Below are 72,089 nucleotides of genomic sequence, written 5' to 3'. Positions count from 1 at the left end.
CAATTACAGTACATATATGCTTTTATATTGTGAATTTTATTTGAGCTGTCCAAACTTATTATTTTCTCCTTTTTTGGTAATAATGTTACAGCAGTCACAAGATTGTTATGTGGCATTTTGATTAGCCAGAAAGATATTTCAGGTATCTCATAACATGCCAGGGCCTCGTTATGACTATCTTCAAAAATAAGTTTCTCCCACATTAATTATGTGTCTGTTTATTTTTCTTTGGCCCTAATAAAATATTGATTTGATACATGTTGACTCTCCAAATTGACAGTGCATCAAGTCTGGTGCCCTGTTCTACAAGTCTTTAGGAAAGTATTCAATGAGTCTTCTGAATATAAGATTAACTTTGCCCTGTTTTTATTTTATTTGCTTATTTGTATCCCACCTTTATTATTTTTACAAAGAACTCATGGTGATGAACATACTTACCATAATACTTCTCCCTCCACGGGTCATCAAGAGTCTTTAAAAAGTCCTATAAAATGCAGAAGAAATTAGGACCTACCGTCTTTCTCTGATCAAAGAAGTTAATTTACCTATTTAAGAAAATATGGGTATTGTTGAATCTTTCCATCTCTGAGTATTCAGTAATCTCTCTTCTGTGATAATATACTGACATAATCTTCCATTGCTTTAATTATTAGATACTCCAATGCATATCAGAGCAAATAGCTTTATTTACCCAAATTCTGGTAGCTAGTGTGAATATCTAACACTGATCACTTTAAACGCGACCATCATCTCAACCTTTTAAGATGTGTGGACTTCAACTCCCAGAATTCCAGGAGGTGAAGTCCGCGTATTTTAAGGTTCCGAATTGAAAAGAGCTGCTCTAGGGGAATTAAGCAACCAGGCTCGGTGGGGAAACCTTGTCTGACTGCAAAAAGTTTTGAATAAGGAAGCCTTCTGTGCCTTATGGAGCCTGGAATCTGCTCAGGCCAACATTTCCCATTCACCCTAAATCCAATGTATCGCGGCCAGTGCTTTTAATTTTTATTTCAGCAGGAAAAGCATGCTATTTTAATTGAGAAGTTGGAGACTAATATTTTCATTAGTTGGGTTTCCGTTCGTGATAAAAACCAAGAAACCGCCTAATGCTAGAAAGCTGCATCGTCTCTAATTCCTGCTTTTACTCCTCCCATTTACTACGCTTTACTTTCTCTACTTGTAAATGAGCGCCGACGGATCCACGCTGGAGAAACAGAATTGCCCGTCTGAAAGGTTGAAGCCATTCTCTGTTTTTGTTTTTGCTGCCATCAAGTGGTCATCCAAATGCCTGCACCCGAGATCTGGGAATGGAAACGATGGTCCATGAAGACAGAACTCTCTGCATTGTCATCGGAATATTCTGAAGAAACAATAATTCTCTTGATTTCCCCGATTTGTCAAGTAAAGTTTCATTGCCAGTCCAATTCTGTTGGGTGTCTCCATTTATTTAGATGAAATTTCAAATTGGGGGAGGCTGAGTTAAATAGTGCTTTCTAGAAGCTCCAAACTCATGAAACATGGAATATCGTCAGCACAGCATGCCTATAATCTCATGGGATTTTCTGCAAAGGAAAATTTATAACACATGCTATTATGATTCAACGGCAAGAAAAATGATGGAGCTGGAAATTGGGTAGGCAAAGAAATGCTTGGAGGAAGCGAGGGCATCTGGATGCCAGGCACTGAAATCGGCCTGTTTCTGTCCAGTAGCTGCCCAGGTCTGCTGGAGGGAAAGCCGGCATCTACCGGCACTTAAACGTGGTGGCATTCTAGCTCTGACCAGAAAGGGGCAGCCAGCATAGGCTCTGCAGGCAGAATGCCCGCTCTCTTCATCACTCTCCCCAATCCTCTGGTGGTCTGCCGGTGTTTTGGCCCTGGGCTGCTGCCTCATGTACAGGCCCCACCCCTGCTGCCTGAGATAGTTTTCACCTGAGTAATGTGATCGAAGGTTTCCTATCGGTCCGCTTTGGGACTTTTGGGAAGAGTTTTTTTTCCCCTGCCTGGAAGGAAGTTGAATGAAAACCAGATGTGTTCCGGAAAAAACACAGACGTGTTCGTCTAATCAGTTCGCCGATCTCAGCAAAAAATTAGGCATGGGTTCTTCTGAACCAGTGCGAACTGGCTGAATCATACAACTGAGAATGGTGTATATGAAAGGCTATATATGAAAAGGAGCATCTCTGCCCATATCTGATTAATGTATAGGAATGGCAGGACTGGAAGAAATGAAATCTGGCATCAAAATAAGATGCCCAAACATGAAGAATTTGACATATGCAGATGACACTACTGTAATAGCGGAAAGTAAAGATGACTTAGATGTTGCATTGTGAAAAGAAAAATGGTGAGAAATTGGGATTGTTTACTTATTTGATGTAGAGGATATGTAGAGGCTAAGACTCTAAATGACTTAAATTTTCCTTGTCATAAAGGTAGTACGGTATATTATTGAGTATATATAGTTGATAGTAATAGTGGTAGATTTTGCTTGTACACATCTCCCCTCTCATTACTGATTAAAAAGCAAGGTCTCTAACTGTAATAATTAAAGCAGAAATTGCTTTCCTAATACTGAACTCTTTGATGTGGTAGCCTTTCATTAATTGTACAGTATGTGGGAATGATCTTGGGAGATAAGAGGAAGAGCTGTAGACTAGACAAGGGTCAGATAAGAGGCAGTGAGTTTACAGAAAGAATAGGAACATGGCAGTTGTTTCAGAAGATTTCTTGATTGTAAGCTGTCTAGAGTTGCCTCTAGCCAGGATGAACAGCATATATTGTAAATTTAATAAATAAAAATTAGTACATAAACTAGACTCCAATTAGTTCACAAAAGTTATCCAAACATTTGGCTAAAACACATTATCCTTCACTGCACAAATGTTTTTTTTTTTTCTTATTCCTTCAAAGATGGATTCTATATATGCTAATGTTCTACAGATCTCACAGGGCAGATTTCAATGAGTCCTAACAATATAGGGCTAAGTTGTTCAGAGGTTGTCTAATTTACTCTTTTGAGGCAACAAAAGTTTTTAAAAGGAGTTGTGAAATATATTAGCTGTTCTGCAAACTAGAGATATAGTAGGTATATAACACATAATTCAGATTTCATTTTCTGTGAGTGGACTACTGCGATGGAGCTGTGGTGGCGCAGTGGTAAGAATGCAGTACTGCAGGCTACTTCCTCTGACTGCAATTTGGCAGTTCAAATCTCACCAGGCTCAAGGTTGACTCAGCCTTCCATACTTCCAAGTAAAGTGAGGAACCAGATTGTTGGGGACAATATGCTGACTCTGTAAGCAGCTTAGAGAGAGCTGTAAAGCACTGTGAAGCGGTATGTAAGTCTAAGTGCTATTGCTAAGTGCTACTCACAGCAGGAATAACATGACTGGGAATCTTTAGTTTATTTGCTCTGAACAAAATATAAACCTTTTGTAACATCTAATACATGACAATTCATAAGATATCAATAAACTTCAGATCTGTTGACAGCGCTGGTTGGGTTAGACAGCATCACCAGCAAAGGGATTCGTAACTGGCTGACCAACTGCACTCAACGTGTAGTCCTCAATGGAACTGCATCTACATGGAGGGAAGTATGCAGTGGAGTACCCCAAGGCTCTGTTTTAGGCCCAGTACTCTTCAACATCTTCATCAATTATTTGGATGAGGGAATAAATGAGGAACTCATCAAATTTGCAGATGACACCAAGCTGGCAGGAACAGCTAACACTCCAGAAGATAGGCTTAAGATACAGAAGGATCTTGACAAACTTCAACATTGGGCACTATCTTATAAAATGAAATTCAATGGTGAAAAGAGTAAGGTTCTACATTTAGGCAACAAAAATGGAATGCACAGGTACAGTATAGATCAGGCATGTCCAAAGTGCGGCCCGGGGGCCAAATGCGGCCCTTTTTCAAATTGCAAGCGGCCCGCAGCCTCTTCTCCCCACTGGAATTATTTGTTTAGTCTTTCATAAAATACCGTATTTTTCAAAGTATAAAGAGGCATCTTTTTCCCCCTCAAAAAAGAGGCTAAAAATCTGGGTGCACCTTATACACTGAATACAGCATTTTTTGCCTCCCAAAACTCTGCTTCCTTCACCAAAATGGCTGTGCATAGCCTTTAGGAGGTTTTCAGAGTGCTCCTGAGGACTGTGGAGGGCATAAATGAGCAAAAAACGAGCAGTTTTTTGCTCAACTTTACCCCCCCCCAGCCCCCAGGAGCACTCTAGAAGCCTCTTAAGGGCTATTCATGCCCTTTATAAAAAAGGCCCGTTTTCACGAAAAATGGGCCATTTTGGGGAGAGTGCAAAAACTTTTTTTTAAATTTGCCTCTTCAAAATCTTGGTGCGTCTTATACTCCGAAAAATACGGTAGTTAATTCACATTTAATGTTAAGGGTTCAAAGAATGTCAGGCTGAATGATCGGCCCCACACATTTTCACATCACCAAATCTGGCCCTCCTTGCAAAAAGTTTGGACACCCCTGGTATAGATGGTACCTTGCTCAGTAGTAGTAACTGTGAAAGGGATCTTGGAGTCCTAGTGGACAACCATTTAAACATGAACCAGCAGTGTGCGGCAGCTTCCAAAAAAGCCAACACAGTTCTAGGCTGCATAAATAGAGGGATAGAATCAAGATCACATAAAGTGTTAATACCACTTTATAATGCCTTGGTAAGGCCACACTTGGAATACTGCATTCAGTTCTGGTTGCCATGATGTAGAAAAGATGTGGAGACTCTAGAAAGAGTGCAGAGAAGAGCAACAAAGATGATTAGGGGACTGGAGGCTAAAACATATGAAGAACGGTTGTAAGAACTGGGTATGTTTAGTTTAAGAGAAAGAAGGACTAGGGGGGACATGATAGCATTGTTCCAATATCTCAAGGGTTGCCACAAAGAAGAGGGAGTCAAACTATCATCCAAGGCACCTGAGGGTAGAACAAGAAGCAATGGGTGGAAACTAATCAAGGAGAGAAGCAACTTGGAACTGAGGAGAAATTTCCTGACAGTTAACACAATTAATCAGTGGAACATCTTGCCTCTAGAAGTTGTGAATGCCCCAATACTGGAAGTCTTTAAGAAGATGTTGGATAGCCATCTGTCTGAAACGGTATAGGGTTTCCTCTCTAAGCAGGGGGTTGGACTAGAAGACCTCCAAAGTTCCTTCCAACTCTACAATTGTATTGTATTGTAAAAGTACTTGATTATATTATTTCCAATTTTGCTCTTATATTAATGCAATCACTCTTGGATGCACCGTAGATATAAAATCATTATTGGCTGGGCAAAAATATTTTGTTTTCCTGTTATAAGAAAAGATGCTAGATGGATGTATATGTTTGCAAGTCTCCCTCCCTCCCTCCCTCCCCCCCTCTCTCTTAAAAGCTTCCTTTGAGCCAGAATTGCAATCGTCAGGTTTGATTCTCAGAAATATCTAAGACTTCATTTAATCACTGCCTGAAAAACAAAGCGTTTCAATAACAGAACATTTTTCCAGTCAATGTGTGGCATAAAAGAAAATAAATGATGACAGAGAAAAATATATAGTGAACTTTTAATTAGTTCTTTCTTTAACCAATAGACATTGATTTCAGAAGTGAAAAATGCATTTTGCAAAATTGAAGTTTGTGCCTTATCTATTTAAAAAAGTAGAATATCTCTCTCTCTCTCTCTCTCTCTCTCTCACACACACACACACACACACACTCTGTTTTCATTACATGCCAATATTTTTAAAATAATGTATTGTTTTATTTTCAATAACGCAATGCCATTGAGTAAGTCAAATGCAATGTTTTTATTCTATTTTTAGTCAGACATGTGCCCAACACATCTCAGAAAAATCAGTTATAGGCTGACACTCTAAAAACACATTGTAATATTAATTCATGCAAATATCTGTATATGCTACTTTATTCTTTTCCTCCATTTCCTAACCATGCCACTCAGTCTGAAGTGGGGGGGCATCAACTCAAAAAGCCCGCAGTTAATAAAAACCAAGTAAGGAATTCCATCCCCCCAAATGTTTTCAAAGGAGCAAAATGGAACAGGAATTCCACAGTTAAATTGTTAGTCATAGCAGAGACGTAATCTTGAGTACATCTCAGATTACTTATACAATTATGGCATATATATCATAACTTCCCAAGACTGCAAGTCTTGTGAATATCCAGATTGATATCAGTCCCTCAGTTGATGTGCTGTAGAATCTCCAAGATTCTTAATGATAAAAGCTGGAGATTTAGAGTTTCGATTTTTCTTTAATGATACCAGATAAAGGTGACTGTTGCCCTCGCTCTGTCTCCTTCCAATGTCTGTGCTGATCTTCTGCAAACAGTCCTTGGTTGAAATGTTTGGGCAATGGAGCCATCAAACATGACTCATCAAAGGTCGAGGACTGTAAAAAGATTTAGAAAGTCTGACTAGAATTACCGAATACAGTCCGAACAATAATCCTTCTCCCTGGAGTAGTACAGCTTTGACTGAGACCAAAGGCAGAACTTACAGTACTAAGGAATTTTTTTTCTTTTAGAATAAGAATCAACTAAAAACTTCCCAAACTAATCGGGGAAAACTTTCAGCCATATTACTTTACACAAATAAAGCACATCACTGCAAACAATGCAGCTTGAGAGATCTTAAAATCGATAAATTATTATTTCCATCATGCCTTATTATCATTATCATCAAAAATTATACACTTCTTTATTTAAGTTCCAGATTTGCCTCAGATAGCAGCCGATAGCTGATTTTGGTTGATCTCAACAAGGTAAATAGGATCAGACCTGGTTAATACTTAAACCAAGGTTCCAGCAATTTGGTTCAGGCTTTCTTGGAATTCTTCCGACAGTTGCCTGAACTGTGTAATGGATTGGGTCATTCCACCTACACCCGTTCGTACTGCTGTCCCTATTCCCAGGATTGCTAATAGTGAAATTAGGTGTGGCACTCTTTTCTGGGCATGTTCCATGAGAGGTACAGGGAGGGCCTGTTCCCCACTTACTACCCCCATTTTGGGGAGGAGGTGTACTAGGGTGCATGTGCCAGTCCAATTAGTGGGAAAGCACAGATAGGCATTTCTCCCACATAGAAAGAAAACTCCATTTTCTCCTACACATACGCCGATGTTCATGGAGAAGGCATGGACTCTTAGGTTCCTTTCATTAGTCCAGACTTGTAAAGTTCTGACCTTGAATGACCTTAAGCAGCTTCCAGTGGTCAGATTCCCCTCCCATTGGTTAAAAGCAAGTGGAGGTGGGAGCGAGAAAGTAACTTTCTGTTGGAAGAGCTTGTGAGCAGAGGGAGACATGCTGCGAGTCAATTTTATGTCTATAGGGGTGGATACTGAAACTAAAGCTCAAATATTCTGGCCACCAAAAGAAAATAGAGGCCTCACTGGAAAAGACAGAGATGCTGGAAAGACTGAAGGCAAAAAGAGAAGGGGATGATGGATAAAAATGTCTAGATTGTGTCAGCGGCTAAATGAATATGAGTTTGGGCAAACTCAGAGAAACAGTGGAGAAAAGGGGAACAAGTTGTACTATGCTCCATGGGGTTCTGAAGGATCAGATGCAAACTAGTGACTGAACAAGTATTTGAGCTACTCTATCCAACGTAAATCTTAAGACAAAAAGATTTTAGGTATTTTTTAAATTTACAAATTCATCAACAGTGAATTCATAAACCTGCTGAATTGAGATTGCCTCTGAATCTTCCTTTAAACCCAAATTATTAAATTAGCACTGTTTTAAAAAATAGAGACAACAAAGAATTTGTAGCTGGTTAAAAAGGCAGCAATATAGAAGTGAGTTGGGTTCATTACCTTCATCCAGGGAGTTTCTTCAACTAAGCTACCTAAACTACTTCGACTAAGCAATCAAAATTACCAGCCTGGTGTTCTTCATGGCTTATTTCATGGTAGAGATGCATAAGATCGTACTGATAGATTGATAGAGTAAAGGAGTACTGGCTTAATAAGGAAACCTTTATAATAAAATCTGATCTTTGAAAATCCTCTAAGACATTCAAGATCTACTTCTATGCCAGTGATGGCGAACCTATGGCACGCGTGCCACAAGTGGCACGCAGAGCCGTTTCTCAGGGCACGCGAGGCGCTGCCCTGTCAGCTGGCCAGTGTGCATGCGCGGGCTGGCCAGCTGAGTTCACCTTTTTAAAAGCTATTTTTCGCCTTCCCCAGGCTCCAGAGGCTTTATAGGAGCCTGGGGAGGGCGAAAAGAGCCTCCCCCGACCCCCCGGAGGCTTCAGGGACCGTCCAGAGGCTTCCCTGAAGCCTTTGGAATGCTTAAAACCACCCTCCGAGCAACCCGGAAATCACTTCCGGTTTCCTCGGAGGGTGGCTTTAAGTGTTCCGAAGGCTCCAGGGAAGCCTCCGGACGGTCCCTGAAGCCTCCGGAGGGCCTCTGGGGGGTCGGGGGAGGCGCCTTTCTCCCTCCCCAGGCTCCTATAAAGCCCCTGGAGCCTGGGGAGGGCGAAAAAAGCATGTAAAAATGGGGGGGCCGCGTGTTGTGCGTGCATGCGCACTGGGGGGGTCACGCGTTGCATTATGGGTGCGGCACGCCCGCACTCGACCCCCCTGCGCTCCCCCCACTTGTGGCACGCGAGCCAAAAAAGGTTCGCCATCACTGTTCTATGCAGAAGTAGGATTGTCTTGTTTCTTTCTAACATTTTAAAAAATCTTTTAGAGAAGGAAAAAATCAGATACCATCGATATATGCCTCTCCCTCAAACAAGACTTATGAGGTCATGTACAGGTAATATTATAATTTTAGAGAATGGTCATTGGAGTAATTATTTTGTGGGAAACTAATCAATATGATTAATCTTCACACTGTCATAATTTTCTCTATCATATGATCCTTACTCTTCACCATATTCAACTTCTCTTTTATGGCACTGGAATATTCTTGGGGCACATCTAATTGACCAGGTGTTTCTTTTTATATACAAAGCACAGTTCTGCAGTTTAGAGAACGTACGCGAATCTGCTTTATTTCAAGAACATTATAACATTGTCCACCAAAATTGTAGGACTGTTTCCATGTATTACATGCAGATTTTTCCAAATTCTGATCAACATCATTTAAGTGATGCTGTAAAAAGAATTCCTTTAATTCAAACATAAATAGATATGTAAAAACAATTACAACAATAGCATTTTGGTGGATTAGCTAAGGAATTGACATCACCCCACCCAAAATGTACTGTGACCATTTTTGACCTCCCTGAAGTAGTGGAAGCCTCCAAGAACCATTGTTTGCCTTTAGAAGAGACCCGGATCACTTTCCATGCAGGTAAAAGATGCAATGTTCTACTTGTGGGTTGAACTCAGGTCTTGATAATCACAAGAAACTTTTACAGACAGAATGGATTCTGTAGTTTTGAAAGGGAGAACAGATTATTCTGTCGGAATAATCTGAAAGACATGGTGCTTTATGAGATTTTACTTATTTTTTGTAGGTGATTTTTTAAAGATCCCATTCCTGAAGCGGACCGCTACATTTTGGCCAGGACTCTGCATAACTGGTTGGACGAGAGATGTCTGCAGCTGTTACACAAAGTTTACCAGGCCTGCAAACCTGGTAGGTGTTCTTTAATCATAGAAAGTTAAATCTGCTAAGGAACTGACAAAGTTCATACTTGGCTCAAGTTTTGAACTCCCCTAAATCTAGTGTCATCTCAAATTCACCATCCAGTTTTCCTGGGCATTCAACTGGCATCTTAGAATAACTTATTTAGCTGCAGAACGAGAAAAATTCTGGTTCCAGTGTGACCTTTCCAGCTATTTCTGCTATATAACCCAAACAGCTTTTGTTGTGCAAATCAGATTCATTCGTATTTTAGTTGCTGTGCTACAAATGAAAAAGACCTCTCTTTGTGACCCTGTGACTCTTCACTCGTTCTTGGCCTTTACTGCCTAGATATATTTTTGAAATCTTTCTACACTTGCTGCAAAAATGACTAAATTGATAAGTGGTAACTTCTTCATGGTGGAAGAATATAATAATAATAACCCCAGTGCGCCCCTACCTTGGTGTGGTTGTGGGGCTTGTATGCTATGATGAAACTGAGGGCTATGCCAGAGGTTCAACCATGCTGGATGGTTTCATCAGAGGAGTCAGACAAAGAATGTCTCTCCCAGTGACGTGCAGTCAGGTGAGGCAAGTGAGGCACAGCCTCACCACTCTCATCATGAAAAAAAAAGTAAAAGGAAAAAGCTGAGCTAGTTGCTGCCTCACCGTGGATGACTCTGCTTAACCTCACTGGTGTTCTCCCTCCCCAAGTGTAGTGACTTCCTCCCCAGGCCCCCATTCATTTCTCTCTCACACACACACAGCTGGATAAAACTATATAAAAATCTAGCCCAGCTTCACTGATTACAAGTTTGAAAAGGCAACGTGGCTCCACCTGCAATCAAACTACACTTGGGGAGGGAGAGCACAAGCGAGCACTGAGGAGACCACAGGAGGAGGCAGGAAGCCAGGCAAAGAGCCATGCTGTAGTACACACACTTCCCCCCAGCCTCTTTCTTTTGGAAGGCTCAGATCGGCTCCCCTCCAGCTTCTCTGCCTCTCCTCTCACCCCAGCCTGCCAGCAGGAGGTGGTGGGTGGGCTTTATTGTGTTCCAGGCATTTCCCACCCAGACAGCAGGCTGCATTTGCAATGGTGGAGGTGTTTGGGAAAGGCAGCAGGGGAATGGGGGGGGGGGATGGCAGAGGAGCTGCTTTCAAGCCACTGGAAAAGATATCCAATCCAACTTTTGTGGGGGGGGGGGTTGTTTGAGAGTGAGTGAAAGAGGGAAGGGGTAGGAGAGATAGTCCAATCCAACTTCTGTGTGTGTGTGTGTGTGTGTGTGAGTGTTTGAGAGAGGGGGAAGAAGGGAGAGAGGGAGGAAGGAGGGGAAGGAGAAGAAAAAGAAAAAGAAAGAAGGAGCAAAGGAGAAAAACAAATGCTGTCGCTTTAAATTGGAACTGAGCATGCCTGGCTGTGGAATTCTGGGAGTTGAAGTCCACAAGTCTAAAAATATTTGAAACTCAGCACTGTGTCAGTGCCTCACCAGTCATAAACCTCACCGCACGTCACTGGTCTCTCCCCTGAAAAATATGGTGAGATGTAAATTACAGGAAGCTGTACCAGTTCAGTGGTGTCCCAGGTCAGCAAGTACCATGCTAGGTGTTAAAGTCCTTGAACAGCTGGTGAAAACTAGGCTATAGGACTCAGGACTGTTGGCTGAGTAACCAGGACCAGCAGCTGCAAAACTCCTGGAAGGAAAAATGTTTACCTATTGCTAATATGCAGTGATTGGAAACAAAGAAACAATGGTGTTATTACAGGTCAAGCCAAACAAGATGATTTATTTATTTATTTATTTATTTATTTATTTATTTATTTATTTATTTATTTATTTATTTACTGCGCTTCTAGACCGCCCCCTCTCCCAAAAGGGACTCGGGGCGGTGTACAGTCCATACAAGAAATACATCATAATATAATTAAATAACTGAACAATTAAAATTGTTAAATAGGTAGATAGGTAAATATGGAGGAGGTTAAAAAGAAAGTTAAAAAGAACTGTACAGCTGAGTAAAGTATATATAAATATAATTTTAAAACCCCTAAAAATATCACATAAATTAAATTTAAAAGCAATTCCCCTAAAATAACCAGTTAAAAATATGTCTGCCAGGAGGTAACAGTTATAATTATGCCAGGCCTGCTAATCGGAACAGGTGAGTCTTCAATTTTTGTCGGAAGGAGCGGAAGTCAGTGGTGGTTCTAATGTCGGGGGGGAGGTCATTCCAGAGGGTTGGGCCCATCACAGAGAAGGCCCTACTCCTTGGCGTCGCCCGTTGGCATTGCCTAGTGGACGGCACCAGGAGAAGCCCCTCCCTGTGAGAGTGAATTGGCCGCAGGGATGTGTGTGGGAGGATGCGATCCCGCAAGTAGCTAGGTCCTGTGCCATGGAGCGCTTTAAAGATGGTAATCAAAACCTTGAAACGCACCCGAAAGACCACAGGCAGCCAGTGCAGCTCGCGCAGGAGAGGTGTTACGTGGGAATACCTGGTACTCCCCATGACAGCCCGCGCGGCTGCGTTCTGGATTAGCTGCAGTCTTCGGGCGCATCCCAAGGACAGCCCCATGTAAAGAGCGTTGCAGTAGTCCAGGAGAGACGTCACCAGTGCAGGAGTGACCGTGCGCAGGGCATCCCGGTCCAGTAGGGGGCGCAATTGGCGCACCAGGTGAACCTGGTGGAACGCCCCCCTTGCCACGGCTGCCACATGGTCATCCATTGACAGCCGGGCATCTAGGAGGATGCCCAAATTGCGCGCCCGTTCCACAGGGGGCAATTGTTCGCCCCCTATGGCCAGCGATGGAATCAGCTGGCTGAATCGAGGTGCCGGTAGCCACAGCCACTCAGTCTTGGAGGGGTTGAGTTTGAGTCTGTTGTCCCCCATCCAGACCCCGACGGCTTCCAAACACCGGGACATCACTTCGACAGCCTCGTTGGGGTGGTTTGGGGTTGAAATGTACAGCTGGGTATCATCAGCGTACAGATGATACTCAACTCCAAAACCACGGATGATCTCCCCCAGTGGCTTCACATATGTGTTGAACAGGAGAGGCGAGAGGACCGACCCTTGTGGCACCCCACAAGTGAGTGGCCTCAGGATAGACCTCTGCCCCCCTGTCAACACACATTGCGTCAGGTCGGAGAGGTAGGAGCCGAACCACCGCAGAACGGTGCCTCCGACTCCCATCCCCTCCAGCCGGCGCAATAGGATACCATGGTCGATGGTATCAAAAGCCTCTGAGAGGTCTAATAGGACCAGGATAGAGGAACAACCTCTATCTCTGGCCCTCCAGAGATCATCAACCAACGAACAACATGATGATATTTTAAATTAATGCACCAGTTCTGAAAAGAACAACATCCAGAATCAGAAATAGCAGAACAGAGACTAGTATATCAATGACAATTTATAATATGAAATAAAGTATTCACAGAAGAGAAATGGGAAGAACTGGGGAAATCTTCCCAGGGCAAAGGAATCAAGAGGCTCTCCAGAAGTAACACAGACTATAGAGTCAATCAAGCCAAGGAGAGTTGCCAGTAGAGGAAGACAGAACAGATATAGAATTATTTTCATTTGGAAACCAGGCATCTTCTCTGCTTCAGAAAGAACAAAGCCCTCTAACGAAAGAAGTAGAAGAATTGAAACAAAGAATAACTGGGCATCTAAAACAACACAAAGACAACAGAATAAGGTTGCCTGTGTTGAAACCTTTTCCAAAGAAACAGTTAGCACAAACATTTAAAGACGCCAATATCAAATATATGCACCAGCTCACTGCAAGAAACAAACCAACAGATGTACATCACAGCTATAATTCTAACTGAATAGGTTGTGTTATCACTATTTGTAGCCTTCCCAGCCGGCTTCTGACAAGCAAAGTCAATGGAGAAGCCAGATTTGTTTAATGATGGCATGATTCACTTACCAACTGCAGTGATACACTTAACAACTCTGGCAATAAAAGGGAAATACTCACTTAATAACTGTCTTGCTTAGCAACAGAAATGTTGGGCTCAGTTGTGGTCATAATTTGAGGACTATCTGCAAGGAATAGAAAAGAGGAATGACAAGACAAACTGTTACATGGACAGTACACTAAAATATAAAAAAGATATTCAGCAAGACTGGCCAACGGCTTAGACAAGGAAATTTTAAAAAGGAGACAAAGGGACCAATTCTGACTGCTTAAGACTTAAGAACAGATGCATTCAAAGCCAGAATTGAGAAGAGAGCAATAGACAGCAACCACGGACCTCAAAGACAGTGTACTTTCTTTTTCATATGACTTCCTTCATTAACAATAATAAACAAATAAGTAACAAATACAGAGATCCATAATTATCTGAGTGTTTCTTATTTATAATTTTTATTAAAACTTTTAAACAAGAAGATAAAAGCTAGCAGAAACTACTGCAAGATTAGGAAGAAAATATGGAAAGATAGAAGAAAAAGAAAAAGATGCAAGAAAAGGGGAAAAGGTTAAAGAAAAATAGAAAAGGAAGAAAACAATTTAAAGAAATGGCTTCTAAAATTCTTCACAGAAGTTACATGAGCAAATAGATTTTAAACCTCTCCATTTCAAATTACATCATATTACTCAGAGGTGGGTTTCTGCCAGTTCGCCCAGATTGGGCAAACCAGTAATGGAGGCAGCAGGAAGCTCCACCACCCTCCTGGATAGCGCGAGCATGTGAGCAAGCACGCATAAGCAAACTGGTAGGAAAATAAATTGAAATTCACCCCTGATATTAGTCTTATTTCTATTTCTGTTATCCAATCTAATCATCAAAAGCTACAAGATCATTTTTTTCATGCAAAATGTTGGTAAGGGACTTTCAGTCAGCAATAAATGTTGATAATGTCTTTTGTCTTGTAGGAAGATAAAACCCATCCCTCCCCTAGAAAAATGAAATATCCTAGGAAATATTGAAGAGGCAGAATATTACATTTCCCTGGATGTGAAAAGGGAGAAACATGTTTTAAAGACAAAGTAGCTCCCTGCAGATTCCAGCCCATGCCCTTTGTCAAAGGGCCATTAAGATGTCCAAGCCAGTCCCTTTACATAATAAAGAGTTCTCCCCTTCAGCTCCAGGGGGATGGGATTAAGGCATGATTAGCCTTTACCCACTCCCCACATGGCATCTGAAAACTCAACCAAACCTGGATTCAAAACACAGCCAAGAGAGTTGCTCCTGCATGGCCCCATGGGAGTCTGACAACTAATAAGAATACATTTCTTACACAGGAACAGGAAACAGATAGGTGGGGCCAAACAGATTATAAAAAACCCTGCAAGCCCCTTTTTAGCTCTCTTCTTCTTCACCCAACATTGAAGCACGTGATCACCTTTTCTGTTCAGGACTCAAGCCATGTGGTCCTGTCCATCTTTCCAAGCAGACTCCATGTCTCCAGTGTCATTTTCCCCACTTGGAGCCAAACCCAGAAGGACATTTCTTTCAACAGTCTGATCAAAGAAGTTGATTCATCCATTGCAGAAAAATCTATTAACTTCACAAACTTTTGCTCCATAGTGGGTAGTGTTGAATCTTTCTATCTCGACATCGAGTAAACTCATTGCTGTGATAATATATTGAAATAATATTTCATGGCTTTTAATTATCTGAATATGTCCAATGCAAAATCCATATCAAAGCAAGTCACTTTATTCAGCCAAGTCCAAAATGCTTCTGCTAGTTTACAGCCTCAATTATTTATATTTAGATTGGAGGCTCATTCCCCACTATTTTTCTTTGTATTTAGTACAACTAATATATCATTCTCTTTTTTTTGGACCCATCCTCTTCTTCCCCATCCTCACTTTCCTCTCAGCCCATAAACAAGCTACACGGTTGCTAAAGAAATGAGAAAAAATACACATTTCCTGATTCTCAAGCTGCTTTCTAACACTGTACGCAAAGCCCCATCCTCTCTGTTGGGTAGCGCTGTTGAGCTGCATTTGAATTTAATACTCTCATGGTTTAAGTGACCATCAGGATTAACGTACAGTACAGGTGGTCCTCAATTTATCTCCACAATTGAGCACAGAATTTAAGTTGCTGAAAGACATTTGTTGCTACCGTTGTTAAGTGAATCACTGCAGTGATTGTTGTTAAGTTATTAGCACAGTTGTTAAGTAAAATTGGCTTGTCTGTTAACTTTGCTTGTCAGAAGTTCATGAAAGGTGATCACATGATCCAAGGACACTGCAAAGGCCAAAAATAGGAGTCAGCTGCCAAATGTCTGAATTTTGAACATAAGACCTTAGTCATAAGTGTGAACAAATGGTCATAAATCACTTTTTTCAGTAATGTAACTTTGAATGGTCACTAAATGAACTATTTTAAGTTGAGGACTACCTGTATCTAATCTGTGTTTCTCATCCTCAACCTTTCAACGTGGACTATGTGGACTTCAACGGCCAGAATTCCAGGAGGTGAAGTCCACATAGCTTAAGGTTCCGAGTTGAAAAGCTCTGCTCTAGGGGAATCAAGCACCAAGGCTGTGCGTGAAACTTTGCCTGACCGCAAAAATGGGCCAGCATGATTTTCATTGTGGAATATGGAATTGCCCATCTGAAAAGTTGAATCCATTCTCTGGTGTTTTGCTGCCATCAACTGGTCAACCAAATGTCTGCTATCCAGGTCTGGGAATGGAAACAATGGGCCCTGAAGATAAACATGTATTGTTAGGGTATCGTAAAACATTCTGAAGAAAAAAAATTCTGTTGAATTCCCTAATTTGTCAAGTAAAGTTTCATTGCCCAAATGTGAACAGTCTAATTGTTGGGTTTCTCCATGTATTTAGATGAAATTTCAGATAGGAAGAAGCTGAGTTAAATAATATCTATTCATCACCATGATTGTTATTCCTGACATTTCAGTAGTGATAGATTTGATGTATTATTGGGTACAATTAATATAATATTTGATGTCGTGATGGTGATACATTATGGATCCATGAACATTAGTCATTATGTCAGCTACAATTTTGTACCCTGGAATCTTCTCTTGAGCTTTAATCTGTTTCTTGTCATTGCCACCCAAAATATTTCAGAATATTCCTGGACTGATCCGTTATATTTGGAAAACATCTTGAAGTAATCAGACAAAAATTAAAAACCAATTTAATTAGGAAAATTACGGAAAACAGTTGGGGAGCACAATTTTTCAAAATTAACCAATTTTGTTATATTTATTTTGTACAATGACAATAAAGACTATACCAGTGATGGTGAACCTATGGCATGCATGCCACAAGTGGCACGCAGAGCCATTTGTCAGGGCACGCGAGGCACTGCCCTGTCAGCTGGCCAGCGTGCATGCGCGCGCTGGCCAGCTGAGTTCACCTTTTTAAAAGCTATTTTTCGCCTTCCCCAGGCTCCAGAGGCTTTATAGGAGCCTGGGGAGGGTGAAAAGAGCCTCCCCCCCCCCCGGAGGTTCAGGGACTGTCCGGAGGCTTCCCTGAAGCCTTCGGAATGCTTAAAACCACCCTCCGAGCAAACCGGAAGTGACTTCCGGGTTGCTCAGAGGGTCGTTTTAAGCGTTCCAAAGGCTTCCGGGACCGTCCGGAGGCTTCCCTGATGCGTTCGGAGCGCTTAAAACCACCCTCCGAGCAAACCGGAAGTGACTTCGCTGGACTATACTATAGACAAGCAAAAACATTTCACATAGTGGCACAATCATTAATATACTTTTTTTCCCAATTACTGTGCACTTATATGGGGAGATGCCATAGAACAAACAAACAAACAAATAAATACATCATCTTGGCAGTTACAAATGAATGCTGGTACCAAAACAATGTTAGCATGTTTTCAGTTTTTCCTGGTGAACTCACTATTCTTGCCTTTTGTCAAAGCCAAGAGAATACTTTTTTAGACATCGGTGTCCTTAATGGCAGAAGGAAAAATGGCAGAAAGCTATATTAAAGAGAAAAAAAGTCAGATTTAGAAGGTTCAGCAAAGGGTCCCGAATAAATTTACCTGCAATGGTTTTAGAACACTGGCGCTCTTATTCAATAACAGGAAACTGAATGGAACAAAGAACAATTTATGTGATTATGTGGGCTTTTTGTTGGCACACCTTAAGAAAGATCTGACAGAGCTATAAAGGGGCAAGATGAGGAGTCTTCACACTCATTATACATGATAGTACTGGAATAAAGGAGAAAGAAAAAAAAACAATGTTGTCATTTCATAATGTTGCAGGAATACTTGAAAAACTCACAAGGATTTTCAAACAACACAAATGCCTAGTTTAAACCCAGGGATGCATTAAGGCAGAAGCTTGCCTATCCAAAGGATAAAATACCCAGATACAAACTGAGCAATGTGGTATATTTAATACTATGCAATGAGACGTGCAGATATGTAAGTTGAGGGAACCAAAACAAACATTTCACAAATAGTTTTTCATATATATCTACCAGGCATGGTAAAATGACCATTTGTGTTCCTTAGATTTTCAACATACATTTGAGGCACCCTTATACATTCTGAATAATTTCCCTGGAGTCATATATCAATGATGCATTACGTTGTAAAAATAATTCACTGAAGTCTAGTAAAGCAAGTTTGTTCACATTCTTAACTTAAATCTTCTAGTCTCATCAATTAGCATGTGTCTTTGGAATTTTTGAAGAGAGACACAGATTAGATGTTCAGGTGTTTGAAGGATTGCATAACAACTCTACTATCTGTCTGTAGACATGCTCAGTCATCCAGGTTGCCCCAAAGGTGCTTTTTTTAGGAGACAACTAGACTTTGTTGTTTTTTCTTTGAAGATGTTTCCCTTCTCATCCAAGAAGCTTCTTCAGCACTGACAGAATAGTGGTTGTCTGCAAGGAATATAAATCCTTCCATACCCCACTATCCTGTCAGAGCTGAAGAAGCTTCTTGAAAGATAAGCAAAATGTATTCAAAGTAAAAATAAGGAAGTCCAGTTCCCTACTTTAAAAATAGCACCTTTGGGACACTCTGCTCTCCCTAAATTAGTTTGTAATGAATACTTTCTTGCAATTAATGGCACACTTTTGGTTGCCTTTGTTCTTTCTTTCTTTGTGTATATATTCAGCCCCCACCACCCATGATCGGTTAATATATATACAAAGTCCCAGTGCCAGGCCTGGGTTTTTTAGCACTGCATTCCATGGAAGAACTGAAGTCCAACTGGAGAAAAGCAAAAGACCAATTAAGAAAGTCCAGCCATGCCAAAGTGCTGTTAGGAGGAAGTGGAGCAACAGTTGAGAGTAGTAATAGAGATGGCAGCAAGGATAAATGTAAGTAGCCACAGTCTGCCCCATTCCAGGAGTCCCAGCCCAGGAAGCTAACATCAACCCATCTCTGGAAACGTCTGGTGGGTGGCAGGCCACTCCACAGAAAGGGAACAGGCAGCAAGTGGGGAATGAGGGTAATAAAGAAACAATATTTTCCTCATAGAGTAATGGGATGTGAACCAAGCTTAAAAAGACCAGCCCAAATACAGCTCCTGATAATACAGCACTATGAGAGAGAAGATGAGATTAAATATAATTGATAAAGGAGAAAATGTAGATGGAAGTCAGCACAGAAGCCAGAAAGATAAATAGTTAAAGAAAAAAAAACCAGCCAATATACTTTAAATAACATATACTATTGTTGTGCTAGGATTCTTTTTGCATTGAAAGCAAATGTTTTCCCAAATTGATATTTGTATTACCTGAGGCCACCAGCCATCCTGACATCTACAATGAAGAAGTGGCGGGATCAGAGCTGGCTTGACAGGTTGATTAAGCAACTCCTGTAAACACATCTGTGCTGTGCTGATATATACCCTTTCTCTTACTTCTTTTGCCTAAAACTGAGGCTTGTCCTGGGCATTTCATGAAACTATCCCTTGAAAGGGTGACTCGGAATCTGCTCAGCTTTTGTGTGGGTAAGACTTCAGCCATGAAACTCAGCACTTTCTGTTTGTGAAGCATGGACTGTAGTATCTGCAAGAGGCTACTAATCTCAGGTTTTTCTATCCAGTTTTTTACATCTTCTCCCTTATATGGAATTACACCAGCCTTGCTAAGGTCTTTCGAGAAATCTATAGTATCAACAAATTAGACTGTGTAATAGTCAAGAAAAAGAAGATTGAAAAAAGAGATGGTAAATAAGACTATTCTCTTTATCTAACTTGATTTCTAGAATTTACCCATCCTGTAGCTAAATTAATATTTAATCTCCAAAATAAGCCTTCTTAAAATGCCCAGTAGTTAATCTTTTCAAATTTTCCATAGTGTATGCATATAATAATTATTGCAATAATAGCATTTTAAGTTTATTTGAATATATTAAGTCTTGGGTTCCACATCTTTTAAATCCTTTTTTTCAAGCTTAACTTTCTATTTTTAAACATTTGTTCTGAAACTAGATGCTTTGTTTCATGCCCTTCTCAACCCCAACCCCTATCTTTCCATAGTCTAATAACTCTCTAAACATTAGCATTTTATAATTCTTTGAAATTTTCTTTACATATCTTTCTTAAAGAGATGTATTTTTTACTATTGTCAGAAGAATAATTTGGGGTTTCCGGTCAAGCCAGGAAATAAAAATGAGATCCAGTTATCTGTCAGGAAAGGAAAAATATTCATTCCCAAAAGGCAAACATTTGCTTTGAGGACAGAGGCCAACAAATGAGATACAGCAACGTACTTTTATAGGGGAGCTTGTCCTGGTGTGGAAGTGGCTGTGTGCTAATTCTAGGGTGACACTTGAGGGGCCTGAGTGCATGTAGGTAAGTCATCTATGATGTTTATTCTTGTGAACATACAGTTCTGCTGCAAGACCCAAATTAATTAACTCTATTTGTGTTTACAGACCTTATTTTTGATATGCATTTAAGTCTGGATAACCTATTTGGGGAGTTTGAGGAAGTTTGAGTAAAAGATATTTTAATATTAGTGTTTTGACACGATTTTTTCCAAGTGAGATGGAGAACCAAGGGACAGATACTCTGAAGGGAGAATTGGGGGGGGGGGGGAGCCCTACCTCTAGGGTTCTCAAGAGAAATAAGGTCTGGCAGACATGGAGTTAATGAATGGAGGGCATTAAAGATGAGAAGCAGTAGTTTAAGTTGAACATATGTAAAGGAGGTGTTAAGATGCTTGGCTGGAAATGAACAAATTCCTTTCTAGATTTCCCTTTCTTTCACTGTGTTTGCTTTGTTTGTGGGGATGGCCTCATATTCTCTCTGCTTTGTTTTTATTGCTTGCCATTCGGATTGAAAATTTACATCTTAGAAAGGTTGCTCCATCCTTCAATTTTATACTTTTTAGAGTTATGTCATATTTTTCTTAAAGTGTGCCAACCAGACCTGCATATAAGCACACATGTTCCACTTTTACTCTTATTCCTTGTTTCCTGGTTTTCAGGTCGCTCCATGAGAGCACCTGTCCTCTAATGCCAGGGCAGCTAAATTTATTCAGGAGCCTTTGCTAAAGGACTCCTTTCCTCCTGAAAACCTTTTGATGTTGTTCTCTCTTTAATAATGCTTTCCATACTTTATCCTGGGACATTTTATGGACTTATGGATAATATATTTTGCCATTTTTACACTCAGGAATACCAAATATTTTGGCTGAAGGAAGGAAGATCCTTTTGGTCAACCAGAGAAGCCAAGAATAATGAATTCACTTGAAGAAATTGAAAATATTCAAACATTGTTTAGCTACCAGCATTCATTTGTAACTTTCAAGGTAAGGTGGGTTAATACTTTCAAATATGATCACTTAACTTTGAAAATACAAAAGACCTTCAATTTCTCAGCTTCTTAATCATTTAAAAACAATAGAATCACCAAAGTTTATGTTGTAATGAAAGAGTCAGCTATTAAATAGGCGCAGGATTCTTTCTTGTATCTTCTGAGCAGACAAGCTTCATTGGACATCAGTAGGTTAGTTTCCTGGCTCAGATATGTTCTTCTTTTGCCAATAAGAAACAAAAATTAAGTTTACAACATTTTATTACACCGTGATAGGTGTAATAAGGTAAATTCCTTAGTAGGTTTTCATAACATCATTTTTTATTACCAGATGATTATAGCTTCATGTTTGTTACAGAGTTTCCACATCCTAACAACTTTGATCTCCATGAATAATCTTCCAGCCAATTTACTAAATAATCTAGTGACTGTATATTTTCCTGCATGTTTTAATTCTAATCTTGCAACAAAAACTATATGTGGGTTTTCAGCAGTGTTTACTATAATAGATAAGAGGTTCAACATTTATTATTGTATTAAAGCAATTTTAACTTGCGAACTATTGTGGCAGTATGGTGGATAATACTTCTTAATAATTGTGAAAACAGTAGAATCACCAAAGTTTATGTTGTAATTTGCTAAAAAATTTAATGATTGTACAGCCTTTTCATCTTTTTGACTCTAATATTGCAACAAAACCAATATCTGTCCTATATCTATTTCTTGAGTTTATAAATTTATTTGCTAAATTTTGGTTGAATTTATTTCAGGAAATTTTGAATACTGAATGTGGGGTCTCAACAGTTTACTATAGTAGAAGGCAACTTCAACATTTATTCTTGTATTGGTTTAATTACTAAAACATAAATTATTCTTTTTAACTAATTGTTATGCCACTAAGAAAGAGGTGAAATCAATGTTTTCTGCCATAAATCTTTGCTTCCCCAATGATTTGTTCCTGTATTATGTGTATCATCTGGGTTTTTTTACTACAGTAAGGTAGGAGCATATATTCTTTTCTTCAATTTCCCCCCCACTTGATTATCTCCCAATAAAAGCATAGAGTACATATTTTTAAAAAGTAGAACTTGTATCATAGTGGTATGATGGGATATCTGTCTTTCTGTTCCCCTTTCTTCTCCATCAAGGATGCTGATCTTTTGACTACCTTTCCTTCTAGCGATTAAACACATTACCAGCCATTGTCCCAGTAGCATTCAAAGCCAAAAGGTTCCTTCTATGAAATGGGGCCCAGGATTAATAAATCTGGTTGTTCAGATTGTGCAGAGTATCTATTTCTCTCTCCCTCCCTCCCTCTCCCTCTCTTTCTTTATCTCTCTGTGTCATTCTCTCTCATTCTTTCTCTCACTCACTCACTCACTCACTCACTCTCTCTCTCTCTTTCATTCTCTGTCTCTCTTTCCCACTCACTCACACACACACACACACTATCTTTATGTGCACTTGTATGTTTAGATTTTGTTTGAAACTTCACAAATAAATTGAACAAAGCCCAGGGTGAAGAAGAAATGAATATTAATTTTTTAATATTTCTTATTTCTTATTTTATTAGTTGTTACTACACCCACATTCAGAGGGGATGTGGCTGCAGAAACAAATAATTATCTACATATGCCCTTTCTCCTCTTACTCCCAGAGTTGGTAGGGCTGATAATACATGTGTAGCCCTGCTTGATTCGTTCCTCGGTAAACCACACAAATAGATTCTGGGATTGTTGGATGTGAACTGAGAGGAAAGTCATGGCTTTTTTTCTTGCTGTCTGTTTCTTCCTAGATCATTTCAACTGCCTGTGAGCTGGGTGTCTTTGATCTGCTGAGAGAGTCGAGGGAACAGCTGTCTTTCACAACTATTGCGGAACACTTGAGCACCAGCCCCATCGGGATGCAGAGGCTGCTGGAGGCCTGTGTAGGGTTAAAGCTCCTGACACTGGAATGGAAGGATGGCAAAGGTAATCATGTGATTTATTATTAGAATTATTCCATAATAGTAGGTAATACATGGCTGCACCTGTTGAGCTTAACAGATCCAAGAGTTTGCAGAAGGGGGAATTCCAGAAATCACACGCCAGAAAGCTGGAACAGTGAGACCTTTGGGTCCTGAACAGCTCAGACCATGAACAATGCGAGTGTCGACCGAAAAATCTGCTAAATCCGAAAAATCCATTTCACTCAGGTCACAAACACATCCTCGGGTGCCAAATAAACATAGCCAGAGCGATTTTCCCTTCCGTGCCATTTTTTTTAATGTGTGCGTCTGCGCAGTCTGTCTTTCTTCTGGTCATGACCAAATTGTGTGCTGAGCGAAGTCCTGGAATGGATTACAGTAGGTACCCAAGGTCCCAGTGTATGGTATGTAGTAACTGGATTTGTGTCTGTATTTCTACTGTATTTCATCACTTTATCATTTTCTTTGATATTTGGTCCAGTCTGCTTCACAGCACCTTTTTGGTCTTCCCAATGTTTTATATCTATTCTTGGAAAGTCATCAGAAGTAAAACATTGGCATGTTGAGTTGGTGTCCCTGGTTATTTCAAAACAAAACCAACTTTGCTTCCAAACCATGACCATTATGTACTATGAAACTGAAAAGGTTTTCAAAATTTAATTATATCCAAATTCTAAATCAGATAAAATGTGGAGGGGGAAAAACAGCCATTGCACTTGGCCAAATGACAGGTCCTTGCAGATTGTGCGGCAAGGTTTTTCAGAAGAGGTTTACCATTGCCTCCTTCCTAGCGTTGAGAGAAAATGACCAGCCCAAAGAGCTGGCTTTGTGTCTAATGTGGGACAGGACATATAGTCTCCAAAAAATTTAGCATTGTACCTTAACCACTACATCAAACTGGCTCTCATATTATTATGAGATGCTTGAGATAAATACAGAATAATCTGTTTTTAAAGAAGTAGGCTAAGACACTATAGTGAATTGAAAGATAATTACATGCAATGATACTGGTATTTTTTGTAGTGTTTTTTTTTTTTTTTTTTAGATCTTTATGGAAACACAGACTTTACCAATCTCTACCTGGTCAAATCAAGCCCAAAGTCTCAGTGTCAATCCATAACATTCCGTTCTGAAGTTATGTATCCATCAATGCAATATTTGTCTGATGCTGTAAGGTAAACAAATCCAGCAGGGGGTTAGTAAAACAGAATAAATAAAGTCAGAGCATGAAAAATAATCCTAATACGAGAATTATTAGATCCTTGTCCACAAGAAACTAAGGAAATTTCACATTCTGAATGTTGAATATAACATTAACACACATATTTCCTTAATTGTAATGGAACTGGATTATTATCACTGAATTTTCCCATTCCGATCAAAGGATATTCTTTTATATTTTCCTTCTTTTAGAAAAACCAAGCATCATCTTCTGCCTTTCTGGGTTGTTTTAGAGTCTCGCTCCTCCCATTTCAAAACACTGGATTTACACTATTGTAAGGTCCTATATAGGCACATCCTTTATTATTTCCTCACAGCTTTAATCAGATCTCAGTTAATTAGTATTAAAATATTCAATAGCAGCATTGACAGAATCAGATTGATCATGAATGTTCTTATACAAATTATGTTGAGCTGTATCTGATTATTCCTTGGGTTGGAGACTCACAAATCTCAGATCTTTCTCTATCTTTACTCTCTCACTTGATCTGTCTGCTGGGCTCTCCTTCCACAGCCTCTGCTCCTTCGTAGTTTCCTCAGCTTGCCTCCTTTCACTCAAACTCTTCTCTCCCTCAGGCTTGGCCCACTGAAGCCTCTATTATCCTATTCTCTTTTGTCCCTCCGGCTTGGCCCACATGAGCCTCTGCTATATTCTATTCCCTTATCTCCCTCAGGCTTGGCCTACAGAAGCCTCTGCTATATTCTATTCCCTTATCTCCCTCAGGTTTGGCCCACAGAAGCCTCTGCTATATTCTATTCCCTTATCTCCCTCAGGCTTGGCCTACAGAAGCCTCTGCTATATTCTATTCCCTTATCTCCCTCAGGCTTGGCCTACAGAAGCCTCTGCTATATTCTATTCCCTTATCTCCCTCAGGTTTGGCCCACAGAAGCCTCTGCTTTATATCCTATTCCCTTATCTCCCTCTGGCTTGGCCCACAGAAGCCTCTGATATATTCTATTGCCTTATTTACCTCAGGCTTGGCCCACAAAAGCCTCTGCTATATTCCATTCCCTTATTTTCCCCCTTTTCCCCTTGGTCTCACTTCCACTCTCCCGGCTTCCTGCTCCTTTCCTTCCCTTTCCTTTTTTTCCCTCTTCCCCCCAGCCAAGCCCCTCCTTTCCTCTCTTGTACTCCCTCTGTCAACTCCCCTTCCTCCCAAACCCTCCTTTTATTCACTCCTCTCCCCCTGCTACACTTCAAAGAAAAGAAAACAATGAAAATAGTGGTGTATTTTAATAAGCTGCTTATTATATATAAGCATTTGGGTGTTAACACAATTTTTAAAATGTGAAAATATCATCATATTCCCTGTTACAAGTTCAAGCAGCAATTAGACTGGAACTTCCATCACCAAGTGATGTAATCATAAAGTGTGCTGTCATGTGACCCTGTTGCTTAGCAACTTTAATCCTAGCCATCTTGGTTGCCATTGTTATGTGAGGATTGTATAGATCATTGAGCAAGAGCCTCATGTGAATGTGATTACCAACTTCCAGTCATAAACACTGTTCATTCAATACTGTTGAAACTATGAATGGTTGCTAAACAAATTGTTGTAACCCTGAGGACTACCTGTATATCACTCCAGTCTTCATCAGGTAGACCTTCCCTGTCTTGTATGCTAACTACTAGGATGATGATCCCCACCACATTAAAATTCTACAGGTTTTAGAAACCGCTTGATTTAGGAACACTTTATTTGCCTTCAAGGACTGCAAGGAGATCAACTCAGTCAATCTTAAAGATAATCAACTCTGACTGTTCTTTGGAAGGTCAGATACTGAAACTAAAGCTCAAATATTCTGTCCACCAAAGGAAAAGAGAGGCCTCACTGGAAAAGACAGAGATGCTGGAAAGACTGAAGGCAAAAAGAGAAGGGGATGATGGATGAGAATAGTTAGATAGTGTCAGCGGCTTAATGAATATGAGTTTGGGCAAACTCAGAAAAACAGTGGAGAAAAGGGGAACCAGTTGTACTATGCTCCATGTGGTTCTGAAGGATCAGATGCAAACTAGTGACTGAACAAGTATTTGAGCTACTCTATCCAACGTAAATCTTAAGACAAAAAGATTTTAGGTATTTTTTAAATCTAAAAATTCATCAACAGTGAATTCATAAACCTGCTGAATTGAGATTGCCTCTGAATCTTCCTTTAAACCCAAATTATTAAATTAGCACTTTAAAAAAAAAGAGACAACAAAGAATTTGTAGCTGGTTAAAAAGGCAGCAATATAGAAGTGAGTTGGGTTCATTACCTTCATCCAGGGAGTTTCTTCAACTTAGGTAACTAAACTACTTCAACTAACCAATCTAAACTACCAGCCAGGTGTTCTTTATGGCTTATTTCATGGTAGAGATGCATAAGATCGTACTGCACCATACTTGAGAGAGTAAAGGAGTACTGGCTTAATAAGGAAACCTTTATAATAAAAGCTGATCTGATCTTTGAAAATCCTACAAATTCAGGATCTACTTCTATGCAGAAGAAAATGCCAGGAGGATTGTCTTATTTCTTTCTAACATTTTAAAAATTATTTTAGGGAAGGAAAAAATCAGATACCATCAATATATGGCTCTCCCTCAAACAAGACTTATGAGGTCATGTACAGGTAACATAATAATTTTAGAGAATGGTCATTAGAGTAATTATTTTGTGGGCAACTAATCAATATGATTAATCTTCACACTATCATAATTTTCTCTATCATATGATCCTTACTCATCACCATATTTAACTTCTCTTTTATGGCACTGGAATATTGTTGGGGCACATCTAATTGACCAGGTGTTTCTGTTTTTATACAAAGCACAGTTCTGCAGTTAGAGCACCTACGCGAATCTGCTTTATTTCAAGAACATTATAACATGTTTCACCAAAATTGTCGGACTGTTTCCATGTATCACATGCAGATTTTTCCAAATTTTGATCAACGTCATTTAAGTGATGCTGTAAAAATAATTCCTTTAATTCAAACATAAATAGATATGTAAAAACAATTACAACAGTAGCATTTCATAAAGTTATATTTAGAGATGTTTATTTTAATTCTAGATCAAAGGAAGAGTTACAAACCTTCTCCAATTACCTGAATGAACTCTGGCCTGTGATAGGAAGAGAAGTGCTTTCTGCCTTTGACCTGTCCCAGTTCCCACTCATTTGCGATCTGGGTGGTAAGTACAGGCAGCGCTTTTCCTTCTTCTTCACATGTTGGGACAATGGGCTGGATGGGTTTTTAACGGCTCTTACAAATTTTTTCATCTGCATTTGGGAAAGGAGAAATCCTTAGGAGATCAAAAACCACTTTAGGATGTCTGTAGCAGACTCTGAGGAATAGTCCTGTTTTAGAGATGATTAACTGTCACTTTGACCTGATACAATATTACAGTCAGTGGAGAAATTGGCAGAGGCTGTTTGAAAAGGGGAAGCATTTCTGAAAAGAAAACAGTCTTATCCTCTTCCAGTGCTGACCTAGATGGGAAGGAACTGAAATCATAGCATGCCGGTAGCAGCTCATGAATAAAGGATCCTAAAACTGGATTTGCCTGGGAACATTGGGGGGATGCAAGAGACCATGACTGAAGATGATATGGGATTTAGTCCACTTTGAGATTACATTCAGTTTTTCACTGTTCAATCTGCATTGAATGCCGGTGTTTTTGGATATTTTGCATATTTAGTGCATCCATCCTGAGGAATTCTCATAGAATGGAGGACCATAACAGAATAACAGTTGGAAGGGACCTTGGAGCTCTTCTAGTCCAAGCAGTATAGCCTACACCATTTCAGACTAATGTTTCTTCAATCACTTCTTTAAAACCTTCAGTGTTGGAGAACTAACAACTTCTGGAGGCAAGTTGTTCCACTGATTAATTATTCTCTGTCAGGAAATTTCTCCTTAGTTCTAGGTTCCAATAACAGGCAGATGGAAGCAGACAAAAAAGCTGGACATGTACAAAATTTTCTTCTGCAGTTACTTAATTACATTTTGTGCTGTCTTTAAGGAAACACTGGTGGCTTAGCTAAGGAATTGACTTCACTCTACCCAAAATGTACTGTGACTATTTTTGACCTCCCTGAAGTAGTGGAAGCCTCCAAGAACCATTGTTTGCCTTCAGAAGAAACCCGGATCACTTTCCATGCAGGTAAAAGATGTGATGTTCCATGTGGGCTGAACTCATGTCTTGCTAAGCACAAGAAGCTGTCATACGCAGACAGGATTCTGTGGCTTTTAAAGAAGAGATTATTTTGTCAGAATAATCTGGAAGACATGGTGCTTTATGAGATTTTACTTATTTTTTGTAGGTGATTTTTTTAAAGATCCCATTCCTGAAGCGGACCTGTACATTTTGGCCAGGACTCTGCGTGACTGGCCAGACGAGAGATGTTTGCAGCTGTTATCCAAAGTTTACCAGACCTGCAAACCCGGTAGGTGTTCTTTAATCATAGAAAGTTAAATCTGCTAAGGAACTGGCAAAGTTCATACTTGGCTCAAGTTTTGAACTCCCCTAAATCTAATGTCATCTCAAATTCACCATCCAGTTTTCCTGGGCATTCAATTGGCATCTTAGAATAACTTATTTAGCTGCAGGACCAGAAAAATTCTGGTTCCAGTGTGACCTTGTACACTTGCTGCAAAAATCACTAAATTGATAAGTAGTAACTTCTTCATGGTGGAAGATTATAATAATAATAACCGCAGTGCAACCCCTACCTTGGGGTGGTTGCGCGGCTTGTATGCTATGATGAAACTGAGGGCTATGCCAGAGGTTCAACCATGCTGGATGGTTTCATCAGAGGAGTCAGAGAAAGAATGTCTCTCCCCTAAAAAATATGGTGAGATGTAAATTACAGGAACCTGTACCAGGTCAGTGGTGTCCCAGGTCAGCAAGGACCATGTTAGGTGTTTAAAGTCCTTGAACATCTGGTGAAAACTGGGCTATAGACTCAGGACTGTTGGCTGAGTAACCAGGACCAGCAGCTGCAAAACTATTGGAAGGAAAAATGTTTATGTATTGCTAATATGCAGTGATTGGAAACAAAGAAAGAGTGATGTTATTACAGGTCAATGATGATGATATTTTAAATTAATGCACCAGTTCTGAAACGAACAATATCCAGAATCAGAAATAACAGAACGGAAGCTAGTATATCTGTTAGATATTAACATATATCGCAGCAAGTCTCCTCTCAGGTCCGCCGCTAAGGCGGGAAACAGGTATCACTCTGATTGGTCGAGAGGCGTACCCGATTCCTATAAAAGGGGAACCCTCAGACCACAGAGCAAGCTGGATCACTACTACTACTAATAAAGAGCTGTTAAGTCACTACGTGTCCGGAGTCTGTTCTCTCGTTGCCCGAATCTAACATTGGCGACGAAGGTGGGATCGAGAGACAGATAGGACGAAGCTACCTCCAGAATCCCAGGATTCGATCCAGCCCAGGAATTCGGCAGAAATTCCGGCAGCCATCTCAGGACATCGCAGCGCGGCAAATTCAACGCAGAGAAGATGGCAATGCACACTCCTCCCGCTCCGTTCGACCCGATGAACGACCAATGGGAGGCTTACATGATTCGCTTCGAGTGTTTTCTCGAAGCAAACGAATACACGGGAATAACCAACTCCCGAAAGAAGAACATCTTCCTCAGCTACTGTGGGCGAGAGGTTTTCAACACGGCCAGAGACCTCTCCGAACCTACACCGATACAAGCGGCATCATGGACGGCGCTACAACAGACTCTGCAAACTCATTACGCGCCAAAACCTTCCCGCCACGTTTGCCACCAGGAATTCAACACGCGGAACCAGAAGGCGGGAGAACCAATCAACCAATATGTTGCAGCGCTACGAAAAGCAGCGACTCATTGCGAGTTCAGGGATCTGGACGAGCAAATCCTGGCAAGACTTGTTTGTGGGTTAAAGGACATTTCGCTACAAAAAAGGCTGTTGGCCAATCCAAATTTAACCCTACAAATAGCGCTAAACGAAGCAAGGGCATCCGAGTCAGCGGAAAGATCGTCTGAAACCATACAACGCGGGTTCAACGCGAGCCAGCCAGGACCCAGACAAGCCAGAGTCCACTACGAGGACACCAATCCAGACTTCGAGGATCCCGAGTTCGAGGACAGTCACCTGATGCGGAGCAGTCACATGAGGCCTGGGGGTAGATCCGGATTCCGTTTGCCGCCTTGCGCAAGCTGCGGAGGGAACCACCCCCAGTCTACCTGTCGGTTCAGGAACGTTGTTTGTTCGCACTGCGACAAACTTGGGCACATCGTACGAGTGTGCCGGAGTGAAGTCCCTGCCTCCTCACGGCAGCCTCCAATGTACCGCCAACAGAAGCCCAAACCAGGGGCTTGGCGAAATCAAAAAGGGCGCCCAGAGAGAAACCCACGAGAGTTTACCCAGAGAGACGATTCCCAAAGAGCTGAAAGGGCGTATTCCCAGAGAGATTACACACAAAGAGCTGAGAGAGCGTACTACCAGAACGCTCAACGAGAGTATTCCCAGGATACCGATGCTGAGATAGAGTTGACCCAGAGAGAGCAATTGCGAACCTATCTCACCACGATAAGTCACGTCCGCACTAAGCGGCCTAAAAAGCTGAAAGTCACGGTCCTCTTGGAGGGCTCTCCTTGCGAGCTGGAAGTTGACACAGGATCGTCCCTGACGATCATTTCATGGTCCTCCATGAAAAAGGCTATCCCTAGCCTCAAAAAGAGCCAACTATGCGCACCAGACATCCTGCTACGAGACTACCAGGGGAACCGAGTCCCCATCGTGGGTCAAGGCAATTTCCAAATTCGTTTCAAGGACATCGTAGCCCAGCTGCCTGTGACCATCGCCAGCACGCCATTACAGAACCTTCTAGGACTAGATTGGTTTGAAGCCCTGGGGTTAGAAGTCACCGGGATCAACGCCGTGGAGAACAGCAGCGCTGAACAGATTTTTAAGGAGTTCGAGGATGTGTTCAGCCCCGGTCTTGGTAAGTATGTGGGTAAACTCATTCAATTTAGACCTGAAAGTGGCGCCAATCCGACTTAAACCAAGACGAGTGCCTTTTGCACTCCGCCCCAAATTGATAAAGAGATCGATAAACTAGTAGAGCAAGGAATCCTTGAGCCGGTGGATCACGCACGCTGGGAAACTCCCATTGTGACCCCAGTCAAACCAGACGGGTCAGTCCGCATCTGCGCGGACTATAAATGCACAATTAATGTCGCGCTACAACAAAGCGCATATCCTGTGCCAGTAGTCCAACACTTATTGCACTCGTTGGGGCCAGGAAAGATATTTGCTAAACTAGACATGGCACAAGCTTACCAGCAATTGCCTGTGGACAGCGCCACGGCGGAGGCCCAAACTATAGTGACGCACAGAGGCGCATTCAAATGCAACCGGCTACAATTCGGTGTGAGTATTGCCCCAGGTCTGTTCCAGAGCGTCATGGAACGGCTTTTGCAAGGGATACCGGGGGTTGTCCCCTACTTCGACGATATCTTGGTGTCCGCTGCAAACGAGGAGTAACTATTAAAAAGAGTCAGAACTGTTTTAACCAGAATCAGAGAGAAGGGTCTCCGCCTCAAAAAAGAGAAATGCCAAATTAACGTGCCTAGTGTAGAATTCCTGGGATATAGAATCGATGGTCGGGGAATACACCCCACTTCGAAGAAAATTAAGGCGATCCAGGACGCCCCCACACCACGAAATCAGACCGAGTTGCAGGCCTTCCTCGGACTACTTAACTTCTACAGCGTTTTTCTGAGACAGAAGGCAACCATTGCTGAACCATTACATCGACTCCTCCAAAAGAACGCAACATGGAGATGGGGACGTTCCGAAGCAGCAGCTTTCGCCGCAGTCAAGCGCCTGCTCACCACCGACTCGCTGCTAGTGCAATACAGCCAGACGCTACCTCTGGTATTGACCTGCGATGCATCCCCATTCGGCGTCGGCGCAGTCCTCAGCCACAAAATGCCAAACGGGAACGAAGCACCCATCGCCTTCTACTCCAGGACTATTTCGTCGGCCGAGAGGAATTACAGCCAGATGGACAGGGAAGCGTTAGCCGCTGTGGCTGGAGTTAAACGTTTCCACGAATACCTCTACGGCCGCGATTTCGAACTAATTACAGATCATAAACCGCTGTTGGGACTGTTGGCGGGAAACCGCCCCACACCAGTCTCCCTTTCCCCACGCATGACCAGGTGGACTGTTTTCCTGGCCGCGTACTCATACAAGCTGATCCATCGACCGGGCTCCACTCTAGGGCATGCAGACGCACTCAGCCGTTGCCCACTCCCGGATCTTTTGCCAGACCCCACTCCCGAGGTACCGGTCCTGTTAATTGACTGTTTGGACTCAGGACCTGTTTCTTCCTGCGACGTTGCCAGATTCTCTTATAGGGACAATGTAATAAAACAAGTTCAAACTTGGGTTTGGAGGGGGTGGCCAAAGGGAAACGTGGGGCCGGAATTCAAACTGTTTTGGGCAAAACGTGATGAACTTTCAGTGTTACAAGGTTGTTTATTGTGGGGGGATCGAGTTGTTATTCCTTATGCGTTACGTAGAAATGTGTTAGAAGCGTTACATGTTGGGCATCCGGGGATCGTTAGAATGAAGGCGCTAGCAAGGAGTTACGTTTGGTGGCCAAACATGGACAAAGAGATAGAGGAATGGGTGGCCACTTGTGATCCGTGCCAAGAATCCAGACCAGCACCCCCCGAAGCACCCGCCACAGAATGGGAGAAGCCAAAAGCACCCTGGTTGCGAATACACATCGATTTCGCAGGGCCAGTCCAAGGTCAAACCTTTCTTATAGTTGTGGATGCATACTCCAAATGGCTAGAAGTAGTCCTAATGACTTCAACCACGGCAGAGGCAGTCATTAAGGTACTACGGCGACTTTTTGCCACTCATGGCCTGCCCGACCTCCTGGTCTCCGATAACGGGCCTCAGTTCACGGCCATGCAATTTGAAACGTACTTAGCTAGTCAGGGAATTCGGCATGCCCTCGTTGCGCCATTCCATCCGGCATCGAACGGTCAGGCGGAGAGAATGGTGCGATCCGCAAAATAGGCCCTCGCTAGGATGGGTCCAGGTGATTGGCAAACACGCATCGATCATTACCTCTTAATTCAGCATATTACCCCCAGCGCAACGACGGGTAGGAGCCCCGCTGAACTACTCATGGGCCGCCGTCTACGGTCTCACCTGGACCGTCTTCACCCAAATTACTCTGCCACATCGCCCCCAGACTCTACAAGCAAAATTTGGAATTTTAGCATAGGGGATTCAGTATACGCCCACAACTATGCAGGGGGAACATTGTGGATGCCGGCAAAGGTAATTGGCATCACGGGTCCACGTTCATATTTGCTGGAGCTAGAAGATGGAAGAAATTGGAAAAGGCACATAGATCAACTTCGGGGTCGCCTGGCACACTCAGACCTACGAGCCGCGAACGAAGACTATCTGCCAGCGCAAAGTCAGCCATCCGAGAGCCCAAACACAAAGGAGCACGACACCCTAGAGCCCAGGATAGAACCAGGGGTCGATGGCGAACCAGAATTGCGCCAAAGCGACGGAAGCCTGCAGACCCCCGAACGAGAAGCAGAAGGAGCAGACGAAACCGATCCTGCAACCACTCCAGCTCAAACCGAACTACGGCGTTCCACCCGTGTGAGACAAACACCCACATATTTAAAAGATTATGTCACTAACAGGAATGCTCCATCTAAGAGGGGAGGGGTGTTAGATATTAACATATATCGCAGTAAGTCTCCTCTCAGGTCCGCCGCTAAGGCGGGAAACAGGTATCACTCTGATTGGTCGAGAGGCGTACCCGATTCCTATAAAAGGGGAACCCTCAGACCACAGAGCAAGCTGGATCACTACTACTACTAATAAAGAGCTGTTAAGTCACTACGTGTCCGGAGTCTGTTCTCTCGTTGCCCGAATCTAACAATATCAATGACAATTTATAATATGAAATAAAGTATTCACAGAAGCGGAATTGGAAGAACTGGGGAAATCTTCCCAGGGCAAAGAAATCAAGAGGCTCTCCAGAAGTAACACAGACTATACAGTCAATCAAGCCAAGGAGAGTTGCCAGTAGAGGAAGACAGAACAGATATAGAATTATTTTCATTTGGAAACCAGGCACCTTCTCTGCCTCAGAAAGACCAAAGCCCTCTAACGAAAGAAGTAGAAGAATCGAAACAAAGAATAACTGGGCATCTAAAACAACACAAAGACAACAGAATAAGGTTGCCTGTGTTGAAACTTGTTCCAAAGAAACAGTTAGCACAAACATTTAAAGACGCCAATTTCAAATATATGCACCAGCTCACTGCAAGAAACAAACCAACAGATGTACATCACAGCTATAATTCTAACTGAATAGGTTGTGTTATCACTATTTGTAGCCTTCCCAGCCGGCTTCTGACAAGCAAAGTCAATGGAGAAGCCATATTTGTTTGATGATGGCATTATTCACTTAACAACTGCAGTGATACACTTAACAACTCTGGCAATAAAAGGGAAAAACTCACTTAATGACTGTCTTGCTTAGCAACAGAAATGTTGGGCTCAGTTGTGGTCATAATTTCAGGACTATCTGCAAGGAATAGAAAAGAGGAATGACAAGACAAACTATTACATGGACAGTACACTAAAATATAAAAAAAAATATTCAGCAAGACTGGCCAATAGCTTAGACAAGGAAATTTTAGGGTTAGGGTTAGAAACCTGGGGGCAACAAAGTGGAACAGAAAAAGTTTTACATGGTCAATGTTTTCAAAAGATTGAGGGGAGACGTGTAGAATACAGTATTTAAAATATCTGCAAACTGACAAACTATCCAAGAACAACAACAAATTGACCTGTATTGTCTATTGGCAAGAATATATGTAACATATTTGAAAGAATGATTCATAACATACAATTTGGGTATTTTCAAAATATTATGAAATATTCATTGGGCTGCTGAAATAAGTACTATAGCAGCATTTTCTCATCTCTAAATATATATTTTGAAATTTATTTTGAAACAGGTGGTGGTGTTTTAATAGTGGAAACGCTTCTTGATGAAGATAGAAGAGGGCCTTTAGCAGCCCACTTCTACTCGTTGTTAATGTTGCTCTTCTCTAAAGGGAGAGAATGGTCAGCATCCGAGTTTAATGTGCTCCTCTGCAAAGCTGGTTTCCAAACATTTGAGTTAAAGAAAGGAAGCCTCTTTCATAGTATTCTAGGAAGAAAATAATGTTGTCCCTGATTCCTTCCTGTTAAATGTTTAAGAGGAAATTGCAGAATCAAAATGTTGATTTGTTAATTACAAATATATTCTATTCTTTTTCCACATCTACAGATTATATACCTGATCCTTTTCTTATCAAAAATGGTTTCACCATAATTAGAGATCCCTGATCATGGCTGCAAAAATCCTGAGAACCAATTCTGGGCAATAAAGAGATAGATGAAACTCTTATCATATGACAAAAATTAATCTCCTTATAGATATTTAGTTCTTCCAATGCTTACATACAAAGGCAATTTTCATATACACATTAAACAAACAATAGAGTACAAGAGGAAATCTGAAGTCCAGATCAGGACTCACATATTGCTTTGCTAATTCAATATTGACAGCTCCTCTAAAAAACAATTAAGCATGAGAAATTCTGAAACACACCAGATGCAGTAGCTGTTCCACCACCGTTCTTGATGGTTGGTATGATATGTTTCTGCTGATTTGCTGTATTTGGTTTTCACCAAACATGGCATTATGCATTATTCACTGACATCTCCATTTTGGTCCCACCTGTCCAAAGGAAAGAGCCCATGGGTCTGGTGATTTGTTCAGGTGGAACTTTGCAAATCTAAGCCATGTTCTTGTTAGAGAGAAGAGACTTTATTCTGGCAACCCTTTCAAACAAACCATAATTGTTCTGTCTTTTTCTAATTGTAGAAAACTGTCATGAACTTTAAAATTTAACATGCTAACTGAGGCCTGTAGAGTTTGAGATGTAATTCTTGGATTTTTTTGCAATTTCTCTGAAAATTGCACAATCTGACCTTGGGATGAATTTGCTGGGACATTGACTCCTAGGAAGATTGATAACTGTCTTGAATGTTTTCCACTTGTAAATAACCTTCCTCACTGTAGAACAATGGACTTTAAATCGTTTCAAAATGGCCTTATAAGCAGAGGTGGGCTGCACAAACGTTAACAACCAGTTCGCCAGAAATGTGAGTGCGCGCTTCCCTCACGCCTTCCCCATTTTCACGCGGCTTCAAACACACAGCAAATCTTCTCAGGCAGCCACAGTGAGTAGAGCAGTGGAGGTGTGGCAATCAGCTGCCCTTCGTGGTGGGGAACAAAGCCAGAGAGTGAGGTAAATAGGACAGGCTAGCACTGGGACAGGGGGGGAGGGGCGGGCCCAGCCGGTGATCAGAACTACCGGTTCCCTTGAACCAGTCCAAACCAGCAGCAGCCCACCTCTGCTTAAAATCCTTCCCGGATTGATGAGCAGCAACAATTGCTTCTCTAAGAGCATTGCTGATCGATCTTTACCCTTCAGCATTCTGTTAACACATACAATACCTCAATGCTGGAAACCAGCAACCTCCTAAATTTTGGCTTTGATAGTGGTAATCACACTTGCTGACGATCAATTAATGAAGGGCACTTGATTAGCAGCGTCTGGCTGCTACTTAGCATCTTCATTCCTATGAAAGCAGTAAGGGTATACTTAATTTTCCATGCATAGCCTCTCCATTTTGCCTTTCTTTTTGTAAAATAAATTATGACACAATGTAATATGTCATGTGTTGTTGTTCATCTAAAGTTGTATTTACCTACTTTTAAGAACTGCTAAGGGCCAGGTGATTTTTACTATGTTATGATACACAAAACCACGGACCTCAAAGACAGTGTGCTTTCTTTTTCATATGACTTCCTTCAGTAACAATAATAAACAAATAAGCAGCAAATACAGAGATCCATAATTATCTGAGTGTTTCTTATTTATAATTTTTATTAAAACTTTTAAACAAGAAGATAAAAGCTAGCACCAACTACTACAACTACATTACAAGGTAAGGAAGAAAATATGGAAAGATAGAAGAAAAAGATGCAAGAAAAGCGAAAAGGGTTAAAGAAAAATAGAAAAGGAAGAAAACAATATAAAGAAATGGCTTCTAAAATTCTTCACAGAAGTTACATGAGCAAATAGATTTTAAACCTCTCCATTTCAAATTACATCATATTACTCAGAGGTGGGTTTCTGCCAGTTCGCCCAGATCGGGCAAACCAGTAATGGAGGCAGCAGGAAGCTCCACCACCCTCCTGGATAGCGCGAGCATGCGAGCAAGCACGCATAAGCAAACTGGTAGTAAAATTAATTGAAATTCACCCCTGATATTAGTCTTATTTCTATTTCTGTTATCCTATCTAATCACCAAAAGCTACAAGTTCATTTTTTTCATGCAAAATGTTGGTAAGGGACTTTCAGTCAGCAATAAATGTTGATAATGTCTTTTGTCTTGTAGGAAGTTAAAACCAATCCCTCCCCTAGAAAAATGAAATATCCTAGGAAATATTGAAAAGGCAGAATATTACATTTCCCTGGATGTGAAAAGGGAGAAACATGTTTTAAAGACAAAGTAGCTCCCTGCAGATTCCAGCCCATGCCCTTTGTCAAAGGGCCATTAAGATGTCCAAGCCAGTCCCTTTACATAATAAAGAGTTCTCCCCTTCAGCTCCAGGGGGATGGGATTAAGGCATGATTAGCCTTTACCCACTCCTCACATGGCATCTCAGAACTCAACCAAACCTGGATACAAAACACAGCAGAGAGAGTTGCTCCTGCATGGCCCATGGGAGTCTGACAACCAATAAGAATACATTTCTTACACAGGAACAGGAAACAGATAGGTGGGGCCAAACAGATTATAAAAAAACCCTGCAAGCCCCTTCTTAGCTCTCTTCTTCTTCACCCAACATTGAAGCACGTGATCACCTTTTCTGTTCAGGACTCAAGCCATGTGGTCCTGTCCATCTTTCCAAGCAGACTCCATGTCTCCAGTGTCATTTTCCCCATTTGGAGCCAAACCCAGAAGGACATTTCTTTCAACAGTCTGATCAAAGAAGTTGATTCATCCATTGCAGCAAAATCTATCAAATTCACAAACTTTTGCTCCATAGTGGATAGTGTTGAATCTTTCTATCTCGACATCGAAAAAACTCATTGCTGTGATAATATATTGAAATAATATTTCATGGCTTTTAATTATCTGATTATGTCCAGTGCAAAATCCATATCAAAGCAAGTCACTTTATTCAGCCAAGTTCAAAATGCTTCTGCTAGTTTACAGCCTCAATTGTTTATATTTAGATTGGAGGCTCATTCCCCACTATTTTTCTTTGTGTTTAGTACAACTAATATATCATTCTTTTCTTTTTTGGACCCATCCTCTTTTTCCCCTTCCTCACTTTCCTCTCAGCCCATAAACAAGCTACACGGTTGCTAAAGAAATGAGAAAAAATACACATTTCCTGATTCTCAAGCTGCTTTCTAACATTGTACGCAAAGCCCCATCCTCTCTGTTGGGTAGCGCTGTTGAGCTGCATTTGAATTTAATACTCTCATGGTTTAAGTGACCATCAGGATTAACGTACAGTACAGGTGGTCCTCAATTTATCTCCACAATTGAGCATAGAATTTATGTTGCTGAGAGACATTTGTTGAGTTTTGTCCCATTTTATGAACTTTCTTGCTACCGTTGTTAAGTGAATCACTGCAGTGATTGTTGTTATTAGCACAGTTGTTAAGTAAAATTGGCTTGTCTGTTGACTTTGCTTGTCAGAAGTTCATGAAAGGTGATCACATGATCCAAGGACACTGCAAAGGCCATAAATATGAGTCAACTATGGTCATAAATCACTTTTTTCAGTAATGTTACTTTGAATGGTCACTAAATGAACTATTGTAAATTGAGGACTACCTGTATATAATCTATGTTTTTCAACCTCAATCTTTCAACGTGGACTATGTGGACTTCAACGGCCAGAATTCCAGGAGGTGAAGTCCACAGAGCTTAAGGTTCCGAGTTGAAAAGCTCTGCTCTAGGGGAATCAAGCAGCAAGGCTGCTGTGTGAAACTTTGCCTGACCGCAAATATTGGCCAGCATGATTTTCATTGTGGAATATGGAATTGCCCATCTGAAAAGTTGAATCCATTCTCTGGTGTTTTGCTGCCATCAACTGGTCAACCAAAGGTCTGCTGCCCAGGTCTGGGAATAATTTCTCTGGAGTCATATATCAATGATGCATTACGTTGTAGAAATAATTCACTGAAGTCTAGTAAAGCAAGTTTGTTCACATTCTTAACTTAAATCTTCTAGTCTCATCAATTAGCATGTCTCTTTGGAATTTTTAAAGAGAGACACAGATTAGATGTTCAGGTGTTTGAAGAATTGCATAACTAAGGTGACCAACTTTTTTACAATGAAAAGGAGGACAAAACATGTTCTAAACTCTACTATCTGTCTGTAGATATGTTCAGTCATCCAGGTTGCCCCAAAGGTGCTTTTTTTAGGAGACAACTAGACTTTCTTGTTTTTTCTTTGAAGATGTTTCCCTTCTCATCCAAGAAGCTTGTTCAGCACTGACAGAATAATGGCTGTATGCAAGGAATATAAATCCTTCCATTCCCCACTATCCTGTCAGAGCTGAAGAAGCTTCTTGGATGAGAAGCAAAATGTATTCAAAGTAAAAATAAGGAAGTCCAGTTCCCTCCTTTAAAAACAGCACCTTTGGGACACTCTGCTCTCCTTAAATTAGTTTGCAATGAATAGTTTCTTGCAATTAATGTCACATTTCTGGTTGCCTTTGTCTTTCTTTCTTTGTGCATATATTCAGCCCACCACCCATGATCGGCTAATATACAGTATATACAAAGTCCCAGTGCCAGGCCTGGGTTTGTTAGCAATGCATTCCGTGGAAGAACTGAAGTCCAGCTGGAGAAAAGCAAAAGACCAATTAAGAAAGTCCAGCCATGCCAAAGTGCTGTTAGGAGGAAGTGGAGCAACAGTTGAGAGTAGTAATAGAGATGGCAGCAAGGATAAATGTAAGTAGCCATAGTCTTCCCCATTCCAGGAGTCACAGCCCAGGAAGCTAACATCAACCCATCTCTGGAAACGTCTGGTGGGTGGCAGGCCACTCCACTGAAAGGGAACAGGCAGCAAGTGGGGAATGGAATGAGGGTAATAAAGAAACAATATTTTCCTCATAGAGTAATGCAGTGTTTCTCAAATAGTGGGGCGCGCCCCCCCTGGGGGGCGCGAGGCTCCGTAAAGGGGGGCGCGAAGGCTCCCTTTCCATCTGGGTGCAAACGAGGAGCCAGGAGCAACAGGCGGGTTGTGGGCTGCAGATTGTACAACCATAGAGCGTACTTCCAGAGCGGCATCCATCCTCCGTGCTTTGAAAAAAAAACCCAAGCGGCGGACGGCGCCAGCAGCGCAGATGCCCTTCGCGCGAGCGGGGAGAGGAAAAGCAAACTGTTGAACGTGGTCTATGAGTATAAATTCATTTAAAAGTCTCTTCCTTCTTTCTGTCAACTTCCCTCTCCAGCCATGCAGAGCCCCATTCACTCACCTAGGGGCATTCCGAAGGCACCGAGCCGCGGGAGGCGGAGGGCGGCGAACAGGCGCTCGCGTTGCTTGGTGCCTTCCAGGTACTGCTAGGTCGGTCAGCGGCGCTGTACCCGGCTGGAAAGGGGGGTTGCCGGGCGGCTGCTCATAAGCTTGGTCACCTCATGGCTGCTGCGTTGCTGCCCAAGGCCATATTTCGTGGGTCAAAAAAATATAAGCCCCTGGCGTATTTTCGGGGAAACACGGTATCCCAAGGAACAGAAATAGCATTTTAAAAAGTCTTTTGAAAATCTCAAAGTTGATACTGTCTTGCTTGTTGCTTTTGTACGTCGCCCCAAGTCCCTGTGGGGAGTGGGGGCGACTAACAAGTTCAAATAAATAAATAAAATAAAAATAAATAAAGTTCCTTGTATCTGGTGGGTGTTATCCTTTATCTAAAAGGGTTCGAACTTTGAAAGATTTTTTTTCACTATTAAAGTTCATAACATGTCTTATTTATAGGAAACATTTGGACTGTATTTTTGTTTGATCCTGCTGATCGGACCCTACAAGGAAAGGATTATATCATATCATTGCAGTTGTAATTGGATTTGGAACAATAATTGTTATAGACAAATGATACTATTTACAGTCGCGCGGGGGGGGGCGCGAAATGTTTTCTTCTTCCTAGGGGGGGCATGACAGAAAATAATTGAGAAGCACTGGAGTAATGGGACGTGAACCAAACTTTAAAAAGACCAGCCCAAATACAGCTCCTGATAATACGGCACTATCAGAGGGAAGATGAGATAAAATATAATTGATAAAATTGAAATTGCAGTTGAAAGTCAGCACAGAAGCCAGAAAGCTAAACAGTTTTTAAAAAAAGAAAAGAAAACCAGCCAATATACTTTAAATAACATATACTATTGTTGTGCTAGGATTCTTTTTGCATTGAAAGCAAATGTTTTCCAAAAATGATATTTTTATTACTTGAGAACACCAGCCATCCTGACATCTACAATGAAGAAGTGGCGGGATCAGAACTGGCTTGACGGGTTGATTAAGCAACTCCTGTAACCACACCTGTGCTGTGCTGATACGTACCCTTTTTCTTACTTCTTTTGCCTAAAACTGAGGCTTATCCTGAGCATTTCATGAAACTATCCCTTGAAAGCCTGACTCGGAATCTGCTCAGCTTTTGTGTGGGTAAGACTTCAGCCATGAAACTCAGCACTTTCTGTTTGTGAAGGATGGACTGTAGTATCTGTAAGAGGCTACTAATCTCAGGTTTTTCTATCCAGTTTTTTACATCTTTTCCCTTATATGGAATTACACCAGCCTTGCTAAGGTCTTTTGAGAAATCTATAGTATCAACAAATTAGACTGTGTAATAGTCAAGAAAAAGAAGATTGAAAAAAGCAGATGGCAAATAAGACTATTCTCTTCATCTAACTTGATTTCTAGAATTTACCCATCCTGTAGCTAAATTAATATTTAATCTCCAAAATAAGTCTTCTTAAAATGCTCAGGAGTGAATCTTTTCAAATTTTCTATAGTGTATGCATATAATAATTATTGCAATAATAGCATTTTAAGTTTATTTGAATATATTAAATCTTGGGTTCCACATCTTTTAAATCCTTTTTTTCAAGCTTAACTTTCTATGTTTAAACATTTGTTCTGAAACTAGATGCTTTGTTTCATGCCCTTCTCAACCCCAACCCCTATCTTTCAATAGTCTAATAACTCTCTAAACATTAGCATTTTCTAATTCTTTGAAATTTTCTTTGCATATCTTTCTTAAAGAGATGTATTTTTTACTATTGTCAGAAGAATAATTTGGGGTTTCAGGTCAAGCCAGGATTATATAAATGTAAATAAAAATGAGATCCAGACATCTGTGAGGAAAGGAGAAATATTCATTCCCAAAAGGCAAAGATTTGCTTTGAGGACAGAGGCCAACAAATGGGATACAGCAACATACTATTATAGGGGAGCTTGTCCTGGTGTGGAAGTGCCTAGGACTAAGTAACTTATTTGGGGAGTTTGAGGAAGTTTGAGTAAAAGATATTTCCTCATTTGCTATTTTTATTTCATTAACTTAGTTTCACCTTACTGTCAATTATCTAGTAAATTCACTGATTCTCAGTCTATTCTTGTTTCTGTTAATGCTTTTTAAGCGAAGGTGAAAACAATACACATAGTAAAATATATTTTAATATGAAATTTCTGACTCTCTCTCTCTCTCTCTCTCTCTCTCTCTCTCTCTCTCTCTCTCTCTCTCTCACACACACACACACACACACACACACACACATACATATATATATACACACATACATACATGCATACATACATACATACAATTTCCATATTCTAAAATTTGTTGCACTTAGCTGTACACATATACTCAGCCCTCACTCTTACATATTTTCCTAAAACAAAAGGCCAGTTCTTTCTTCATTTTCCCTTTTCTCATCATTTCCCATTTTCTCAAATAGTTTAAAGGAAAATTATCTGAACAGTTTTGACACTATTTTTTTCAAGTCAGGTATGGAGAACCAATGGACAGATACTCTGAAGGGAGGCATAGGGGAGGGGTGCCCTACCTCCAGGTTCCTCAAGAGAAATAAGGTCTAGCAGACATGGAGTTAATGGAGGGAGGGCATTAAAGATTTATTTATTTATTTATTTTTCAAAATTTATAGACCGCCCCCTCTCCCCAGAGGGACTCGGGGCGGTGTACAGGCATCTCATTAAAAACAGATACAAAAGATAAATACCCTTAAATATATTCCCTTAAAAGCGAATTAAACCTAAATTCAACTGTACAGAATAATAAAAGTTAAAATCAACTAAAATCAACCCTAAAAATTTAAAAATACAGACTTGAGGGACTAAAATTGGTATTAGGCCAGGCCAGCTAAATTGAACAGGTGGGTTTTAAGCTTCTTACGGAAGGAGCGGAGGTCGGTGGTAGTTCTGATATCCGGAGGGAGGTCATTCCAGAGGGTCGGGCCCATCACAGAGAAGGCCCTACTCTTGGGCGTCGCCCGCTGGCATTGCCTAGTGGACGACACCCGGAGGAGTCCCTCCCTGTGAGAGCGAATCGGCCGAAGGGATGTGTGGGGCAGGATACGATCCCGCAAATAGGTAGCTCCTGTGCCATGGAGCGCTTTAAAGATGATAACTAACACCTTGAAACGCACCCGGAAAGCCACAGGTAGCCAGTGCAGCCCGCGCAGCAGAGGTGTTACGTGGGAGTATCTAGTAGCTCCCACAATTATCCACGCGGCCACATTCTGAACCAGCTGCAGCCTTCGGGTGCATCTCAAGGGGAGCCCCATGTAGAGAGCATTACAGTAGTCCAGTCGGGACGTCACAAGTGCATGGGTGACTGTGCAGAGGGCATTCCGGTCCAATAGGGGACGCAATTGGCGCACCAGGCGAACCTGGTGAAATGCCCCCCTTGCCACGGCTGTCACATGGTCATCCATTGACACCGGGCATCCAGGAGGATGCCCAAATTGCATGCCCGATCCACGGGGGCCAGCTGTTCACCCCCAATGGCCAGTGATGGGCGCAACTGGTTGAACCGGGGTGCCGGTAGCCACAGCCACTCCGTCTTGGACGGGTTGAGCTTGAGTCTGTTATTTCCCATCCAGATCCGTACGGCTTCCAGACATCGGGACATCACTTCGACGGCATCGCTGGGGTGGTCCGGGGTAGAGATGTACAGCTGAGTGTCATCAGCGTACAGGTGGTAATCTACCCCGAACCCACGAATGACCTCGCCCAGTGGCTTCATGTATGTGTTGAACAGGAGAGGCGAGAGGACCGACCCCTGCGGCACCCCGCAGGTGAGTGGCCTCAGGCTTGACCTCTGCCCTCCTGTCAACACACATTGCGCCCGACCAGAGAGGTAGGAGGAGAACCACTGCAGAACGGTGCCCCTCACCCCCAACCCCTCCAGGCGACGCAGTAGGATACCATGGTCGATGGTATTGAAAGCCGCCGAGAGATCTAATAGGACCAAGATGGAGGAACAACCCCCATCTCTGGCCCTCCAGAGATCATCCACCAGCGCGACCAAAGCCGTCTCCGTGCTGTGACTGGGCCGGAAGCCGGACTGGCGCAGGTCCAGATAATCAATTTCCTCCAAGTGCCGTGGGAACTGTTGCGCCACCACACTCTCTACAACCTTCGCCAAAAAGGGAAGGTTGGAGACGGGACGGTAATTTGCTAACTCAGCTGGGTACAGAGAAGGCTTCTTGAGTAGGGGCCTCACCACCGCCTCTTTCAAGACGGCCGGCAAGAACCCCTCTCTCAGTGAAGCGTTCACTAGTTCCTGGAGCCAGCCTCGTGTGACCTCCCAGGATGCCTGTACAAGCCAGGAGGGACACGGGTCCAGTAAACATGTGGTGGCTCGCATTCGTCCACGTAACTTGTTCATATCGTGGGAAGCAACAGACTCAAACTCCTCCCAGGATGGCACCTCAAGACCCACCTCCGACGTCTCTTCTAGACCGCTAACGGAGACCCACTCGCTGCGAATCTGAGCGATTTTGTCCTGCAGATATTCCCCAAATTCCTCTGCTCTACCCTGCAAGGGGGCTTCCCGCGGCCTCTGTGAAAGGAGGGAGCGGGTAACCCTAAACAGGGCGGCAGGGCGGTTATCTGCGGACGCAATAAGAGTGGCACAATATTGTCGTTTGGCCACTCTTAATGCCACAAGGTAAGTCCGTAAATAGGCTCTCACCTGTGCTCGGTCAGACTCGGAGCATGACGATCTCCATCTGCTCTCTAGGCGTCTCTTGCGGTGCTTCATCACCCCCAGCTCCTCGGTAAACCAAGGGGCCTGGGTGGTTCGATGCCGCAGGAGAGGCCGCAAAGGCGCAACCCAGTCCAAGGCCCCGGCGGCCGCACTATTCCATGCAGCCACTAGGTCCTCCATCCGGGTGCGGGTCAGGACTACAGGGAATGGCCCAAGGTGTGCCAACCAGACCTGCATATAAGCACACACGTTCCTCATTTATTCCTATTCCTTGTTTCCTGGTTTTCAGGTCGCTCCATGAGAGCACCTGTCCTCTAATGCCAGAGCAGCGAAATTTATTCAGGAGCCTTTGCTGAAGGACTCCTTTTAAGTGTGGTGTGGTTCTCTCTTTAATAATGCTTTACATACTTTATCCTGGGACATCTTATGGACACCTATGTTTTGCCATTTTTACACTCAGGAATACCAAATATTTTGGCTGAAGGAAGGTCCTTTTGGTCAACGAGGGAAGCCAAGAACAATGAGTTCACTAGAAGAAATTGAAAATATTCAAACATTGTTTAGCTATCAGTATTCATTTGTAACTTTCAAGGTAAGGTGGGCTAATACTTCCAAATATGAACTCTTAACTTTGAAAATACAAAAGACCTTCAATTTCTCAGCTTCTTAATCATTTAAAAACAATAGAATCACCAAAGTTTATGTTGTAATGAAAGAGTCAGCTATTAAATGGCTGCAAGATTCTTTCTAGTGTCTTCTGAGCAGCGAAGTTTCATTGGACATCTGTAGGTTAGTGTCCTGGCTCAGATATGCTCTTCTTTTGCCAATAAGAAACTAAAATTAAGTTTACAAAAAAAAGCACAGTTCTGCAGTTAGAGCACCTATGTGAATCTGCTTTATTTCAAGAACATTATAACATGTTTCACCAAAATTGTAGGACTGTTTCCAGGTATCACATGCAGATTTTTCCAAATTCTGATCAACATCATTTAAGTGATGCTGTAATAAGAGTTCCTTTAATTCAAACACAAATAGATATGTAAAAACAATAACAATAGCATTTTATATATTTAGAAATGTTTATTTTAATTCTAGATCAAAGGAAGAGTTACAAACCTTCTCCAACTTCATGAATGAACTCTGGCCTGTGCTAGGAAGGGAAGTGCTTTCTGCCTTTGACCTGTCCCAGTTCCCACTCATTTGTGATCTGGGTGGTAAGTTCAGCCATCGCTTTGCCTTCTTCGTCACATGTTGGGACAATGGATGGGTTCTTAGCTTCTCTTACAAATCTTTTCATCTGCATTTGGAAAAGGAGAAACCCTTAGGAGATCAAAAACCACTTTGGAATGCCTATAGTAGACTTAGGATTAGTCCTGTTTTAAAGATGATTAACTGCCACTCTGACCTGATACGGTATAACAGTCCGTGGAGAAATTAGCAGAGGTGTTTGAAAAGAGGAGACAGTTCTGGAAAGAAAACAGTCATCTCCTCCTCCCCTTTTCCAGTGCTGATCAAAGATGGGAAGGAAGTGAAATCAGAGAATAGCAGGCTGATGAGTAAAGGGCCTTTAAACTGGATTGCCTGAGAACATTGGCAAGAGACCATGCCTGAAGATGATGTAGGATTTGATGCCCTTTGAGATTCAACCTGCATCAAATGCCAATGTTTTTGGACATTTTGAATATTTAGTGCATCCAGCCTAAGGACGTTTTATAGCCTGGAAGGACCATATGAAAGTTGAGAACCAATTGACTCAATCGCTGATCTTTTTCTTTATTAGTATTTGTTTTCCATGATATGAAGAGTACAGCAAATTTGAAAGAAGTTTGTCTATTTTTTTAAATTATTAGATTCCAATTAATCTGATGTGCAGCTATAGCGAAATAATAGGAAGGTAACTTAGGGGGGAAAACTGGATATGTACAAATTTTTGTTCTGCACTTACTTAATTACATTTTGTGCTGTCTTTAAGGAAACACTTGTGGTTTAGCTAAGGAATTGACTTCAATCTACCCAAAATGTACTGTGACCATTTTTGACCTCCCTGAAGTAGTGGAAGCCTCCAAGAACCATTTTTTGCCTTCAGAAGAGACCCGGATCACTTTCCATGCAGGTAAAAGATGCAATGTTTTACTTGTGGGTTGAACTCAGGTCTTTATAATCACAGGAAACTTTTACAGACAGAATGGATTCTGTAGTTTTGAAAGGGAGAACAGATTATTCTGTCGGAATAATCTGAAAGACATGGTGCTAAATGAGATTTTACTTTTGTAGGTAATTTTTTTAGAGATCCTATTCCTGAAGCAGACCTGTACATTTTGGCCAGGATTCTGCACGACTGGCCAGATGAGAGATGTTCACAACTGCTTCATAAAGTTTACCAGGCCTGCAAACCCGGTAGGTGTTCTTTAATCATAGAAAATTAAATCTGCTAAGGAACTGGCAAAGTTCATACATGGCTCAAGTTTTGAACTCCCCTAAATCTAGTGTCATTTCAAATTCACCATCCAGTTTTTCTGGGCATTCAACTGGCATCTTAGAATAACCTATTCAGCTGCAATGCTGAAAAAAGGGTGATTCCAGAGTGATTCTTCCAGCTGTCTCTGCTCTACAATGCAAAGGACCTGTGTTATGCAGATCAGATTCATTCATATTTTGGTGGCTGTGTTACAAACTAATAAGACCTCTCATTATGACCCTGTGATTCGTTATTACTTCTTAGCCTCTAATTGCAAAAGGAAACTTTACTTGGAAGCAGCTTTAGTGCCATCAAATAACATATCAAATATCAATATCAGCCTATCCCAGGTGCTTAGTGGATAATAGGTGCATTAAAATGCCAAATCTAGTCTAACATCTGCTGACTGTGCAGCCAACCACCACAAAACAATTGGATATCATTAAAGACATATAAGTTAAAAATTTGATTTCTAAAAATACACCTACAGAGTGAGAAAATTGCTAATAACAATACTGAAAAGTGGGAACACCATAAAAATCATCAATACTGGCCCATATAATGCTGGAATTTTAACTGGACAATTTGGACTGACAAGCAATAAAACTGTCTTACAACCGCAAAATAATATTAATAGATTATATCTGCCCACAGAAATGAAAGCAGTAATATATTTCAAGTTGAATAAACTGTCAAAGGAAAGTATGCATTGGCTGATTATAGACAGCCAATAACAAACATTGATGCAAGTTAAAAATTGGACTTTGTTGAATGAAACAAAACATGAATATTAAAATGATATATTATAATATAATATACTTTAGGGGGGGATGATGGCTTAGTGGTTAAAGACACTGAGCTTGTTGTTATTATAGTTGGCTAAAAATCATTTACTATTTATATCCAACCTCCTCTCATCAAACCCAAAAAACATTACACCTCTATGACAAGATCTGAATAAAAATTGGTTAATAAAATGTATAGGTCTTTTTCCCAGATTTCAATTTGCAATTTATATCCAAATTTCTTTTACTAGTACATGTATATATCATTAAGCTGTATCTATTATCATTTCATTATTGTTAATATAATTAATTATTTGTTAACGAATAAACATTTAATAACAATCTAAAACAATCTAAAAATTACTAAATTCCTACTTATTGATCACCAAAATTAACTAATTTTTTTATTATCAACTTTCATTGTCAACCTGTATCTTTCCAGTAACAAAGCAGTCTTATCTATCTTGCCAATTGTGGTGTCAGTCTTCTTTTTATCTCCTTTATAAGGTTTTTATAGACTTCTCTCCACACTTTATTGCTTGAAGGATCTCACCAGATAGACTCACTTTCACTGCCTTCTTTCCAGAGCCGTCTCTGACTTTGTCAGCCTGGGGCTTTCTGTTTACCGCCGGATTGGAGAGCTTCCCTTGGGTTAATCAGGGACTTTCCGATGTCCCTAGATCAGCAAGGATTGGTCTCCCTGTTCACTGTCCCTTCGGGACAGTTTAGGTCCATAAGGACCGTGCAGCAATAAAAGTATCAACGGCGGTCTCTGACTGTCGAGACCGCATGTTGTGTCATTGCGACGTTGGCTCAAATCTCCTTCTAATTAATTATTTGTTAACGAATAAACATTTAATAACAATCTAAAACAATCTAAAATTACTAAATTCCTACTTATTGATCACCAAAATTAACTAATTTTTTTATTATCAACTTTCATTGTCAACCTGTATCTTTCCAGTAACAAAGCAGTCTTATCTATCATGCCAATTGTGGTGTCAGTCTTCTTTTTATCTCCTTTATAAGGTTTTTATAGACTTCTCTCCACACTTTGTTGCTTGAAGGATCTCTCAGGTAATCTCGTTGCCCTCCATCTGCTATTAAAATTAGCTTGTCTTTGGTTGTTAATTGTGCTTCTGAAAAAGTTTCTCTTCTTAAATCCATCATCATTTCTCTTTTTTCTTCTTCTGTATCTTGGAATCTGAGATAGAGCTCCAGTTCGTCGAATTCCCTTTTCCATATTCCCTTCTTTCCACTTTCATCCACATTTGCTCCATTAATAAAATCATCTATTATCTTGTCTTTATCTTCTATGTCTTCATTCTCCCCTTTAATTTTTGGGGCTCCAACCCCTTCATCCTTTGCTGTGAGGAACACTAGTTTTTCCAACTTCTTCTCATTTCTCCCATATCCTTCCAGTAGATTTTGAATTCCAGCCAAGATATTTTGGGATTTTAAAGTTTCCTCATCTGAGTATTGATCCATGTTTCCAAAAAAGGAGGAAAAAGAAAAACTAATAACCACTGCCGCTCTAGCCTTCCAGGCCTCTTTTATTTTTTTATTTTAGATTGAGTTAAACACAAGTTCTTTTATGCTCTTCAAAGGAGAAGGGTTCTGTTTTTTTTCCCTTTATCTCCCCTGCCAAAATAGTTCTCAAAGAGCACCTGCGAAAACAATTCATGCCCTTGGCTCTTTATCAGTTTCTGTAAACAAATTGCAAACCCTTCAGCTACGAAGTCAGTAAGCTCAAAGAGGAAAAGAGAAGAAATACGTTGTTTCAAAAACTCCAGCCTCTGACCTCCGAGTGGCAGTGTTGCTACCTTTCACTACCTTTCACTTTCTAATATTTATCTCTGGCTTATCGGAAACAAAGTTCTTTAATGAAATTTAATAACAAGTAATAGGAAGAATTGTTAAAATAAAAAGGAAGGTATTAATCCAAAAGTCAAAAAATAAAGTAACAAAAAACAGAAGAAAAATTAATCCGTTCACTTTAAGAGAAGAAACAAAAAATGTTGCGAGTACTTCAATCCACAAAGTATAGTTACAAAGAAAAAAAAAAGCTTTCCAGAGCAATCCAATATAGGTTAATTTTAATTCTTTTCCTTAAGAATTTAATTTGGCTTAAAAAAAAGTTTCTTTGGGCAGTCTTTCTCAAAATAGAAAAAATACATCAACAGGGGGACTCATTTTGTCTTTTCACTGCCTTCCTTCCGGAGCCGTCCCAACTTCGTCAGCCTGGGGCTGCCTGTTTACCGCAGGCTTGAAGAGCTTCCCTTGGGTCAATCAGGGACTTTGGAGTGTCTCAGAGACCAGCAAGGCTTCATCTTCCAGATCACTGTCTCTGCAGGATGGTTTCGGTCCAAATGGACCATCCAGCATCAAAAGTATCAACGGCAATCTCGGAGTGTCGAGACCGCACGTTGTATCGTCGCAACGTTGGCTCCTTCCCTTTTGTCAATGGATATTGTTTAATTATATATATATGCTCTGGTTTTGGCAAAAGAAACTTGGATACAAACTCTAAACACCGAGTTGAAAGAAAAAAGGGAAAAAAAGGTTTAGAAACTTTATTAATTGACTTTTATTTAGAACATGTCACAAAGGTGTAATGTTATTGGAGGATTTTTGAAATAGCTGATGAACGCCATTATATGTTTGTGTCTTTAAGTATGAATTATTTGAGGTAAAAGCACGTTCAAATAATTGTAGTCGAATGAGAATAGTGGTACATTGATAGTAAGATATACAAAGATTTTTGATTTAAAGTGTATAATCTAATATGAACTATAAGTAATGACTGTGGAAGAAATGAACGAAAGTTATCTGTAACCAATCGACACGCTTTCTACAAGATGTCATGAAGGATCATTTTTTGTGTGTTTTTGTTTAATTAAAATAACACTGAGCTTGTTACCTGCAAAGCTGACAGCCAGAGTTCAAGACTTGAGTGCCACGTGATTGGATGAGCTCCGTTATTTGCTCCAGGTTCTGCCAACCCAGCAGTTCCTAAGCATGCAAATGCAAGTAGATAAATAGGTACTACTTCAGTGGGAATGTAACAGTGTTCTATGCAGCTCAGCGTACAGTCATTCTGGCCACATGACCAAGGAAGTTTCTTCAGACAACGTTGGCCCTCTTGGCTAAGAAACAGAGATGACCAGCATTCCCTAGAGTTGGTCATAACTGGACAGGGAAAACCTTTACCTTTATAATATAACGTAATGAAACACTAAAAGAATTTTGGTAAGGAAAAGCTTTACATGGTCAATTTCTAGAAAAGATTGAGGGGAAAACCTTGGCAAATACTCAGAATATCTGTAAATTGACAAAATATGCAAAAACAACCACAATAAATTGGTCTGTGTTATCTATTGGCAGGAATAAATATAACATATTTGAAACATAAAATTTGGGTATTTTCAAGATATGTAATGTTCTTCGGGCTGTTGAAATAAATAATATATATTTTGAAATAGGTGGTGGTATTTTAATAGTGGAAATGCTTCTTGATGAAGACAGAAGAGGGCCTTTAGCAGCCCACATCTATTCCTTGTTAATATTGCTCTACCTTGACGGAAAAGAAAGGTCAACAACTGAGTTTAATGTGCTCCTCCGCAAGGCTGGTTTCCAAGAAGTTGAGTTAAAGAAAGGAAACCTCTTTCATATTATTCTAGGAAGAAAATAACACTGCCCCAATTCCTTCCTGTTGAATGTTTAAGAGGAAATTGCAGTAATCAAATTCTTGCTTTGTTAATTACAGGTATATTGTATTCTTTTTCCATGGCCACAGATTACATAAGTGATCCTTTTCTTATCACAATATGATTTCACAATAACTAGGGATCCCCACAATGGCTGCAAAAGTCCTGAGAACCAATTCTGCACCATAAAGAGATAGATCAAATGAAAAAAAAAACCTCTTTAGAGGTCTTTAGTTCTTCCCATCTTTACATACCAATACAATCTTCTTATACACATTAAACAAACAACAGGGTACCAGAGAAAATCTGAAAAGTCAGGATCAGGACTCCAAAACACACCTATTGCTTTGCTAATTCAATATTTTAGCAATTAAGCAATTAAGCCCTAAAAATTCTGCAACACATACAGGACGCCATTGGTGCAAACAACATAAATAAAAAATATTAACTGTACGATTGCAAGCCTAGCCACAAGGAAATTAATAATTAGTGGTGGGAACTCAAGGTTTTTAGATATGGCGATGGTAAAATGACAACTTCAGAAACAATATCTCATTATTTCTATCCTAGTTATGTATTTCAATATATCTGTATTAAACCAATCAGTAATATAACCTTATTAATGCTGTATCCTATTAATAATGATTAATTGTAAAGAGGGCTTATAATTTCCTCACTATTTCAACTTGTTTATTTTCTGTCACTGTCAATAAACTAATTTGCATATTGTGTTAGCGCTTTCATTGTGTCCTGGTCTCTAGTTCAAATATACTATACCCCTATGATATTCTCGTAAAAGAGCTATTCCCCAAACAAATCTCATCCAATATTCCAGTTCTCCAGATACAGCAGCCAAGTTCAGAAACTCTGTGACTTTGTTATGAGACTATTTATTGTCATTCTTTGCTTTCTGATCATAACTAGGTAGCAAACCAGAAAAAGGTAAATGTAATTAGAATTGCCTTGAGTTGGATTTTAGCCTTTTGCCAGGTCATATGAATCTAATCCTGCCAACTGATTTTCCCATTATTTGGGGTACTTTCCTGTCTATTGACTTGAGGATGTTCCAGTCCCAGATAACCTATTTTGGGGGAAAGTGTTAAGATGATACCTTTACAGCTTTATATAACAGCTGAATGGCTGGAATTTAAAGCTATTTAAAGTGACGAGGACTGTATAATATAAAGAACCTGATTTAATCACATTAATAGATAACCTACATCTGAAACTGGGCCTTAGAAATTTTGACTGGACCATATCAAAGGACACCCCATGATATATGAAGAGCTGTGGTACATATAGCAATGACTCATAATTAGCTCTAAAAATGTTAATTATGATCTTGATGGACCTTTTTACATGCTGAGTTGCAAGAATTTGGATTCATTTGTTTGGCACAAGACCAATATGGTTCCCAGGTTAGTGTCCCTCTGATGAAGTCATACAAAGGATGGGATATGATCAAGTAAAAAGGTCTTTGAAGAAGAGAATCCTTAACACAGAACAGTAGCAAGATATTAGAACCACGGTATCTTTTTGCCACCAATCTATTGTCAATATTTATCAAAATATAGATATCACAAATGGACATTGGCTAGATTCAACACACTCTCTTTAGAAGTCATTGATGGTAAATAAGAAAAAAATCCTTGTCACAAATGACTTTCCTCCTGTGACTCTCATGGCATAGATGTTGTGCAGCATGTTCGTCCTGTGACTTCTGGTTTGCTCGGAGGATCATTTTGAGCGTTTCAAAGGCTTCAGGGACCGTCCGGAGGCTTCCCTGACGCCTTCGGAGCGCTCAAAACAACCCTCCGAGCAAACCAGAAGTCATTCCAGTTTGCTCAGAGAGTTGTTTTGAGCGCTCCGAAGGCTTCAGGGAAGCCTCCGGACAGTCCCTGAAGCCTTCGCAGGGCCTCCAGGGGGTGGGGAGGCTCTTTTCGCCTTCCCCAGGGTCCTATAAAGCCTCTGGAGCCTGGGGAGGGCGAAAAAAGCATGTAGAAATGGGGGAGTGCCTGTAGTGCGCGTATGCGCACTGGGGAGTTCGCGCATTGCATTATGGGTGCGGCACACCTGCACACGACCCCCCTGTGCTCCCCCCACTTGTGGCACGCAAGCCAAAAAAGGTTCGCCATCGCTGATCTAGTAAATACATATTAGGACGATAAGTCTTCCTGAGTAACCTACTGATGTCCAGTGAAGCAAGTCTGCTCAGAAGACACAGCAAAGAATCTTGCAGCTATTTAACAAATAAATACGTATTTGAGACTATTACTCACTTTACCTTGAAAGTTACAAACGAATGCTGGAACCTAACCAATGTTTACATATTCATTAAAATTTAGTAAATCTAGTGCCATTTCAATCAAAATAGAGCTGGAAGGACCTTGTAGGTCTTCTAGTTTTCACACACACACACACACACACACACACACACACACACACACACACACGCTGAAGCAGAAGATAGCTGGCTGTCCAGTCTTTTCTTAAAAACCTCTAGTGATGAAGCATTCACCATCTCTTAAGATAAACTGTTCCACTGATTAATTGTCCTCACTGTTAGGAACTTACTCCTTAGTTCTAGATTGCTTCTTTCCTTGATTAGTTTCCATCCAGTTTATTGTCCTGCCTTCTGGTGCTTTGGAAAATAGGTTGACCCCCTCTTCTTTGTGGCAGTCCCTCAAATACTGAAATGCTTCTGTCATGTCACTCCTAGTCCTTCTTTTCTTTAGATTGACCACACCAAATTCCTGCAACTATGCTTCATATATTTTTGTCTCCAGGCCCTTAATCAGTTTAATTGCTCTTCATTGCCCTTTTTCCAAAGTCTCAACATCTTTTCTGTAATTGGTGACTAAAACTGGGTGCAGTATTCCAGGTGCGGTCCTACTAAGGATTTATAAAACGATACCAATACTTCATGTGATGTTGATTCTATGCCTCTGTTTATATAACCAGGGATTGTTTTAGTTTTTTTGGCTGTTGCTGCACACCACTGGCTCATGTTTAAGGGATCGTCCACTAGGACTCCAAGGTCCCTCTCGCAGTTACCCCTTTTTGAGCCAGATTTTGCCTAATCTGTACTTGTACCTTTAGTTTTTTCTGCTTAAGTTTAAAACTTTGCTTTTCTCAACATTACATTTCATGTTGTTCAATAGGGCACATTTAAAGTAGAATAAAATATGGATTAAAAATATAAAAACAGAGACATGGCAAAAGGTACAGTTAGAAGCTTGCTTAAAGGGACAGGGAAATGTCATCAGCCTCTAACCACAAGATGTTCCAGCCAACGTCCCTATATCAAAAGTCCAAACCACAAGGTTCAATTAAAGTTCGCATAAAGACATGTACTCAGTACCTATGGCCCAAGACAAAAGAAGAAGTAAGACCCCATCTACTTATAAGGTTTTTTCTTCAAGGTAACCAATAAGAAATAAGTTAAGTGTTTCCGTGTTACGCTGCCTTTGAGAATGTATAAGAATGCGTGATTCGATAATGAAAGTTGTTCAGAATTTCCAATGCTAGCTACGTGTTAGCTTTCTGAACCTGGCTGCCAAATAAACTTTTCCTGTATCCTGAGAAGTCTAAGCCTATCATTTTCTGCAACAATTCTGGCGACCGTGGGCAGGACTTAGAGCGATATTTTGCTGAGGACGGAACGGACCGACCAGTGCCCCATCGAGGCTGTCTCGCCCGTCTTCAGGTGCCATGGAGATCTTTCTCTGGAAGAGAGCTGACAACCTCTCTCAGGAATCCGGAGGACACCACCGATCCAAGAATCTGACCAAGATCAGGACAAGCTAATAAAAATTACGCCGGCTGAGAAAGAAGACGCCTGCAGGCAAGTATCAAGGGAATTATAGACCCACTCGGTTAGGAGTGGAAGAGGGGGCCTGATCACCCCCATGAGCCCGGGATAGCGTCCCTTCCAAATGGAAAAAAAGCCTCTCCTAAAGACCGCACCTATGAAGAGGAAGGTCCCCCTCCATATGCTCCTCCTTATCATACAATACTAGCCGAATACTAGCAGTAGGACAAAGTGACCAGAGGGAAAAGCAAAAAGTGGAAAGTCCTTTTTGCAGACCCTCCCTCTCCTGCAGCCCAATGGACTTCTCCCATTGCTTCCTGAACCAGAAGGATGGGTGACAACAGACTCAAACTCAACCCCTCCAAGACGGAGTGGCTGTGGCTTCTGGCCCCCCGGTTCAACCAGTTGCTTCCATCTCTGGCCATCGGGGGCGAGCAACTGGCCCCCATGGAGTGGGCGCGCAATTTGGGCGTCCTCCTGGATGCCCGGCTGTCCATGGATGACCATGTAACAGCCGTGGCAAGGGGGGCATTCCACCAGGTCCGCCTGGTGCGCCAATTGTGCCCCCTATTGGACCGGGATGCCTTACGCACAGTCACCCATGCGCTGGTGACGTCTCGCCTAGACTACTGCAATGCTCTCTACATGGGGCTTCCCTTGAGATGCACTCGAAGACTACAGTTGGTCCAGAATGCGGCCGCGCGGGTGATTATGGGGAGTACTAGATACTCCCATGTAACACCTCTCCTGCGCGAGCTGCATTGGCTTCCTGTGATCTATCGAGTGCGTTTCAAGGTTTTGATTACCATCTTCAAAGCGCTCCATGGCACAGGACCTAGCTACCTGCGGGATCACATCCTGCCCCATACATCCCTACGACCAATCCGCTCGCACAGAGAGGGACTTCTCCGGGTGCCATCCACTAAACAGTGTCAGAGGGCGACAGCCAGGAGTAGGGCCTTCTCTGTGATGGGCCCAGCCCTTTGGAATGACCTCCCCCTCGACATTAGGATTACCTCCGATCTCCGCTCCTTCCGTTCAAAACTCAAGACCCACCTTTTTCAATTATCCGGCCTGGCTCAACCATAGTTCCATCTTATTCCTCCTGACAGTCTTTTTAAATCCGTAATTTTAAACTGGGGTATTTTAATTGCTAATTTTATTATTATTATTTTATGCATTTAATGATTGTTACCTCCTTCGTGTATGTGTATGTGTATATGTATATATATATGTGCTTTTTTATTGTACGCCGCCCCGAGTCCCTTGTGGAGAGGGAGCAGCTAAGAAATCAAATAAATTGAATTGAATTGAATTGAATTGAAGTCAGTTCCTAGCTCCACTTCTCCAAGTGGATCAAAAGAGTTATATATGTACAAGGACAGGCAGAAATTTAGTCTCTATTTCAATATGTCCCGTTCACCACTACAAATTGGAAACAACAGGGTTATTATCAAAACCCATAATCCAATCTGGCAGGATTGGAACAGTTAATTATTACTCTCCTTAATGCCCCCCAGCCACCACAGGCCAAACTTGGAAACTTGAAGACTTGTGGACCCCCCAAAATTTGCAAAATAACAGAAGAGTTTAAGCTGTTCTCTGCCTTGAAGGAAGATCAATTCTCCTTTGGAAGAGATGCAAGTAAGGAAGCCAGCTTTGTGCTGCTTGCATGCTAGAAAAGATTACAAGTTGGCTGGAAGACCCGGGATGGCCTCTCCCAGGGGGAAGGAAAGAAAGACAGCACAGTGCTCACCAAGCAGTAAGGAAGGTGGAGCTGGAGTGCAGGGGCAGCAGAGAATTGACGGATACTGTTGGCTTATTCCATCAACTGTGGGTCGTGCATCTCCCCCCCTCCCCCGGTCGGATAGCTGCGAGGTTTTGGCACTGTTTGGGGATTTTTCTCCGGAATTGGATCGGCAGGCACAGGCCGAGGAGAGTCAGTTGGGAGGCCTGCTGGGAGGCTCGCAAATCCCTCTGCATACATGGAAGACAAATGACTCAGTAACTTTAAGTGAGTCAGCTCCCATGCCGGGATAAGGGATTGGAATTGGAGCTTCACGACTACAGTGGACCAGTTTTAGGGCTTGAAAAACAGCTAAGTGATAGTACAAAGGAGTTTATCAGCTGACACAGCATGCTCACTTCTCAGACAGTCTTGGCCATTTTTGACCGGTTTGAAGAGCTGCGTTTAAAGTTGGATTCCATGATTAATTTTATTGTGGTGGAACAGTTGGAAAAGCCGCAGCTAATATCGACTGGTTGCCAGATAGAAAGATCTGGTCAGATATCATCAACGAATCAACTGAGGGAAGGAGTAAGCAGACGGCATTTTGACTGTAATTGTGGAAGAAAAAAAGATTGTGAGCTGGTGAGAATCGAAATCCCACGGTATAGGAGTTGGGGGGGAAACAGGCGATTGTTGAAGGAGCAGATTGCATTGAACATATATAATTCTGAGATAAATGCGGGTAAATGCACTTAAAAAAGACGAATAGCAACCTCTCTGTCGCAGCTTACGCGAAGTGATAAGAGGGCAATAGATTTGGCAGCATATGAATATCTTCCGCAATGCGAAAATTATTCCAGAATTGTTCTTAAGTTCAAACAACAGCTTTTCCCAAGCCTGCTCATGTGAATGAGAGGATTCTTGGCTTTCTTCCAAATTTTATCAACTCGTTTTTTTTCTAGTAGTGAAGTTAGCCCGTTGATCCAGAGAGCCCCAAGGGAGAGCATTGCAGCACATGGAAAAGCTGACTTGAAAAATAAATCAAATAGGGAAAGCAAGTCAACTGAAATAGGGAGGGGACCTAGCATTACAAAGGAAATGTCAGCTGAGGTCTTGGATCCAACTAATGTGAAACTTCCTTCAATTGGCTTAATGCAAGATGAGACATTTGACTCTGCTTGCTTAGAAACTTTTTCTCTACTTTCAATATCGGAACAGCAAGAAGTCTTAAAAAAAACTCAAAGAGACGAAAAAGCTGCTGAAGCAGACCATCTCCTCTGCTGCTCCTTTGGGGTCGTTTATTCTGTCCCCTTCTAGGCATGATACAATTCCAGAGAGTCAGCAGTTTAAAAGCCCGGGAAACCTGACACCCGTGTTTATTCAGCACATAGTGCCAGAGACAGCTGACCTAACAGTGCAAAGTGCTGTGGGACGAACACCGGAGTTGGAAGATATCCAGGAAGGAATTTCCCAGCCCCCCTTAGTGGTGAAAGTGATACCAAGGAATGACGTAAGAGTGGTGCCTCAAGTAAAATCATTTATCGTGGAGACAGAGATTAATAGAGCTTACAGATCTGCAAGCCAGAAAGCAACAGGCAGAGAAATGATGCCTAAACAGACTTTTATGGAGTGCAGGCTATTAAATGGGTGTGTGAGCGCAAATGGGGAAGGATGGGTGGAAGAGATTACTCAAGAAGCCTGACTAGGAAATAGCGTACCACCACCTTCTTCAAGAATACATTTCCTCTCATGGAATGTGGCAGGATGGAAAGGAAGTTGGTGTATGGATAACTGTATTAAATTTCTAAACAGATATCAGATAATTGCCTTGCAGGAGACTTGGGTTAGTGGTGACGAGGCCCCTATTGAGCTCCCTGGGTTTAATATTTGGCAGCTACCAGCAAAGAGGGTAGCTATAAAGGGAAGAGCCTCAGGATGGTTGTGCATTTTGGTAAAAGCCAAATTAGGATGGAAGGGAAACGAGATATGCTCGGACTCTGGCCCTTTATTTTTTCAAGCAATCCATTTGGCATATGGAGGGAAGTCAATAGTATTTATAAATGTGTACTTATGTTAACCCAGCTATGGGAAAAAAATATATAAAAACACCTCTAATTTTGGCAGGAGATTTTAATGCCCGTGTTGGCCCCTCGTTGGAACCTGTTGTTGAAAACGGTACAATTCCAGATCGCTATTTACAAAACCAACAATCATGGGACTCCCAAGATAGGAAAAAGAATAAAGATCAGGGGAAATTTCTAACAATGGTATACAATTATAACCTTCAAATTGTAGGCCAATACTCAGAGGTTAGAAAGTACCCCATAACCTTTTTTGGTCCCAAGGCATGTAGCTCTATCGATTACTTCTGTGTTTCTCACAGCTTAGTCTCAGGAGCTACTTCGGTCTTGACGTTACCAAGACCTGAAAGTGATCATCTTCCGATTGAGATGTCCCTGGTATTTCCTTCTGATTTAAGGTAAAGGAATCAAACAATTCAACAAATAGGCCACAACTTGGAAATAGCCCAGGAGAGAAGGCTAATATGGAAGAGGGTTGATGGGAAAGTAGTGAGAAATTTTTTGAATTCACCATGTATGGAAACCTTAGCGCTTATATGCTCAAATAGTACAGGTGAACAAGAGTTTCTAGTATATTTTGCGGAAATATGCCATAAATTGAAGCATTTTTTCATGACTACTAAGCCAAAGGGCCAGTCTGATTATAGTCACTCAACATGGTTTGATAACGAATGCAAAGATAGGAGAAAACAGCTCAGGAAATCACTTAGGAGATACTTAATCAGCCCAAATATGGAATTACAGAAGGAGTGTATCACCATGAGGCAGAAATATAAGCAGCTATTGAAGAAGAAAAAGGCCTCTTATACTGATAATTTATGGGCTGGCTTAGAACAGGCAGCAAAGCTGGCCTAACCAACACTCTTCTGGTTGGAGGTCTCAAAAATTATTAAAGATAGAAAATCAACAAGTGACCCAAATATTACTGCAGTAAGTTGGGAGAGGCATCTGGCCACTCCAGCAGTAGCGAAAAGTTCTGATGACGTGATGTCTTCTCTGAGCCTGAAACAGGGATATGAAGACTTACCCCAGTGGGCAGAAGTGTCAATCATGGAGGTGAGGCATTTAATCTCTTCCCTGAAGTCAAACAAAGCTCCAGAACAGGATGCACTCCCGGCATCATTATTTAAAGAAAACATAACCTGGTGGGGGCCTGTCCTGGCGGGTCTCTTTACTTTTATTAATAGAACAGGGCAAATTCCTGCTAGTTGGCACACATCAATAATTATTCCATTACAAAAAAAGGCTCTCGAGATAACCCAGATAATTTCTGGTTAATTAGTCTAATTGATATTTCAGCAAAAATTTATGCTAAGTATTTGCTTCATAAATTAGAAGATTGGATAAAGAGAGATAACATTCTAGCTGAAGAACAGACAGGCTTCAGGAGCGGAAGATCTACTATGGATAATTGTTTTGTATTGGACCATCTAATAACAAAATTTAAGTTTTGGAAAAAAAACACTGTATGTGGCATTTATAGACCTGAAGGCTGCCTTTGATACAATTAATAGAGAAATTTTATGGGATAAATTAGAGGCCATGGGAATAGAAAAGAAATTGCTATATTTAATTAGATTGTTATACATGGAAACCCAGGTTAGAGTTCGAGTGAACAGGACAGGATCGGTAACAAATGCAATCCCAATAAATAAGGGCATAAGACAAGGTTGCATTTTAGCTCCAACACTTTTTAATTTATACTTAAACGACTTGCCAAAATGTTTGGAAGACATATCACTCCATGGGCCTAGTATAGGAACAAGACAGGTAAATTGCTTATTATATGCTGATGATATAATTTTGATGTCAGCTCACAGGTGGGGCTACAAAGGTCACTCGGGAGGTTGGCAGCATATTGTATAAAGAATTGCTTGATAATTAACGTAGAGAAATCAAAGGTAATGATGTTTAGCAGGCAGCAAAAGATGAGGAGATGGAAGAATAGAACAAGTTCAGTCATTTATCTATTTAGGGATAGTATTCCAGACAAATGGTAAATGGAATAAACATGTAAAAGCCGGAGCTCAGAAGGCTCTGGCTCGGACGGCCCAATTAAATAAACTTATCTTAGAGAAAACTCCATCTTCATTAACCCCAGTGTTAAAGGTCTTTCAGGTGAAAATTGAACCAGTACTTAACTATGGGGCAGAAATATGGGGGTTAGTTAAGTTGCCTGGGTTGGAAATCCCTCAAAATAAGTTCTTGAGGAGAATCTTGGCAGTGTCCCCTGGAACCCCAGCATGCGTAGTGAGGGCAGAATTGGGAGTACATGCGATTGGCACAAGGGCCATGTTGAAGACTGTTTATTACTGGCTAAGAATAATCGAAATGGAGGAAGGGAGGTTAGTAAAGGTAGCGCTAATGGAGCAGATTAGTTCAAGTAATAAAAAAATTGGTTATCAAGAATTTTGAAGCAGGTATCAAGCTTTAGTATTCCTTTAAATTGGCAGCAGCACGATCTTAGGCAGATCAGATCTTGGACTGCACAGAGATTTATGGACATAAGTGCACAATCAGACATTGCACAAGTGACAGCAGCAAAAGTTTGCCCCTGGTTATCAGTAAACAAACAAATTTTTAAAATAGAAAAATATTTAACTTCGCCTTTATGTCCCGTCATAAGGAGATTTTTTTCCAAATTAAGATTGGACCAACTTAAAATATACATGCTTTGGGGCAGGTCTAAGGGGATCCCTGCCAGTGAAAGAGTCTGTTTATGTGGGACAGGGGAAGTTGAAACAATATCCCAGGTGATTTTTGATTTCCCCCTGTACTCAGATTTGATGGAACACCAGTTTGGTAGGATCCTTTATACCAGCACTCCTAAGTCTAAAGAGCGCTTTTTGCAACATTGTTTGCTAGGTACTAATTTGCAGTTGGTGAAATGGATTGCCAAATTTACTGTAAAGTTAATGGAAATAAGGACAAAGTTGGTGCAGCAGAACAGGGTAGATTGTAGGAAAGACCACTTGACGGGGTAGACGTAGGGGTGACATTGTAATATAATTTTAAGCATATTTAATTTGCATCTTAAATTATTGCATTTTATTCTGATTATGTTTTAAATTGTATTTTATTCCATTAACATTTTAAATTGTGGTTTATTTCAGTCTCATTTTAAACTGTAGTTTTTGTCTCTGGAACTTAGTATTTTGATATGGCCCAAGGGCTAATCAATAAAGATTTATTGAAATACTCTCCTTAATGGAGAAGAGAGAGAAAGATTAAGTAGTGCCATTGGAAAAATCCTAAAGCCCGTAGACGGAGGAAGCCTTCAGGCTGCGTTAAATTTACAGTTTCCAAGGTAAGATCTACAATGAGATCCCCATGGAGACATGACCCCCCTCCGGGACTGTCAGACACTAATTCTTAAGGGCTTAGAACAGGCTGCAAAACCTCCAGTGACAAAGTCCAAGCCTTCTCTTGTAAACCAAAAACCGGACAAAAGTCCCAAAGCCTTCTTCCAAAGGCTGGTTGAAGCATATAAAACCTACACCCCAATCAATCCCCTGGATCCCGAAAATGCCCGCATGCTAGCTATGGCTTTCATATGTCAGAGTGCCCCGGACAATTAATGGAAATTGCATGAAAGGTCTTTGTGAAAAGTAGAAGAAAGAAAGAAAGATGACAGGATACAACGTAAAGCTGAATTGCTGGCAGTTGAATTGTCAAATAAATCACAAATCCAGAGCAGAGGTCGATGTAATTGGTGTAAGGAAGAAGGTCACTGGATGTTAGAGTGTCCCAAAAGGCTAGAGGCTGGGATAAGGGGGCAGGGAAGAGGACAGAATAGAAGAATGGAACCTGGTCGATTGACTTGAAAGATCAAGATTTACAATCCCCGGAGAGGAAGAGGAATAAAGCCCCATGGATTCCCGGGCAGAGGCCGAAGACTGCTCCAAAGCGAGGCGGAAGCCATAAGCTTGGCTGTGATAGATGAAAGGTCTGAAGACTGAAGGGGACCAGGGTAGAGTCAAGCCTCCCCCCCCCCCCCGAACCCTTAGTCTGAATGAAGATGAGGGGTAATAATGTAACCTTTTTGGTAGACACAGGGGCGTCTAGATCAGTAATTACAAAACCCTTTTCCAATAATGTACTAAATATCCAAGAGGTTGATGGTCTGACAAACAGCCGCCCTGTGTTGAAGCTCTTGAAATGTTCCCTAATTGGAAGAAAATAATCCACCAGGCCATGCGTCTCATCATGCACCTATAATTATACAAGTAAAGCCTCTAGCCATGCCTGTCCGCCTATGCCTTCTTCACCATCTCAAATACATAGAGACAGCCAAAAACTGTTTACTTTTGAGTGGGAAGACCCAGTAACAGGTCAAAAGAGGCAGTTTGCTTGGACTAGGTTTCCCCAATGATTTAAAAGTTCATCTACCTTTTTGGCGAAGCCTTGGCCTCAGACCTGGAAAATTTCCAGCCTTGCGAAGATGGAGATGTGCTACTCCAATATGTAGATAATATCTCAGTAACCGGACAGACGAAGGAGATTTGTTGGAAAAAAAATACCAATCAATTGCTTCATCTGCTAATGGACAAGGGACATCATGCCCCAAGGCAAAAAGCTCAGCTGGAAAAGCCCCAAGTTAAATACTTAAGGTACACCATAAATTGAGGATAGAGGGCAATAGGACATGAGCGAAAAGAAGCTGTGTGCCGAATTGCGAAACCAATGACTAGGAAAAAGTTACGGGGACTTTTGGGCGCGGCAGGATATTGCAGGATGAGGATTTCAAATTTTGCGCTTCTAGCCAAACCTCCTTACGCATCTACAAAGGGAAATGAAAAAGAACCCTTTGTTTGGGGTTTAAAGCAGAAATGGGCATACAAAACCTTAAAGTCAGAATTATCTCAGGCTCTGATAAGAAAAGGGAAGTTGGCAACAACTTGTGGCTTATCTATCTGAACAGTTGATACAAAAGGCTGGCTGCTACTACTCTCTTGATGGAGGAAGCTAATAAATTAATCCTTGGACAGCCTACCACTAATCTTAGAAACAGCGGAATTATGGGCTTTGATCCGAGTGCTAGAGAGGACAAAGAATGAAAACATCTGAACTGACTATGTATGCCTTCCTTACTTTGCATATCAATACAGCCGATTATAGGGAAAGAGGTCTTTTAACAGCCTCAGGAAAGAAATTAAGCAAATGCGTGAATCGCACTAAGGAAAAGATAAGGTGTGTTTTGAAACCCACCTTAAATGGGTAGATGCCTTACCCTTAGCTCTCTGCTCTGTGAGATGTACTCCACGTAAAGAACTTAAATTATCTCCTTTTGAAATGATTTTTGGACGGCCACCAGTTATAAGCCATAATTTGAAAAATCATATAGGGGACCTAGGACAGCTGGGGTCCTCATGTGTGAATCAAATGGTGGGAGAATTGAATAAGTAAATACAAGAAATCCAACAGTATTGTTTTTCCCTCACCCCACCATTTCTAACAACTTCCAGTTATAATATTCAGATGGGGGACAGAATGTGGGTGAAACACTGGAAAGGAGAGAACTTGAAACCTAGATGGAAGGGCCCGTATACTGTAGTTATGTGTTCTCCACTTGCAGTAAAAGTTTTAGAATCCAAGTCTTGGATTCATTGCACCCGCATTAAACCAGCCGCTGAAGAATACTGGGAGGCTGACTTGGACGAACCTGTTCCTTAGTAATACGCTTAAAGACATGCCCCCTATAAGCTGCCCTACCGGCAACGGGTAGCTCACGAACGGGGCAGAAGAAGCCCTACTGAAACCACACCGGAAGCTGGTTTCTCGACGTATGGCTGAAGATTTGGAGGAGGAAGACAACGTTCCATTTATTCGATATAAAATGTATTAAAAAGTTTGAGCACCTGTCATATCTTTATGGCCATTGCTGCCATTGCTGGCAGCATACCTTTATGGCCTGTCATACCTTTATGGCCATTATGGCCATTGCTGCACTATCTCTTGTTTTAGTAATTGTGCTTACTTTTATTTTGATTTGTTGTATTGGGTATTTGTTCTTTGGGAATCGTCCCCTCCCGAAAAAGACAGGTGCTGAGGCTAAGATCATTAATTGTAATCAAGAGGAAAACAAATCATCTGATGACACTTATGTTTGAGGAACCGTGGGAATGGGTTCTTTGCAGTATAATAGGAATTTTCGGATTGTGGGTGATATGTTTAGCAAATAAGATTTGGTTTGTGATATTGCCCTTCCTCAAACTACAGTATATATAACCCCTGCCTTCTCCCTGACGTGGTGATTCAGTAGGCTAAAAGAATTGTGTTAGAAGTTTTGTGTGAGGGACAATTATGAGCGTTTTGTGGCTCTGGCTGTTATTGGCAAAGGGCTTGCTAAGTGATAATATCTTGAATAGTAGTTCCCAATGTTGCAAAAATGCCTGAGCAACCCCCCTTGCTCTTGAAGAAAGATCTGAGGATGTTAAAAATCCCAGAGAACAGGGTGGAATCAAGTTACAGGATGTGGAACAGGTCCGCTCCTGTCAACGGTGCATTATTTATGCTTGGGGACGGAACCATAAGCCAATCCCAACACCTAAAGTCAACTATCTGACAAACCCTGTAAGAAAAAGGGCAAAGCTTAAGGAAAATGGGCCCCTGCAACAATTGAGAAAAGAGAACTATATGTTAAGAGTGCTGGAGTTAGGTCAAAGCTTAATCAATCAATCTGATCCTGCCCTGGGTCAAAAATACTGGTTGTGTTTGTCTGCTGGACCTTCATCTTATCATGCTGTTTCAGTTGAGCCAGATCTTTGGGAAAAAAAAGCTACGATAGTCTTTGACAAGGGAGGTAGATGGGGAACCAAAACGGCAGAAGCCCAGCTACATGGTGATCTGTATGATGTGCTTAAAAGACTGTGGATGAGCCGTCTCCCCATTGTTGGCCCCATGGCAGTTGGTGTAGAAATTATAAGCTCACCCTCCTTATGCATCATACGATATCAGGAACCTGGCATTCCTGTGGGGTCACTATCAGAGGAACAATGCTCATCTGAAATGTACCTTGCCCCTAGGAAAACATTCATGGATGTGAAATTAACTCACAGCATGTCTCCCTCTGCTCACAAGCTCTTCCAACAGAAAGTCACTTTCTCGCTCCTGCCTCCACTCGTTTTTAACCATGAGGAGGGGAACCTAACTACTGGAAAGTGCCCAAGGCCATACCAGCCACCCCAACTTCCTTTTCAATACAATCCATTATGGGATTTTGTGTTTACTTTCCCCCTGGAAACGCCAGTTCCCAATATCTCTTTGAAGGTCCAGTCCTCAGGAATAAGCTAATGGACCCTAATCAAGAAGTTCAATTACAGCCCCTGTCTGGTATGTTTCTAGCAGGAACTTTACAAGTCTGGACTAATGAAAGGAACCTCCGAGCCCATGCCTTCTCCATGAACATCGGAGTCTGTGTAGGAGAAAATTGAGTTTTCTTTCTATGTGGGAGAAATTCATATCTATGTTTACCCACCAATTGGACTGGAACATGCACTCTAATACACCTCCTCCCTAAAATGGGTGGTAAGTGGGGAACAGGCTCTCCCTGTACCCCTCATGGGACATGTCCAGAAAAGAGTGCCACTCCTAATTCAGCTATTAGCAATCCTGGGAATAGGGACAGCAGTTGGAACAGGTGTAGGTGGAATTACCCACTCCATCACACAGTTCAGGCAACTGTCGGAAGAATTCCAAGAAAGCCTAAACCAAATTGCTGGCACCTTTGTTGAAGTCCAAGACCAGATAGATTCCTTGGCAGCAGTAGTTTTACAGAACTGGCGAGCCATAGATCTTTTAAGTGCTGAAAGGGGTGGGCTATGTGTATTCCTGGGAGAAGATTGCTGTTTCTATATGAATAGATCAGGGGCAGTACGGGGGGTAGTTATAGAACTGGATACTAACGACAGCGGAAGATAGCTTCAGGGGTTGGTGTGGGCGCGGTTGGAGTGGGGGGCGGAGGTCCTGTGCTGTGCCCCCCCGTGTTGCCGCTGTTGCCTGGGCCACTGTACTGTGCCATTTGGCCATTTGCCCCTCCTCCTGTGATATTATGGACTGGGTCAACAGAGTGCGGACCTGGCGATGGATGTGGGTGCGGCTGGCGTGGGCGGAGCTTAGCTGTTGGAGTTGAGGTTGGAGCGGCTGCCAATGCCGCCGCTGTCCTTGTTGCCGCCATCACTGGCTGCTTCACCACCTTGCAAGCTACCATCTGCTGCGATTTTGGACAGTTGTCCGTTACCCTTACATATTGTCCCCAACATCGACTATTTTTATGATGGATATAAGCTTCCTGCTACCCCCTTGAACACTGCCGGCTGCCCCCTCCCCCCCCCCCCCCGTGGACATGTCATCTCCTTGCTTCATCTCCCCATGATGTCATCCCGTTTCGTTGATGCCACACTCTCCTCTATGCTATACTGCGACAGAACTTTATTCCCTCCGGGAACTCCCCCTTTCCCGGGGATGGCCTTCTGACCTATCAAGACGCTTCCTCAATTATGGATCTTGGGATCCCGAGAGGTGGCATGCGAAGAAGAGACTTCTTAAGGGTTTTTTACAGGGGATTTTTAACCAAATTTTAAGGGGGGTAGGGGGGGTTGATTCGGATGTCTCAGACACGCTTGTGGGGGAGTCTGCCAGAGCACAGGCCAGAGCTAACTAATGGGCGTGGGTTGGGAGGGCTAGGAAGGGTTGGGATTCCGGGGGAGACATTAAGCCATTCCATTGGGGGGGTTCACCATCTCTACTTTTTGTGGGAGAGGCAGATATGGTGGGGGCCGATGGCCAAATGATGTTCGGAGGATGCGGGTTTGCTGTTTAAGAGCGATCGTGCATTCCGACCCTCATCTCCCTTCTCGCACCCCCGGGTGCTCGGGATTACAGGACCCTGGTCTCTGGCTGCTGTCGCTAAACGCCAAGTCCGTGGTACATAAGGCTCCCCTCATTTACGACCTCATACAAGAGGGTAGAGCGGACCTGGCGTGCATTATGGAGACCTGGTTGGGCCATGAGGGGGATGTGCCCCTTAGCGAACTATGCCCACCAGGCTTCTGGGCGTTTCACCAGCTGAGAGCCCAGGGCAGGGGCGGGGGTGGTGGCGATGGTTATCAGGGAAAGTCTCAGACCTCAGGAGGTCACTGTGCCTCAGATAGGTGGGTGTGAGTCCCTCTTTGTGAAGTGGGGCCTTGGAGCTCAGGTGGGCCTTTTTGTTACATATCTGTCTCCCTGCTATGTTTCATCGGCCCTGCCGGAGCTGCTGAATGTATTAGCTGGATTGGCGGTTGATTTCCCCAGGCTCATGGTCCTGGGGGATTTCAATCTGCCTTCCATTGGCGAGACATCCGAGTCAGCTCGGGAGTTAATGGCTTCCATGACAGCTATGGACCTAACTCAGTTAATTCAAGACCCCACCCATAATGGGGGACACACGCTCGGCCTGGTTTTTGTCTCTGGGCAGTGGATGAATGATCTAGATTTAGGGGATATTTCTATTCAACCCTTGTCATGGTCTGATCATTTCCTCATCAGGCTTGACTTCGATACCGCTACCCCTCGCCGCAGGGAGGCGGAACTGACTAGATGGTTCCGCCCCAGGCACCTGATGCACCCCAAAAGGTTCCTGATGGAGCTTGGGACTTTTCCTGAATCCCTTGCTCACAACTCGACTGAAGCCCTAGTGGAAGCCTGGGATACGGCTGCCGCTGGGGCTTTGGATCATGTTGTGCCTTTGCGGCCTCTGACCCGGTGTCAATCCTGGATGGCTCCCTGGTTTACCGAGGAGCTCCAGGAGATGAAACGCCGGAAAAGACGCCTAGAGAGTGGCTGGAGGGCCAGCCGGTCCGAATCTGATCGAAAACTAGCAAGAATTCATATTAAATCCTACTTAGTGGCGATAGAAGCGGCAAAACGGCAATATTTTTCTGCTCTTATCGCGTCCGCAGATAACCGCTCAGCCGCCCTGTTTAGGGTGACCCGCTCCTTACTTAACCAAGGAACTGGGGAAGACCCCTTGCAGGGTAGGGCTGAAGAATTTGTTCAGTATCTACAGGATAAAATCACTCAGATCCAGACAGGCTTGGACTCTGACTGTGTAGATTCGGGCGAGCCGATGGGGATGAATCTTGAGGAGACAATCTGAGATGGGTTTGACCCTGTGACCACCGAAGGCATGGACAGGATTATGGGGAGACTCAGTGCTGCCACTTGTGTGCTGGACCCGTGTCCCTCTTGGTTAGTTTCGGCTTCCCGGGAGGTGACATGGGGCTGGCTCCAGGCGATTACCAACGCTTCATTGAGAGAGGGGTTCCCACCGCCTTGAAGGAAGAAGCCTTCCCTGGACCCAGCTTCTTTAGCCAACTATCGTCCGGTCTCCAACCTTCGCTTTGTAGCAAAGGTTGTCGAGAGTGTGGTAGCACGTCAGCTTCCCCAGTACCTGGATGAAGCTGTCTACCTGGATCCGTTTCAGTCGGGTTTCAGGCCCGGGTACAGCACGGAGACGGCATTGGTCGTGTTGGTCAATGATCTCTGGCGGGCCTGGGACAGGGGCTGTTCCTCTGTCCTGGTCCTATTAGACCTCTCAGCGGCTTTCGATACCATCGACCATGGTATCCTACTGCGATGACTCGGGGGGTTGGGAGTGGGGGGCACCATTTTACGGTGGTTCTCCTCCTACCTGTTGGATGGGTCGCAGTTTGTGTTGACTGGAGGGCAGAGATCGACCCCCAGGCGCGTCACTTGTGGGGTGCCCCAGGGGTTGGTTCTCTCACCCCTCCTGTTCAACATATACATGAAACCGCTGGGCGAGATCATCCGTGGTTTTGGGGTACGGTATCATCAATATGCTGATGATACCCAACTTTTCATCTCTACCCCAAACCACCCAAACGCTGCCCTCGACGTGATGTCCCGATGACTGGAGGCTGTGTGGATCTGGATGGGGAGGAACAGGTTCAAGCTCAATCCCTCCAAGACTGAGTGGCTGTGGTTTCTGTCATCCCGATTTGTACATCTTGTTCCATCTTTGACAATAGGGGGAGAACTTTAGCCCCCTCAGAGAAGACTCGCAATCTGGGAGTCCTCCTGGATATGCGGCTTAGTTTAGAAGAACACCTGACGGCCGTGACCAGGGGGGGCTTTTACCAGGTTCGCCTGGTACGTCAGTTGCACCCCTTCCTGGATCAGGATGCTCTGTGCACAGTCACTCATGCCCTCGTCCTTTCTCGCCTGGACTACTGCAATGCTTTCTACATGGGGCTGCCCTTGAAGAGCACCCGGAGGCTTCAGCTGGTCCAGAATGCAGCCGCGCGGGTTGTCATGGGGATACCTAGGTGCTCCCATGTTACACCCCTTTTAGGCGGCCTGCACTGGTTGCCGGTTGTTTTCCGGGTGCGATTCAAGGTATTAATTATGACCTTTAAAGCACTCCATGGCTTAGGCCCAGGGTACCTGCGAGACCACCTACTGCCACCAGTAGCTTCCCACCGTCCAGTAGGATCCCACAGAGTTGGCCTCCTCAGGGTGCCGTCGGCCAGGCAGTGTTGGCTGGTGACCCCCAGGAGGAGAGCCTTCTCTGTGGGAGCGCCTTCCCTCTGGAATG

General features: G+C 42.1%; 1 protein-coding gene across 1 annotated transcript; it reads left to right on the top strand.

The window, feature by feature from the left end:
- Positions 1–21,222: 21,222 nt before the first annotated feature.
- On the top strand, positions 21,223–52,856 carry LOC309389367 (acetylserotonin O-methyltransferase-like; the record flags this gene model as incomplete). The annotated part of the gene is made up of 8 exons (XM_081947638.1): positions 21,223–21,319; positions 23,120–23,294; positions 24,336–24,465; positions 27,054–27,122; positions 47,018–47,136; positions 47,895–48,035; positions 48,197–48,319; positions 52,648–52,856. The coding sequence occupies exons 1-8, from the start codon at positions 21,248–21,250 to the stop codon at positions 52,854–52,856; spliced, it is 1,038 nt and encodes a 345-aa protein (XP_081803764.1). The 5' UTR covers positions 21,223–21,247.
- Positions 52,857–72,089: the final 19,233 nt, after the last annotated feature.

This window comes from Natrix helvetica, assembly GCF_964273705.1.
Source record: "Natrix helvetica genome assembly, chromosome: 3".
NCBI lineage: Eukaryota > Metazoa > Chordata > Lepidosauria > Squamata > Natricidae > Natrix > Natrix helvetica.
Note: the sequence above shows the minus strand (reverse complement) of the source record. Positions and strands in the feature narration are given on the sequence as shown.